Source organism: Lathamus discolor, chromosome 14 (assembly GCF_037157495.1).
Source record: "Lathamus discolor isolate bLatDis1 chromosome 14, bLatDis1.hap1, whole genome shotgun sequence".
Lineage (NCBI taxonomy): Eukaryota > Metazoa > Chordata > Aves > Psittaciformes > Psittacidae > Lathamus > Lathamus discolor.
Genome location: NC_088897.1, coordinates 3665354 through 3735595, shown reverse-complemented (window position 1 = coordinate 3735595; position 70242 = coordinate 3665354). Strand labels below are relative to the sequence as shown.

The window sequence follows — 70242 nt, the reverse complement described above, 5'->3', positions numbered from 1 at the left end:
GTGCGTGCAGGAATCATCAGGTGGGATGTAAGATCCATGGACTGGATTTGAACCTCCCTGAAGCTCTGGGTTCAATCTCCCAACCTGAAGCTGTGCTGCTCCAGAGGCAACAAGTGCTGGTAGGAGACAGCATTCCCTCTGTGGGACACCATTGCCGGGCTGTGATCTCACTGCTGCTCTCCGTGTCCATCTAATGAGATGTAGGTGATGGCCACGCAAGGCAGCCTGTCTGTGCGCTCCCAGGCTGGGAGCAAATCCTTGCAACACACTGCTGCAGCTCAGGTCCCCATGCTGAGCCTGCCCGAGGTGGGATGGTAGGATCTTTTGGTGATGGAAGAGTAGGTTTTGGTTTCTGAAAGCCCGACCCTACTAAACCTTCTGTGCATGACTGCTGCAGAGCAGAAACCTGTATCAGAGGTGCTTTTGGAGGAACTGGGATGCAGGTGGAAGTGAAGCATTGATGTTGTGGCCATGTGAGGGGCTGTGGAAAGCAAGAGGTGAGGGTGGGAAGGGTGGTGAGGGCTGGATCTGTGTGTAAGTCAGGGTCAGAGGGAAAAACCCTCCCTGGTGGGATGGGAACACGAGCACTGCTCGGGGCTCTCCTGAGGGCCACTACGGTGTTGGTTGCCTGTTTTTATAGTTACTGGAAACTCTTATCTGGTTCCTTTAGCCCACAGTACTCCATGCCCACGGATGCATGAGCTCGCTCCACATCAGCAGGGTCATCTTTAACGAGAGGGAGCCACATCATTAATACAGGATCACTGGGATTTTCCTCCTGCTGTGGAAAGGCAAAGCCAGTTTTCTGGGTCGTCTGATCCAGAGTGCTGTCAGGAGGCCCAGTAGATGGGGCTTCTTCCCTATAGCTGTCAGAGGTGGTCACCACTGAGCCCGCCATACCTCTTCACGTGTCTTTGGTCCTGGGCAGGAGGGATGTTCATGCAAGTGCTTCCAAGCCAGAGCTCCTGGAGGGCCCTGCATGATGCTGAGCAAAGCTCTGACAGGGAAATGTGCCCTGACCCAGCCCCCACGTCTGCATGGAAACTGGCTTGGGGTTAAAAACAACATTTCAGTGAATCCCGGGTGAGATGCAAGGTTTGTACCTGAGCAGCATAAATAAATGAATTAATGAATGGATTAAATGTAAATTGTGGCAGCTTTAAAATGAAAGTCATAGTTTCCAAAAGTGCTTTTAACCGGCACTTATTTCTGCAGCAATATAACTGCCAGCAAGAGCTTAATTCATTATCACCAGAAGAAAATGAAGACCCTGTAAATTTGAAGTCCAATTTAATTTCCCCAGAAAGAGCTTTTCTTCTTTCTTTCCCTTCCCTCTCTCTCACTGCCCGAGGAAGGAGGATTTCCATCACTTAGAGCTGTTGCGTGCCTCCTTCAGACAGGATTTTCTCAGCCTGCCCAGCCAAACACCCACTTGTCCGTGTACTGGGGCTTTGCACTGCACATCAGCCCTGCAAAAGGCCAGCATTGTTTTGGAGAGTGCAGGCTGTAAATCAGAACTGGATGGGGAGGGAAGCAGAGCCTCAGAGGGGAAAACAGCAGCTTGGCCCAGGCTGTCTGCAGTTCATGGCAAAAGATAAGCAGGGACCTGAGTGCCCAAGTCCTAACCTACTGCCCAGCCCCATGGCCATTAGCATGGTCCCAGGAACATTTGCATGGGCCATTGAAGCAAAATCATTCAGTTTTGGGGACCTGCTGCTGGGAAGATCATGGCTTCTGGTGAGTACCTGTTGTGGTTTAACCCAGGTCAGTACCCCAGGAGGGCAGGGATGGAGGTGGTCATGGGTGCTTCATCTAAAAACCAGCCCCTGACTCTCCATCCCCTGCAGCCTGCCACCTCCTGGGCTTGGCTGCTGAGTGGAGTGAGAGGAGCAGCTCAACTCTCTCAGCTCCATTAACAGTGCAGACGGCCTGTACCCGAGGCTGGGATGTGTGTGCATACGTGTGCCTGCTTCCAGTGCTATACAAACCCAGTAATAGCATGTTTCTGCCCTCAGATATAAGACTGATGGAGCAAACGGGCAAAGGGCCTGATACAGAGGGAAGAGCATGACGAAGCCTCTAGTCTCCATGGAGTCTTTGTTTATACTCCTCTCATTTCCCCATCTTTTTTTTCCTTCTTTTTCTGTTCTGTTTTTTTTTTTTTCTATGGAGTATTTTTAGCATGTAGGAAAGAGCAGTGCCCTGCTTCACTGGATGCAGGGCATCAGGAGCAGATGGCATAGAAGCTTCTCACGCTTCGCTCCCTGTAAAAACACCTCTGTCTCAAGTCACCTTGACATTACTGCGGTCCCGGACTCCGCATCCTCCTCATCAGCCCAGACCTTCCCTGGTTCACTGCCTCAACCTCAGCTCCTGGGGCAGTTCTCAGCAGTGTGAGGCTGATGGTGGTGCCCGAACCAGCGCCTTGTGCAGGTGGGTCAGATGCATTCAGAGGAGCAAAGGACAGGGCTGGTGTGAGGAAGAGATGTGGTGGCCACCACCATCCCCTTGCTCTTGCAGCTCTGTCCCCTCCCTGCACCCGGTAACCTCATGGTGTTAGTTTGGCTAAACTAGGATGCCCTATTGAAGTTGGCATCACTCTGGGCATCGCCACGGTGGTGGCTCCCACCTCAGTGCTGCACCAGCAAACCTCCTCACTCCTTCCCCAAAACCTTGGCAACAAAGGGAATCCCTCTGGGTGTCCAAATGGAGCAGCCGTCCCTGCTCAGCTCCTCACACGCTTTTGTTAGACCATCCCTGTTGTGTTTAATTATAGATATTACACTCTATTCTCCTGCAAAGAATGACTCGCAGGGTGCTCCTGGAGTTCGTTTGAAACATGAAATTACTGGTGCAGCTTTCAGATGGAAAGCATCGCTGCTCTGACCGGCGGGTAATTAATGAGGCAGTGCAGGGCCACAGTAATTAGTGGCAGCAATAAGTGTTCTCTTGGAGCCGTGCTTGCCAGGGTGTGTGTCTCTACCACAACAGCAGCCCCATTGCGGTGCTGAGGGTGGATGCGGCCGTGGGGGCATCATGGTGTTACAAAAACAGGTCTGTGGGACTTGGGAGGTGGATGCATGAGAGACACCAGGGTGAAAGCTCAGTGCAGGAGCCCCAAACCTGTTGTTCTTCAGCCTTCTGCATGAAAATGCAGAAAGAAGAAGGAAAAACATGAATGAAATTGGGGCTGTTGGGATGGCACCTATGGATCAAATCAGTTGGGGTCTGCCCAGCATGGCTGAAATGTTCCCTTCCACCAGCAGCTATTCTGCCCTGTGAATCAAATATTCAGTATAATATTTAAATACGATTAATTCATGCAATTTCAGCTTTTATGCTATAGTAAAATATTCATTTTCCGATAGTATAAAGGTTGAGGCTACATCCATCAAAAGTTACAAAAAAAGGATAAAGCTTAAAATAAAATATTTCCTCCCCTGTACAATGCTGGATGTTGGAGAGGTGAAACAGGGGAGTCACGGTGATTTACTGCAGTTAGCTCCTAGCAGGCTTAGTCCCTCCACTGGATAGCAAAGGACCAGTGCAGCAGAACTCCTTGTGCATCCCTGTGGGAGAGGGAGGTCCCTGGAGCAGCACCGGGATGCTCCCAGTGCCAGGATTGGATCTCAGCACCTCTGGGAAGTCACTGGGATAAGAGAGCTCTCTTTTTCACTAGCGTGACCGTCTTACATACACATGAAGCTGTTTTTGTTAATACACAAAATAAAAACAAGCTCCAAACCAGCCTAGAGGAGAGCTTCCCCACTCATATAACCCCCAGGCTACTACAAAATGCTGGCTGGGTTTTGGGACCCTTCTGGATGTGGTTGAGGGGTAGCAGAGTTGGTTCAGGGTCAGAAGTTTCTCCTGGTGGCCTTCTTCCCCCAGAGCCTGGCTCTATCTCTGCCCAGGGAGGAGGGTTTTGGTTTCCTTCCCACACAGGGAGACTTGAGCTTGGGTCTCTCCTATCCCAGAGGATCCCAGGGATACAAGGTGCCCTGGAAAAGCCTATTCCCATGCAACACCTCCCACCATGGCCCAGTGCTGCAGTGGGAATTTACTGGGATATTTGGCCTGTTGATTCCTATGGTCAGTGCAGGCTCACAGGGCTTAAAAAGCAAGGGCTTGATGTACCCCCAGACCCATCCTAGTGCCTGCCCCACTGCTGGTACCCTGCTTGGATGCAGCGGTGCAGATGTGATTTAGGTGACCTGGAGACCTGAGGTACCAGCTGACCCCAGCAGGACCATGCTGTGAGCTCCTGCTGGAGGGTTTACATGGAGCACAGTCCTGGTTCACAACTAAAAAGCACTTGTTGAAGGGAAGTGGAGAGGGAAGAGTAATGATTCCAGCCCTGAGGGCTGCACAAGCTATCTCTAGACTGAACCTGGGACAATTAATACCTCTAAGATGGGCTTAATGGATTGTTTGAGATTTGGGGCTGTGAAGTACAATCGTAAGCAAAGTCTTTGACTATTGTTATAATTGTTAACAGGCTCCTTTTGAAGCCCTGTGCAAAGAAATGGATAGACTTCAGCCATCAATAATATCGCTGGAGGAGAAAATTGAAGGGATATCTGCCCAATTAAATAACCTGCAGGGCTGGAATTGAGAATCAATGTGGCATGAACGATGAGGTTTGGACTACCAACACTGAACACTAAATCCATTGCAGCCTCTGCTTTAACAAAGAGAGGGATGGGGAGGAATACTGCAGCCAGGATTTCCCAGGCTGCACACATTGTGTTGAGGGGCAGCGGGTGGCTGGGGGATGGCTCAGCATCACTGTCCTGTGTGCTGGGACACAACCAAGGCATATGGGATCTTCAGAGATCTTCACTGCTCAGGTGGGAACAAGGGGAGAGGCAGGGCTGGTGATGTGGAGGGATGCATGGGGACTGCCGGGAGACCCATAAGTTGTTTTCTGGATACCTTCATCCTTCTACTTTTGGGTGATGTGGGGAAATGGAAGCAAATTTGCTGGGAGAGGTTTGAGCATTCAAAGTGGACTTGTTCAATATGAGCAGGGTGATGAGGGGTAGAGATGGCAAGTGGCTCTGGGGATGGGCAGGGCATCTGCTGAGAACCTTGGGCTGTGGCTGAAGAGCATCTGATGTCCTATTTGCAGCGAAAAAATGGAGAATAGGAATAAGGTCTGGGGGAAGAACTATGGATCTTTATGTCCTCCCCCTGAGGAAAACCCAGACTCGACCAATGGTGCCTGTGTGCATTTTGCAGGATGTGTCACTTGCTGGCAACGCTGGGACCACCCTACTCAAGAGAGCCACCAAGGCAGAGTGGGCCTTCTGTGGAAGTACAGTCCCGTCATCTGGGCCCCTTTCCAACAGTGATTAAGGGTAAGAAACATCTGCTCTGTGTGGCTCATTCCTCCACCTTTTCCTCCCATCATCACCAAGCCATGCCCCAGCGTGATGCGGGCATGGAGCACTTCCCACAGTGGGACAGTGGGCAGGGGCACTGCTGAATCCACACTCTGCCCCTTTAATGCCTTTTAGAGACTAAATGGATTTTGCCTTTGCCTAAGTACCCGTCACTTTAAATTAAGGTCTCTGATAGTGAAAATGATGAAGCAGCCAGGTCATTAGGCAAATTTTAATTAGAGGCTCAGATGGCCTTTACTAATAGGATGCTGGAATTCTTTCCCAGTGTTCTCACTTTCCATCCACAGGGTCTTTCCGGGCCCACCTGAGGATGCGTGTCCACATTGCTCCTCTTCTCAGCACCCTTATGCTGCTCTGCATGGGCATCCAGCATTGAGTAAAAGCTTGGGTTATTAAGACCTTATGCAGAGAGTAAAGTTGCTCCCACATATGTGTTCCTTTCCTCTATCCATTTGCAGTTGTTAAAAGGGGTAAGAAATTACCCCCACATTTTCTCTGTCTGAACAGATGCGAGTTCAACCTAGAGAGATCATCCCTGGGCTGGTTGTAAATACAGCCTCCTGCTCAGCGTAATAAAAGGCTCAGCCCACTCCTGGGTGATCCAGGCTGGTCTCCTGCTTCCTTATGGCACAGCCAGGGAGGAGAAATACAGCCAGCGAGCAGTCCCGGGGCCAGCACATGGCCCTGGCCACAGGAAGGGGGAAAACTGGAGGGAGGAGGAGAGGAAGCAGGCTCTTTTCTTCATTCTTCACTGGTGATGGGATCAAATCTTCTCTCCTCCTGGTGTGACCAAGCCTCTCTGCCCTGCAGGTACATATGTTTTTGTGCTGGGTAATTTCACAAGTGAGATCCATCCATTAAGCTGCCGGTTCCAGTCACTCCACCCGGTGCAAAATAGCTGACAAATGGGGCTCTGACCTACTTATATGTTTTTTTCCCATCAGTGCAACACGGCTGCAGCCGGGCAGAGAGCAAGGCAGGGATGCAGGAAGGTGTCTGCAGTGGGTCTGTGTCTGGATCCTGCTTCCTTGGGGATCAGAAGAAGAGGGGACAGCTGGGCTCCTCTTCACTGGAGCTGATCCCACGCTGCCTGCACAGAGTTACAGCACCTACTCTGCAATTCCTCACCCTCACCAAAATGCTGCTGGGAGGGATCCAGGACAAAAGCAGCACAAATCATCCATTTCCATGGCAGAACTTGCTGTATCCAGTCTGGAGGTGAATGATTTCCTGCAGTCATGAGAGTATCCCTCTCAGCCCTGTATCCCAAGGCTGCTCCAGGTGCTCCTGGTTGCTGTACTGGGCTTTCCAGTGGTGGCAGGGCTGGATGGACCCATCCCTTCCCAGCCCGGGGACACAGGTTTGTGACCATGTGTGCATCTGCCATGCCGAATTGGTTATTCCCAGCACTTGACCATTCCATGGAGTCACACACTGCTTGGAAATCCTCAACAGGAGCAGTTTTATTGACAGGAAATGTGGTTTACTCAAGATGGAAACTTCCCACAAGAAAGTGGAGCTTTCAATCAAATGTTGCTTGCGAGGGTGAAGGGAAAGGAAAAATGTGTCACGGGGCGGGGGGTTGGTTAAGTGAAAACATCGCTGCTTCCACAAGTTTGGAATGGAAAGCTTCCATTTTTCACTTCCAAGTGATTTTCATGCTGACATTTCTTTTATTCCATATCGCCAGGCAGCTCTAAGTATTAGTCTTGCTGCCAGAAGGGGAAACACTTTGAGTGGCATCTCCCACCTTTCCCACCTTCCCTTCCTTTTCCTCCCTTTAAGCAACTGGAAATAGTGGAATTTCCTTCAGGCACTAGTTATTTCACTGCCTCCTTGCCTCCAGCACAGGCTAAGGGCACGTTAAGCTTTCTTTGCATCCCAAATTGCCACCAAACCTAGCCACTTATCTACTCTTCCCACCCTTGGAAGCACCACAACAGCGCCGAGCTGAACCCAGCTCTTGTCCGTTTTAAGTGCCAGCATGTGAGGATCTTCAATGGCTGAGACTCAGTGGTGGTAACCAGAAAACAGGGGAAAGAATGAGATTTATAGAGATGATTATGCAAAGGAAGTAGTGGCCCTTTTTCCCCCCCTTTCTCCTCATCTTGTGCAAATTACCCTATTATTCTGCTCCCTTAGGATGCCTGAGTGTCCTTATTTCTTCTTTTGAGCTAAAGTCATCCATGCATTAAATTAGTTCTCTGCCTAGAAATAGCTTGATTACTTTCTCCAAGCTGCAGTTAATGTGTTGTTCTCTGAGAGTTTGAAAAAGGGGGCAAAAATGGGAAGAGGGGAGTGAAAGGAAGGAGCAGAGGCAGGATGGAGCCTGGTAGAAGACCGATTTGCCTCCAGTATGAGGTGCTGTGGGGCAGGAGAGGGGGCACTGGCTGTTCCCTGGAAGCAGTCACCTTTCACAAGGACATGTGGAATGGTGAGGCGGGACTTGGTGGCCCACTTGATCCTGTCCGTCTCTTCCCACAGCACTGGGTGGATAATGGTATTTTAACTCCTGGCTCGCTCTGAATTGTGTCTCAGATTTCTTATCTCTTCCATGTTGATGCTGTGTGGAGCTCTAATCAAAGGGAAGGAGGAAGACCATGATGGGGTGCCCCATCCCAACATCAAGGGTCATTCAGGAAAACTGCCAGAGCTCAGGAAGACCCAGGATCCCTCAAGATCCCAGATTTTCTTCCCTACCAGAAGTTGACCCCCCTCCTGCTTCCAAGGTGGGAATCCATTGCAGAGTTCAGCATATTTGAATAGTAAAATCTCATTTCTCTTGATGCATTTGCTGTAATAACACCCTGCAGGAGCTGGCACACATCCCCACCCCAGCCAGGAGCAGCTCTTCAACCAAGTGTGCAGGACCACAAAATGCATTCCCTCCTCTCCTCCTTCCTCTGAATGTATTCCCTCATTGCTGGGGGCAGCCAGGCTCCTATTCCCTTCTTCACCTGCAAACCACAGCAGATTATCTCCCATTCATCCCTCCTTTTTAGCCTGTAAGCAGCAGGAAAGGTGAGGGCTCAGCCCTGCTCCCCTCCAAGGCCGGTGCCTCTGGGCTGGCTGCAGCCCGCACCAGCTCCCAGCTCCCGCTGGCCATCAGGATAGTCTCTGACTTGCACTCCCTGCTGTAACGTGCTCCCTGTTCCCCTGTTAACTGTGGCTGCTTTCCTTCTCTTCACCCTCGTTCCTTGCTGCAGAGTTTCTCCAAGGAGGCAGCCAGGGCTGAGCCCATCGCCCAGGAGGGGCTGTGAATCTCAGATAGTGCCTTAGAAGATGTCTCTTGCTATTTTGTGCTCATTCCTTTGTATCGCCTTGACATTTGTTCTAGGGTTTGGGGGGGTTATTACTTTTTCCCTTAATTCCCCTGACTCTTGGGCAGGTGTCTGCTTCCGGCTGTTTGCAGAAGCCCTAAGAGCTGTTCTTGGATGTCAGCTGCTAATTCAGGGCCAATTATCCCTCCTTTCCTGCTGTGTTTCCCTGTATCCTCTACAGAGCTACATCTACAGACATGGGGCTTCATTTTTTTTCTCCTTCCCAGTTACTTTGCTTCCCACAGGCTCCTCTAAAACCCCCTTCACTGCTTTTGGTGACTGCTGGAAGTCATTTGAGCAAACCCACAGTGAAGGAGTGTGGCTGCCGTCTTCTCCCAGGACCTGTACCGCATCCCACTGATGCTCTTCCTCCTCTCTGGGAGCAGACCAGTTCTCCCAGTAGCTTGGGAGAGATCCCAGTATGTGACTCTCTCATGTAGAGCTGCTAAACGAATCACTTGCAATTACCCAGAGCCCAGGCTGCCTGCCCAGCCCGGCTGCCATCCAAGCAATCAATTCCCATTCAGCGCCGTGGCCTCCCGTCCTGCTCTCCCAAATGATGACAAATGGAGCACCACATCGATGTGGATGGAGCAGCAAGCATCCGCAGGAGGAATAATTACCCATTTGCCAGATAGGACAAGACAGGGAGAGGCTCCTCAATGCAGATCCTGGTGGAAAGGCATCAGCAAGGGATGCTCTGGGGGTCCTTGGGGCTGCCATGTCTCCAGTGTGGTTGAGGAAAGGCTCCTCAGCCAGCAGTGGGGACAGTGTAGCATTGCTGAGGTCCAAATAGTGCCTGTGCTATCTCTTCAGCTTCCAGAGCAGCAGTGGGATGAGCTGCCACAAAGCCCCCCCAGGTGTTTGGAAGGGATGAGGTGAGCCTGAGGTCTTCTCCATGGTCTCTGTGGGAGAAGAGCCATATCTGGAGTGGGTTTTGCACCATCCAGCCTGCCTTCTCCATATGAATTCACGCTCAGAGTGCTTCTCCTGGAGTTAAAGTTTGCTCCCTGTCTCATTTTAACCAAGGCACAGAAGAGCTCCTTGCCATGGATGAGGAGGTGGAAGGATTAACTCTCCGAACACGGGTACATCAGCACGGAAAACATCTCCAGGCTGGTCCAAGCCCCTTCCTGAATTACTGGAATTGAGATAAGCTTCGGGAGAATCCGGTCCATGTCAAGAGGTGGGATGCTGCCTGCTTGTGGCTCCAGCTTTCCTCTTTTCTTCCTTTAATTAAAAAGAAAATGTCTCCCTCCAAAGTCATTAATTCCTAATGACACAATTAGAGCCACTAAAGAGGGGTAGGGAAAACAAGATGAAAAAGGAGGGGGGGAAAAAAGGCACAAAACAAACCTAAATCCCCAAAAATCCCTCTGGCAATTTGAGACATTTGAAGCTTGAGAGAAATTAAGGAAATAATTGCTTGGTTTGAACTTCATTCTCATTCCTGCTGGGCCCACACAGGGGGGGCAGAGTGTGGATGGAAACCGCCTTTCCAGTGCTCCTCCTTTCCATCAGAGGAAGGAGCTCAGTCTGTGGTTCTCATGTAATCTGATGTTCCTGCTTAGAGGCAGACCCTGAGGCAGTGTTGCACATCAGGCTCCTTTTCTGCAGGCTGCCAACTTTCCATGCAGGAAACCTGGATTTACCACCATAATCCCATAGTCCCATTTTTCCACATCTAGTTTGCCAGCTCTGGCATCTCTTGTGGCCTCACCCCTACTTCTCCATCTCCCAACCATCCCGTCTCCCTAGATAAGAAATCACAGCTCTTTCCTGCTGCCCTGTCCCCTGTTCTGCTGGTGCCCAGGGATGGAGCATTGCTGCAGGCTGAGGACAAGCAGGGACAACTCTTGATGTTCAAAGCTAAAGCTCCTTGGTTCTGAAAGGCTGGTTTAAGTTGCTTGAAGACTCTATGAGAGATAGATTAAGGGCATAGGAAGAGGGAAGCCCATCAGAGCTGCTGGCTGCCTGTTGAGTGCTTATTATTTCTGTCAGCTGAGTGCTTTAACGCTGTAATCTCAGATTGAAATGGATTTCATGAAGGGAGGGAGCAGTGCCTGCTCCTGCAGAGTCTGGATTAGGCAAAGAGCAAGTTTCAGCCTCTCTGTTGATGGTGAAAAGCAATCTCTGACCTGGAGGTGGGATGGAGCCAGAGCCCTGGGTTTGGTAGAGGAATGGGTGAAACGGGTCTCCTCGTGATACATCTCCAAGCTCCCTACCTCCTTCTCCATCCTGGCAATCCCTGGTCCTCAGGAAGTGAAGGTACCTAAAGGTGGGCTTCTGCTCACTGGTAGGCATGAGGATTTGGCAGGTAGTTCCTCTCCTCCGGGGCCCATGAAGGACAGTGGTGCTTTTCTGTAGATCCTGCACTCCTGGCAGTGGTGCTTTAAGCTGTGTCACAGAGGGGAGGCTTTTCTGCTTGCTAAGAGCTTGGGCACAAGTATGCCCACGTGGTCTCAAAGGTGGTTAGTGCTCTTGATGGGTATGCAAGAAGGCTGACCCTGCTCCTCCATGCACAGCAAGGGACTGTGTCCTGCAGCCAGCCTAGTTTCCTTGTTCCTGTTTCAGTGCAGAACAATTTCTAGGCAGGACATGCTGGAAAAGATCCCGGGGGAAGGACTGAGACATGTTCACCTTGCCTACGACTCCAACCTCTTAGCAAGAGCAGGTCCCTTTCAGCATGCAGAGGGAGGTGGATCCTACGCACTCACTACATCTCTGTCTCACCTCCTTACCAAGACTTCACAGCCCCAGTGCCCCATGGTGGTAGAGGAGGAAGCTTCATCCTTACTATTCTTTGGGTGACCTGTCTTGCAGGCCACCAAACCGTGGTGGGCAGTCTCACTTCATCTCATCAGGAGGCTGCACCCTTGTCTTGCTGCAGATTGCAGCAGTCTTAGTGCAAAGCCAAGCCCTTTGCTCTGTGCTATGTGGCCCTTGGATAGCAAACCTTATAAATGTGGCCAGTGTTTGTCATGAAGGTTCCAGTGAAGGTCTCTGTGCCCAGCCAAAGGCCAAATGTTCTCCTACTGGAACATGCTCTCAGCTCCGGTTCTCACCAGCTTTCTCCTGGATCTGTAAGGGATGTGCAAAAGAAGCAGGGAAAGGCAAAAACCGGGAAGGAAAATCCAAGTTCTTATTGACTGCTTGGTCCCTGCAGAGACTGTGGCAAGTGGGGACTGGGAGGGAGAAAAGCTCCTACTACATCGCTTTGTCTTCAAGCAATTATGTGCAAGTGAGTTAATCACAGGGTCACAGAAGCCATAACCATTAATTAATTCCCAGCATGAGCTGCGAAGATGAATTATTTCCTGCAGCAAACAGACGTGAATACCAGTGTGGCAAGGAACCCAGCTCCCACCAGCTGAGCACAGGCAGTGCCAGCAGCTCCACCACAGCTCCATGGGATGGACCTCTGCACCACAGACCAGCCCCTTGCATCCCTGCCAAGCTCCAGGCCTTGAGGGTAAAAGCTTTCCTGCCAAATCACTGCTTTTGAATGGCTCTGACGGGGGGGGGGAGAAGGGGAATGGCCACAAACCCAGAGGTTCAGTCACTCCTGCAAGTGGTAGAAGGCAAAAGCACGTGGATCTGCTCCTCACAGAGCTGTGAGCAGCGGCCGGGAACTGGATGGGCGTCCATGTGGAATGCTGTGGATATCCCTGCTGTCTGTAATCCGGATGGATTAGGTTTTGTTATAAACCAAGGAAACTCCAGTGGATCATCTCAGCAGCCTTTAGACGGGAAAAGCTGGAAAGCTTCTGCCAGGGGGTGTCTGCCCTTCTGTGCCACCCCAAGTGGATACACTGCCTATGAGATCCGTTCCTGTGCTGTTATAATGGGAGAGAGGAAAGAGATCATGGAGGGGTGGATGGGAGGATCTACATTATCTATTTAATACCTATCTTCACCTGAATTGCTATTTTAATAACTATCTGCTCTTGTGTTTTGGAGCTTTGTAGAAAGCTCCTGTTAAATCCCAGATGCAGGCACATCTCCTGGTGAAATGGCTCTAAAGCCAGCCCAGCACAAATAAAACCATGCTGTAAATCCAGGCATCTCCTTGAAAACTGACCTTTTTTTCTGGATGCCTTTCTCTTTGGTACTTTCCCTCATTCCCCCACATGGAGCAGTTACTCATTCGCCCTTTTGGAGAGGGTAGGAAACCCTCTGAAAATCCATCTTGTAGCAAACTCTTCCCCTAAACTCAGAGCACACCAGTTCAATACAAATTGCAATTTGCTTTAGGCTGTGCAAGTTGGCTGCGTGCACACAATTAAATTAGTTTAAAGCCAGCCGCTATTTATTTAGCTAAATGGAATAGGAATAATGCTAAAACCAAGCTGAAATCATCCAGATTCCTCCTGGGCTGTCAGAGACTGTTCACTGCAGGCATGGAGCTCTCCTCACCATGTTTCATCACCTCTGTGCTTTGTATTCCTTTATTAAGCCCCTGCTCTCCCCAGTGCTGTGGTCAGCTCATCCCAAGAGAAACAGACCCTTAAAGACTGATAGTGAATAAACCCAGGGCATTGTGACTGCAATCCCAATAAAGCAATTGAAGGAAGCCGGGAAGGATGTTCCCTTCCATGGATGTGCTCCCATCATCATAGAATCATCGAAGTTAGGGTTGGAAAGGACGTTAAGGTCCGCAGAGAGCTTTACCCAGACCTTGCAGGGTAGGATCAGCCCCTGAGATGCTCCTCCTTGGGATGCTGCATCCAAGTGTGGCTTCTCCTATGTGACTTCCCTGGTGGCATCTCACAGGCCCAGGTGCCATCCAGCTGCTGCCCCAGAGGCTGCTACAGCCAGAGCCCTGTCCCATCACCAGGACAAGGTCTGGTTCTGGTCCCTTGTCCCCATGGCCACTTCTTGCTTGGGTTTCTGTAGGAGTGAAGCCAGGCTCAGCTGATCTGTGTTATTTAGCTGGTGTCAACGCAAAAGAGCAGTTCTGAGGTGTGGGGTTTCCAGGGGTATGTGAGAGGACAGAAATAAAGTAATATAAAATACACTGCTGCAACCCAGTGAGAAAGGAGGTTTTTGCACACTCCTTCCAATACGCATCATTTTAGGGCCTAAATAAGGGGGTTTTTTTCTTTAAAATCAGACAATTTTGGTTAAAAAAAAAAATGCCATTAAAAAGAAGTCAAAACATTTAACTTGAAAATGATCCAAGGGGAGCTGAGTGTCCTGAAGTGAAATGTCTTTATTTTGAAAGCATCGGAATGGAGCATTTCAGCTTATTCCAGATGCATTCCTGGCGGCCTCCTGGCTGCTCAAGCTGAACTCCCCTGGTTCTGCCTTTGCTGGGTGTCCACCAGTTAATGCTGTTTGATACTGGGATGAGTGATTTTTTCATTGGCACAAGCATTTGCAGTGATTTAACTTGGTTAATTACAAATCATTGCTGCTGTTACCTCCTGACTGAGCTGTGCAGGAATAAATGTGAAGCCCACACAATGCCTGGCTGTTGGCAGAGCTCGAGACCCAAGACATAGACCCAAAACCCCACCAACGTGTTCATAGCAGCCTTCCAGTGTCTGAAGGGGGCTACAAGGATGCTGGGGAGGGACTCTTCATCAGGGGCTGTAGTGACAGGACAAGGGGTGATGAGTTCAAACTGAAACAGGAAGTTCAGGTTAAAGATAAGGCAGAAGTTCTTTACTGTGAGGGTGCTGGGGTGCTGGCAGAGGGTGCCCAAAGAAGTGATAAATGCCCCATCCCTGGTCGTGTTCAAGGCCAGGTTGGACTCAGGGGCTTGGAGCAAGCTGCTCCAGTGGAAGGGGTCCCTGCCCGTGGCAGGGGTTGGAACTGGATGAGTTTTAGGGTCCCTTCATCCCAACCCATTTTATGATTCTATATTCAGAGCGTAACACTTAACTCCAAACACTGACAGACCTAAGATAAGGGAGCCTATTACAGCACCCATCAAGTCTTGTGCTCAATCAGACACTCCCAAGAAAGCAGGGGCATTTTGCTGTGATTTCTCATCTCCTCTCATTCTTTGAGACCTGACCTTTATGAGCCCTGCCCAATCTCACCCAGCCCGAGCACCACTTCGTGATGTTTATTCTGCTGCAGCCACCCCCTGCTCCTAATGATCAGTCTCTTCAGAGCCACACTAACCTCTGCCAAGAGCACTTCATGAGCCTTATTAGCTGCCATCGTACAATGTAAGTAACAGGGGGATCAGGATGAGAAATCTCCCTGTGAAATAGGGAGGTTTGGATAAGAGCTGGCTGCGGTGGTGGCTCAGATGTGAAGAGTTGGGCTGGAAGAAGGAAGGGAGCGTGGCCAGGCTGGGGAAGGAGCTGGTGGCTCTTTGGTGATTTAAAAGAAGGGGGGATAAATGAACCTTGAGCCAGACGCAGTCACATCCCCAGCCCCAGCAACTGAATGGACGGGGCGTGGAGGCGGTGGTGCTATGGGGAGCAAAACTCCTCCTTTCCTTGGGTGAGGGGTGAGGATGGGGATGTCCATTCCCCAGGCCTATTGGGGTGATACCTGGGAAGCTGCAAGGAGGGATGGTTGTGTGCCTTGTGGCTCATAGGAGGGTTTGCACACCCTGTTCTCTCTGAACCACTGCAAGGCTGTGCCTCATCCTCTGCTCCCAGTGTGCCTGGGGATCAACCCTGAAAACCCATAGAGGCTCCTGAGGCGGCAGCACCCAAGAGCAGTGAAGTCCTCGGGCCATAGGGAGACCATGGGGCAAGGGGGGGATCAACCAAACCAGGTGCCGGTCCTGCAAGGAGCAATAATCCCCTGCTGAAAAAGGGGATGGGATGCTCTAAACACTGCCAGCAAGAGAGCAGAAGGGAAGCCAGACAGCTCCATGCTTTAAAAGAGAGAGAAAATGAGCTTTTGCGATATCCTCACCCATTTACACACATAAAACTTTCTAAATGCTAAGCCAAATAAAGTCGTCTTTATCAGTGTATGACCACTTAAGGCTCTTTCAGGCAGATTTAGAATGAATTAGTGCTTTTTCTAACAACAAATAGGAGCAGAGTGAAATGTCTTACTCCTATCAACCCACGTGGCTCCTGTCTTAACCCTTGCAGGGGAGGGGAGGACCCAGCATGGGCCAAGGTGCCTTCTGGTACAAGGTCTGATGTGAAAGTTGCTGCTTCCCATGGATCCTGTTGGTTCTGGGCCAGGTTTTGCTCTGGTGAATCAACTCCTTAGCATCCTGATACCCCCCTTATTACTATGCAGAGTTCCGCAGCTTTTTGGAGCATGGGGTGTGCCTTCCCTGTCTCGCTTTGCCATCACCAGGACACTTGCTCCAGTGGTGAGAAAAGGCCACCGTGGCTGGTTGTAATGACAAATTGGCCACTTGGTCAGGATGGTGCTGGGCGCTGAGCCCCAGTCCATGCCCAGGGCCAGTGTGGCCCCTCCAGCTGCATTTAGGTGGTGACTTGGGGACCTGGAACAAATCCAGCCGGGCAGGTTTGGGACACAGCAGAGATGAGCACTGTTAGCACATGCTGTTGGCTTGGTCTGTGCATGGAGACAGGAGCCGTAACTCCAACACGGCGCCTCTCTCCTGGTCACAGCCTGGACAAAAGGAATGATGGAGCCAGGAAAAGGCAGCTGGGAAGCGATGGGGTGATGCATCCCCTCTCCCCATCCCTTCACCTCAGGAGGTGACGTGCAGCTCCGTGCACAGGCATGGTGTATAGTTACAGGTGCTTTGTGTCTTCTCTGGTTTGGGAACTCAAGGGCCCAAGTTTGTATCTGAGCTCTGGGAAGCTGGAGCACATTCATTGTGCTTGCACAGGATGGATGTGGTCAGGTCTCCAGGTCACCGTCCCCACCATGTCGAGACAGGACACCCTATTGAATCCTTGGATGATTCCTGGGGCAGAGCCAGGGGCTCTCCCAGTCCTGCTTGCACCAGACCTGTTCCCACATAGGGCAGAAAACCCCTGGGGCTGAATCCCAGGGGAGCACCCAGCCCATCAAACAGCTCAGTGGCCACGCTCCTGCACACAGGACTCCTGTCCCCCCCCTTGTTAGCAATTAGTTGCTGATTTAATTGCTCTCCAGTCTCTGGTCTCGGTCAGGCTGTTTGAGGAACGCTGATGTTTTACAAAGCTTTTCTGCTGTTGTTTTGCAGGGACTGGGGAAGTGGCCGTTGGAGGCTTCATGGCTAAAGTTATTTATAGAGATTAATGGCTGTGGCTCTCGGTGCCTCCAGGAACGGAGTCACCATATGCTCCTGCTTCTCAGCAGACACATGTTCACCACGCACGCACCTATACGCTGCTCCTCACTGCTGCTTGTGGAGGTGGGTTTGGGGTGCCCAGTGAGGATAAAGTGGGGCACGGGGGCTCCAGGGGGGACCGCACTGCATGGGAAAGGTGCTGGGAGGAGAGGGGCTCCCACTGGGATGCTCCGACCTGGTCCAGCCTGGGGGTGTTTGCTCTCGCAAAGGGATGCTCCGGCATCTCACCCTGCCTGATGGGGCTTGTAGGAGGGGTGACGAAGCCCCTGGTGTTGATCCAGACACCCTTCATTCTCCCCCTGCCCTGCCAGGCAGGCCTGTGAGCCCTGGGAGTGTCTTTCTGACATACTCCAAACATCCCCAAGGATCCCCAAAATCCCAAGCTCGCAGGTCACTATGGGATATACGAGGCCCAGAAGGGCTGGGAAATGACACACCAGTGGCCATTAACTGCCAGTCATTCAGCACGCATCAAGTGATGCCACCCAAACCATTGCTGCTGATGGTGGAGGTGATCTGGGCTGTTTGAGAAGGTGAAGATCTGAAGCCAGATCCATCCCTGACGGGTTCACCTTCAAGAGAGGCATCACTGGTGCCCTTCCAGAGTCTTGCTATTAATAAGGAGCTGTTACCAGAGCAGCTGCTGGAAAGGGCCTCTCGAGTCCCACCATGTGAGCGCCATATGGAACAGGAGGGATGGGTGAAAGAGGGATGTGAGGAGCCTGTCAGCATCTGCCAAGCTGGGGTGATCTGAGAGGCATCTTCTGCCACATGGCAAGTGATAAATGGTGCTAGGGGCAGGGCTGACATCTCTGTTAGCTCCTCTTCATTGTGTAGCTCTTGGGAATCATCATGCATTGGACTGAGGCCTTGAGTCTCTCCCACATGTGTGTGCTCTCATGGAGCCAGTGGGAAGTTTGCCATGAAGCATTGCTTCAGTTTGGGATTTTCAGGATGCTCTTTTGCACCAGGTTAATCTTCCACACTTGAGCAGACTCCAGTTCCCAGCACTGACTGAGAGCAGAGGAATGTGTTCCCTTTGGTGAGGAATTGATTCCTTCCCAATTCCTTTTCAGTACCCACCAGGATGAGAGGAGAAATACGCTGCATCTCCAGCTGGGTATGAAGGACCCTCTTCGACCCCTCACAACCAACCCACTTGGCAGTCTGTTAAACACCAACTCCACTCTCCTATGCTCATTGATTTTTGAGAGCTCCTGGACCATCCTACAGGATTCAGGATCTGTCCAGGTCTCTTTCTTTATTTAATGCATTTTCTTATTAAAGAGCACTCTCTTCCCAAGGCCAAAGCCAACTCTTCTTCGAGCATCTCCTTTTCACTAAAGGCAAATAGAGCTCAGTTAGAAAGAACCCCCCAAGGCAGGGGGGAATCCCATGTTCCCTGATCCCAGCTTTCTTCTGCTGCACCCCAGCACAGTACAAAGCAATTTGCAAGTCCTCATTCACAACGAAGGGAAAGAAAGTCCAAGGGCTGAGTTTAGATTCACTCTCTCCTTGATAGAAGGAAGTGGCTTGTGGCTTTTGTTCATCTTCAGCCTCTGTTCCAATGAACAAAGTGCCACACATGAGCTACTGCTGGTTGAATTCCATCAGAAGTAGGAAAGCAGCAGTGGTAGGAGACCAGTCAGATGCCTTTTTGTGCCCGTCAGAGGCATATTGGTGCACAAACAGCAGGTACCCACCGTTAGGATGTCTTAGCATCACCTTCTCTTGTTCTTTCACATGCTTCTCCCAGCATCATGCTGGTCCTCACTGCTCCAAGAGCATGAGACACCCCATGCCTTAGCTCCAGGCTGAGACCTGGCTGCTGGGAGCTGGCCCAGACGCCTCCATGCTACATGAGCTCCATTTTCTCCCAGGAAAAACAAAACTCCCAAAGAGCATTTGTGCAAAACAAGAATCTTTTCTTCCCTCTCCTAATGAGAGCCTCAGGTTTGGGTTTTATTGGTGGGTCCGGAGAGGCTTTCTGTGGAAAGGTGTGAATGGAGACCTTTAACTTGCCTCCCACTTCCATCCCTATTTTCCTGATGTTAAAATAACCCAGTTCTGGTGTCCATGCAAGCCTCATCCTGCATCACATTGCTGCTAACAACAGCATCCAGCTATTGTCACCCTGCCTTGGGATGGCTTCCACGGGCTCAGCATGATGTTGAAGGCAAGGAATTGGGAGGCTTATGGGGAATGGGAGGAATGTGGATGATGGAGAGGAGCCCAAATGAAGTCCAACCCCAGTCGGTCCCTCCACAGCAGCTCAGACTATCTGGAAGGCAGCAGTGTCCTCTCACTGATGGGGCATCAGTGCAGCGATGACATCCCTGCAGTGTGCAAATGAAGGGTGCAATTAGGTGCATCAGTCATCAGTGCAACACAATGGGACCTGGACCATGGCTGGCTGCCTCCCTCCATAGACATGGGGCATAGCTCTGTTCATGCTCCCAAAGAACCCAAACTCTTGAGGTCACTTAGTGAGGAATGGTCCTGGCTTCCAGCCTGTCCCGGTGACCTTGTGCCTTGTCCTAATGCTCCAGACTCTCTGCACCGGGGTCTGCAGGATCCCAGATCCCTGTGAGCCAGCCCAGCCATGGCAACTAGCAAAGGTCTCAGCTGCTCTCTGCTCTCCAGCCCCACCACAGCCCCGGGACATTGTGCTCGTGGGGACTCGCCACCCCACAGTGACCCTTTCTCCATCCATCACCATCGCGTTTCCTGCTCCCCTTCTCATCCCCTGCCACATCTGAGCCATCAGAACAATTTCTCTGTGCTTTTCTTTGCAGCCCTGGGAGGCAAAGTGTCTGAAACCCCGTGGCTGCATCTGAACTGCTGTGTTTCTCACTGCTGTTTGAGGAAAAGGGGCTGGGGCTTGTAGCTGTGGTGAGTAAGCAGCGGTGAAGGAACCAAGTTAATAACAATGAGCAAAAAGAGGATCTAAGGGAGGTGATAGATCAAGACTTTGCCTTGTCTGACTGCTCATACAAACTGCACCAAGTGCTGTGTGCCGCGGTATGGCAGGAGATGGGACTTTTGTACCCAAACCTTGGGCAGAGACAGCTTTTCTTGGGGGAACAATCCTTTTTACACAGCTCAGAGAAAAGCCAGATTCACACCAGTCTCATTGACTGCTTTTTCCCCTGTCTCCAATACATTATTCCTTCTGAAAAGCCATTCTTTCTCCACTTGATCCACGAAGCTTTGTCCACTGCTCCAAGGTGATAGTCCCTTCATTTTTGCCTTTTAGCCAATTTCTCCTCTGAAACTTAAACATGATTTTTAGCTCATGGAGCAATGACACCTGGTACCAGGCACCAATCTGTGCTTGCGTGGCTTGTGGCCAGCAGCTCTCTTCCTCGCCAAGGGTTACATCTGCATCCAAGGAATTGCACCCCCGGATGACAGCTCAGGATCCTCTTTGCCTCTTGTAGTCCTGCACAGTGTAGTCTGGTGCTAGCACCAAGGTGTAATGGGAACAGCACCCCCACAGTTGCTCTGGGAGGTGGGGTGTCCTTCTTTATCCCTTTGCACTGAGTTTCTAGCTGCAGATGGGCCCAACTCAGAGGACTGATGGACTCACAGCTCCTGTGCTAACATAAGCCCATATGCCTGAGCTAACATAAGCCCAGTCCCTTACTTTCCCAGACACACCAGAAAGGTTCCTGCTTACAGTGTTTTGCCTTTCTAGAGCTGATGCAACCTGAGTCAGCATTCCTGTCTTCTCATGGTCCTAATTCTGCATCCTCATGTGATGCAGAGGTGAGTTCTTTCTCTGTACTGAATGCCTGAGAGGCAGATCTGGTGGGAGATGAACAGTTTTCTGCCCAAAAATCCCATGTACCTCATAGCTCTTTGTAGGAACGAGCCTCAGATCCTCTCCCTGCTGCTGGTGCAAGAGCAGAATCCCTGCCCTGAGCCCCAGCAGCCTGGTTCCTCAGCTGGGGAGCTGGGGACCAGCTCAGCCACAGGGGCAGACCCTGGGCTCCTGTGGCTGAAATCAGAGTCCTCCTCTGTGCCATGTACATCCTTGAGGAGTATCTTCCCTTCTCCCACCTTGGAACAGGACTCAGAAGTTGGGTGCCCCAGATGGGAGCACCTCCTGCAGGAGCCCAGGGCAAGGGATGGAGTGGGTGAAGCATTCAGGTGTGCTCAGGAGCCTTTCCCCTTTTCTTTGCCCTAAACCCCAGGCTGGGTCATCACAAGATTTATTAAAGCTCCCAGTGGTCTCCTCCAGGGCTCTGGGGGCGGTGACTGGAGCAGATGCTCTGGATTCAGGGATGTTTCTGTCTCATCTCTGTTGCTAAGTCCTGCAGAAACCGTTCCTCTGATTTATTGTCCCATTGTCACCGCTTGTCCCTGCTCCAGATCAGAGATCAGAGGCTGAAGCCAGAGACCATCAGTTCCTCCCTGAGCCAGCCTTCATGTTCCCCAAACCAGGAAGGGTTTCTCCTCTCCCTAAGTTTAGTGCAAAGCCAGGATATGCCATAATATAAAGGAAAAAGCAAATGCAGTTATTAAAATCACTGCACTCATGAGGAAAACTGGTCCTTTAAGAGCAGGGCTGGGCTGAGGCTCACCTGCAGCCTACCTGGTGATGGACTGGGGCAGGATCAGGCCCTGCTGCCAGCTCCCTATAAAAGGGGTCACTGGAGTCTTAGTGGGTTTTGGCTCCTGGGTGCTGGTGAATACATTTGGCACTGCAGTAACAGACCTATTTCTGGCAGCCTTCTGGTGCTGCCAACGGGATAGGCTTTTCTGGGGGATGCTGGTGATGCTTCGCTCTCCTTGCAGCCGAAGGGGATGAAGCCAATTGCATGAGTCAGGATGGTCTAAGGAAAAGTGCAATGCAAACATGACGATGTTGGCTCCCACCTCCTGTCTTTCCTCCTGCCAGAGTTCATCCAGCCGCTTCCTTGAGCTCAAAACCTGGTGCTAAAAATGCTTCTGGAAACTTGAAGGTGCTGGTCTCAAATTGCCTTATTCTGAGCTTTTTCTGTGCTTTTTTTTTTTGTTTCCACTTGGTTGCTTTCTCCCTGTGCAGTGAGGCTGCAGGTGCATCCCTGCTCTGTTACAGGGATTTCCATCAACAGGGCTTGGGACATGCTGCTTGCTCCATGTGTGGGTGGATGGGGCTGGTGGGGAGAGCAGTGACGAGCAAAGCCCAGTGAGTCAGAGCTGGGCAATGACCCCTGGGAGCAGCCACATTTCCACCAGCCCCACGCTGTGCTTGGTCCAGCAGGGAAATACACCTCTTTTCCCATCATCTTCTCCTCTCCACTGGCTGTGATGCAGGAGCCATCCTGAGCTGCTGACATTTGCCCTGGGCAGCTGGGGCATCCCCATCCTGGTGCCAAAGATACTGATCCTGGGAAGCAGCACGATTCTCTCATGCTGTATTTATCCTGATCCTGAGCATGGTCAGAAGCAGAATATAGGGAAAGGCTAGGTTTTGGGATGGCCTGTTAGGGTAGTTCTGTTTCACCAGCTGATACAGATCAGTAGGAGAGAGAAGTAGTTATGTGGTGGCCTCTCCTCCATGTCATCCCTGGGGGAAACTGAGGCATTGCATCATATTGTACTGCTTCCCAATCATCTCCTCTTGCTTCCCACCCTGAAAAGAGAGGATCCAGGTGGCTCTGATGCAGAGAAAGACCATCAGGAAAATCCACCCTGTCTGGTGACTTTGTTCCTTTTTTTGTCCCCCTCCCTGTTCTCTCCCATCCCTGGGGTACTTCCCGCTGGCACAGTGGGCACTGAGCTGCTCTTCGGCAGCATGCAGCCCCTGGTTCTGCTCTTCAGAGCAGCCCTTGTAACTGATTGGAATGCTTTCTGGATGCTGAGATACCCAGGTGCTATCGGACTTTATCTGCAATCACCCTCCGGGATGCTGATCCCCAGCTGAGCCGAGAATTACTCTGAGCATCGTTTCCTTTCAGATATTCAATTTTAACTTCCTCTTTCCTAATTTAATACCATCATTCCTCCGTTTCACCCCCTGGGAAGCGATACCGTATCCTGATACCCAGAGAGGATTTGCTTTGCTGTCTTCAATTTGCCTCAGCTATTAAAAGGTGAAGAAGAGACACCGCTCCAATTTGTCTGATGGGCTCTTCATTAGCCTCTCTCACTTCACCCCTCTTCTGTGCTTCCCAAAAGCCCAAGTCCATGCTGGCTGCAGATTTAGGAGTCCCTGGTGCTGTGCCAGGAGGGGGCAGGATGCAGCCCCATACCTTGTCCCCATCCATCCCACTCTGTCCCAGCACAGCATCAACCCCTCCATCAGTTAATCCCTTAATGTGCTCTGCCACTCTCCCATCTCCCAAGTGTTTCTCTTCCCCCCGGAGCTATTTTTATGGGCCCTTTGTTACTTCCTAATTGTCCAAACCACTTTTCCACGTTTCTCTTGATAAAGGCAGATTTTTAAGAGCAGTTCAGCATCTCAGCCATTTTAGAGGCATCATCTGCTTCATCCCTTTTATTGTTTCGCAAATGGCCTACTTTTGCTCCAACATCTTTATTCCCCCTCCCCAGGAGAAGGTTGATTCCAACCTCCCAACACACACACATCCTTCCCCCCACCTCCCTTGCTTTTTAAACAGCTTTCTTCTGCCTCTTAAATAATTCCTCTTACATTGACTCTTTCTGCCTTTATTTCATCATTTCATTCCCAGCCTCCACAGGCTCTGCCTCTCTCCCAGCACTGAGACTTGATGGATTTCATTCCCTTTTCCTTGAAGACCTCTTGGGATTGGGGCTTTGTTGCATGTATCAAAGGAGGGGAAGCACCAGTGCTGGATTTCATTCACCCAGTGATGTGCGAGGCGGTCGTTGGTGTTTCAGCGGCCACACAGAGCAAGCTGTTGGGGTTTTACCTATTCTAGCCTTTTTTGGCCCCAAAATAGCCCCATAGGTCCACGGTCCATGCACAGCTCTGGTGAAAACCACTTGTTGGAGGAAAATCCCAACAGTCCTTTGGTCCTTCACCCCATTAAAGGGGAAATTTGGCCTCAAAACGGAGCCTGGGGACCGCCAGCAGCATCAGCAAGTTATTTCCTATATAACTTGGAAGGAAATGGAAAGGAGACAGGATGCGTCACTGCAAAGCAGTGTTGTTCCCAGCTACTGAAATAAGGGGCATGAAGGGAAAGGGAATTTGTAATCTTGGAGGCAAAGAAAGCCTTTCCCTCCAGCTGGTGCAGGTGAGATCGCAGGAGGGAGGCAGCAGATGGGGCAGTTTGGTACTGCTTTTTAAATGCCTTTTAGCTCCTCACCAGCCTGCTGTGCCCCAAGGCAGCCTCATTTAGGTTGTAAGGATAAAGAAAGCCAAATTCCCTCTGGGAGGTGATGTTGAATCCCAACATGGTCCAAATAAGCCCTCAAATAGTGTGTGGGGGACCCACTTTGCTATAAACTCGACAGAAACAGGAGCTTTTGCATTTGCTGTTTAAGACAATTTAATAAGGAACAAAAGATGTCAGGAAGATTCAAGCTTAGGTTTGAAACAAGCCTTTATTAAATCTCCTGAGCATTCACACCCGTGTTTCCTCGGCTGCAGTAGCAACGTTCAGTTGGATTCTGGGTGTAACAAGTGATATCTTAACGTTAAAGGTATGTACAATGCTTGGACAGAGCTAAGTGGAGATGACAGTACAAGCACATTGGTCCTCCAAGCACACGTAGATGGTCTTTGTGCTGAGGAGGTGCAGGGCAGCACATACAGGGATGCCTTGATGGAGGGAAGGATTCAGGTCTGTGCTTGTCCAGACCTTGTGTCTGGCCGCAGCCATAAGCATGGGGCAGGAGGTGGCCAGGTGGGTGAGAACGCTGCCCAGTGGCACAACCATGTAGCAGACACCAGAGCATCCACAAAGGGAGAGCAATGGTGTGATGTCCCACAAGGGGAAGAGCTGTCTCTGCCAGGCTGGCCCCAGCAGACCCCAGTGTACCTACTGCAGGCTGGGGTTTCCTTACGTGGGGCTTCCCTGCTGGTTAATGCAAAAGCTTTTCCCTTGGGGACTGTTCTTAATTGCCTGGGGAGTCTCTGATGTCTAGTAAGGAAAACACCCACAATGTGGCCTTTTCCTCAGCAGAGTCATTAATTATGTCTCTCAGTCCTCTGCCAGGCTGAGGATTCTCATCACGCCTGTCAGAACATAATTCTCTTCAGATTCCTATTATTACTGTCAAGTTTGGTTCAGCTCGCCTGCTAAGGTATAAAATGACAAGGGAAAGACACGCTGCTTGTGTTGGGCATGGGGGGTGCGATTGCATAAAGCTCTTTTCCTCAGGAAACCAGGCTTATAGAAGTCAAAATACCCTTTTTCTGGTGCTTCTCTGGAGCTGAGCTCCCTTGGCCTGTCACTGCTGAGCTCTCCAGCAGGATCCCTTCTGGGGATGCTTGCCCATGGTCTTGGAACCCCTCCCAGGAGAAGCCTGTGATGAATGACCCATCCTTGAGTCCCCAAGAAGTCCATTGCGTCACAATGACCAAACCCAGCCCTAAACTTCTCACCATGTGGTGGAGATGCCCTCACACCAGGGGGTTCAATCTGTTTTAACAACAGGATAATTCTTCCTCTCCCCTCCTGCCAAATAACCAATGTGGGGTGCAGAGCTCAGTGCTTTCAGTTCTTGGCAGCATCTCTCTTTTGAGGGCTCACCAGTTCATGGGTATCTCCATCCCTTCCTGGGATGCACCGATGTGTCTGCTCATGTGCAGCTTGGCACTTGCCATCTGCCAGGCAAGAAGGAAAGGCAGAAGAAGAACTGCTTTATTAGGGTTAACCCCAGGGGAGCAGTGTCCATCCTTTGTCACCCTCCTGTCTCTGTAAGCAAGTGCTGGGGCTGAAGGAGGGATCCTGAGTGCCTGGATCCTTCTTGACTCTGCAACAAACTAGAATGAAATATTAAATGCTTTCTCTCCTTTTTAGCGTGCCTTATGCCTTATTTATGGCTCTCATTGAAGGCAGAGAGCCAGGGCAGGGACGTGGGCAGAATAATGCACTGGCTAAAGGTGAGGGAGGGAAATTATGGGTGAGGATATCTTCTTGCAGCAAAGCCAGGGCTGTGCTGGGAGGAGCAGGACAGGGGCCTATCCTGGATAGGGAGCATCATGGCTCAGGGCAAAGCACATCTTGGGAGTTATAATGTAAAAGGCTCAAAGAAAAGGCAGGGATCTGGTGACAGGTGAGGGCTGGGAGCTGAGAGCAGGACCCTGGTCAGGCTGTGCCTGGGGATGAGAGCATGAGCAGCAGTGTCCTGCAGGGTACCAGGGCACCCAGTGGAAGGTGATGGATGAGGACTCGTGTGGAGGAGAGCTCATATGGGCTGCTTGGGCACTGTGGAGGGGTTGACAAAGCAACTGCAAGGAAAACTCTCTCCTTGAGCACTTGGAGGCTTCGCTTTTCTCACCCCATCCTCGCTGTCTGGGTTGCAGGGCTGAAGTTGAGCAAATGGAGGGTGATGGTAGGGCTGAAGGTGTTGAGCTCCTCTCTGCTGCCTGAGGATCCACCCCTGAACCCAGTGTGCAGCTCATCTAAAGCCTGGAAGCTATTTGGGGAGAAAAAACAAGTATCTCTTCTGGAGCACTTAACAGCTTGCAGTCGCATGTGCTGCTTCCCCCTAACACGGAAAGGCAAGCACACAAACATGAGCCCTCGCTTCCTCTGGTGTGAAGCAGCCTCCTCTCCCAGGGAAGGAAAGCAATGAAACTAAATCAGCACCTTCCACAAAACACCCGAATGCCCAAACCAGCCAAGATCCAGCTCAGAAATAGAGCTCCAGTGTGTGAGGTGGTTTGATACCGCAGTGTGTGTGTGTGGTTGTGCATGGTAGCTCTGAGTGCAGAGTGATTGTGTGCACCCTTTATAACTCCAGGTGAGTGCTGGGCTTCCCCTAAACCCGTGGAAAGGGACCACACTTCTCCTTAGCATGCCAAGAGGTTGGAAATCTAGAAATGGGAATTTCCCCCTATGGCAATGGTGCTGCCACGGGGCAGCTCATGCGGATTCTCCGTGCAGAAGCCTTACAGGCTGAGCTCGGTGCCTCTGAGCAGATGCTGCTCATCCTACCACACCAGCACTCGCCTGCCTCACAGATGTCTTTGCTTAATAAGCAGCTTTTCCCCTTGTGCCGTGGTCATCCCAGGTCTGAGTGCTTCAAAAATTTAATGGACCATATAGGGCAGCACAAGCCGAAGGGTTTTGCTGTGCCATGTGGCATTGGGGAGCTCCTGTCCAGTGCTTGACTGGGAGGTGCGTCCCATTGGAACTTAAAAGTCTCTTTTAAACCTGGGATGAACAGCAGGGTTGAGGCATGCTATATCCCTCACTTTCCCTCCAGCAAGCCCCATCTCAGGGCTTTGGATGCTGCAGCCCCAGCATTCCCTCACTGTGGTGGAGGATCTGTGCAGGAGGTGGTGTGAGAGCCCCCAGACTCGTGCATGCAGGATGCTTCAGTGCTAAGAGCTGGTGTTTTTCAGACAAGAGACTTTGAAAGGGAACGAGCATCCTACCTCTGACATCTCCACTGAGCCATATTATTAGTTTTGGCAATTAAATAGAAACCTGTTTGCAGGTGACAATGCTGTAAAAATAAGTAGGTACCAGAGCCAACATCATGAAAATCAGGCAGGAGAGCAGAGCTCAGGCAGCACACATAATCTGTGGGGAAATAAGTGTGTGAATAATGAATGTGCACTGGAAAAGTAAAATACATTATTGTGGGAAAGATAAGTCTATTAAAGCCTTGCTGCAGAGCCTGTACCGGGTGCCTGAGAGATTACTGGGTTCTCTGCTCTGGGTGCAGCTCTCTCCTTTGCATGCTCCAACCTCAGCATCCAATGCAGCATCTCTGCGAGGCAACATCCTCCTTTTTAATCTCCTTGCACCTCCATCCAGGGCTCAGCTGACCTGAGATGCCTGGAGCAAGAGGAGGCAGTGAGGGCTTCAGTGTTGCTTTTCCATCATGGTTTAAAGGTATTAGAGAAGGGCAACGGAGCTGGTGCAGGGCCTGGAGCACAAGTGTGGTGGGGAACAGCTGAGGGACCGGGGGGGTTCAGTCTGGAGAAGAGAAGGTTCAGGGGGGCCCTGATGGCTCCCTACAAGTGCCTGACAGGAGGATGGAGCCAGGAGGGGCTGGGCTCTGCTCTCAAGGAACAAGGGATGGGACAAGAGGAACCGGCCTCAAGCTGCACCAGGGCAGGTTTAGATGGAGCTGAGGAACAATTCCTGCCCCAGAGGGTGCTCAGGCATTGGAACAGGCTGCCCAGGGCAGGGCTGCAGGCACCGGCCCTGCAGGTGTTCACACACCGTGGAGATGAGGCCTCAATGCCATGGGGCAGGGGTGGCCTTGGCAGTGCTGGGGAATGGTTGGACCGGATGAGCTTAAAGGGCTTTTCCAGCCTGGCTGATTCCATGATTCTGTGGCCTCTCTGGCTCCCTGAGGAGCCTGTGTTGTTCTGCACTGACCTGAAATGATTTGTTAGCAGTCAGCTCAGCCATGGCAGGGGACCCTGTCTGCTCCCATTATGGTCCCTTCTGATCTGAGCTTGGTTTCCCTGTTGTTTTCCCAAAAGAAAAGGGTTTTTGTTTGTGCTTCTCCTTCAGCGGAAGGGAGGTTCCAAAGGAGCAGTCACTTTGAATCACGATCTTTCCCTTCCAGACAGGCTGCTGTGGTTCGGGGGGATATTGCGTGTTTCTCTTTTAACTTCTCCAGGATGTGACTTGGGCAAAGCAAGGTGCAATGGGCTGTGGGGCCACCCCTGGCTGCCCTCCCATTGTGGCTCAGGGTGCCCTGGGCAGCTGCTGGCTCTGGCCATTGAGGGAAGGTTTCTTTGTTTGATACTCAAAGAGCAAGAGTTGCTTCTTTTAATGCAAATACCTTCTCTATCCAGGGGAGGATGGAGGGTCCATCACCCCACCTTGCCCAAACCCAGGCAGGATGCAGCAATGAAGCCACCCCAGGGACACCCAGACCTGGTTTCACGGTGACTCCAGTCTTGGAAAACCATTCCAGATCCCAGTTCGTGCTGGTGAGCTCAATCTCCATGTTAGCCCCTCTGAGGAAGGTGGGCACAGCTTCAGGAGGGATGAGGGGCTGCACTGACCACGGAAGCTCCCCAAGCTGATTCTTCACTACATGCTGGCTGGCCATGGAAGCTCTGCTTTTGTAGGCATTGCCTGAAAATGAGGGGGGCAAAACCGTGGTGTAAGGGGAATAAGTATGAATTGCACATGGGGAACTTCACAGGAAAGGCACAAAGGGTAAGGATTTACTGCAGGGATTGGAAAGGCACCCTTGATGCCTTCTGCTTTGAAGATGGGATTGGAGACTTGATAGGTTTGGTTTGCTTTGGGTTGGTTTTTCTATAGGATGGGGCTTTTCTTTCCTTCCAGGAGGATATTTTTAGCCTTCATCCGCTTTTTCCAAGGAGGTGGCAGCTGGGAACATTTCAGTTTAAATCCTTTTGGAGGACAGGGACAGGAAGGCGATGCCTGGGACTGGGGCAGCTCTGGCGTGAAGGATGCCAGCTTGGATGAGTGGCTGTTTCTGATGGTGAAAGCCTGGGTAACTGGGCTCCTAAAAGCCACGTGCAGGGAGGTAGGTATTGATTTCCAAGCAGAAAAACCCATCTGCACCCTGCTCTAGAGCCATTTATCCAGCTGTGAGTTTCCACTGCCATTTCCTCCTCAGCAAATGTCTATAAATCTGAATGTCTAAAACCCTAGGGCTTTTCCCCAGACCTGATTGCTTCTCGCCATCCCAAGCCCAACCAGATGGTGCATCACTCCATCGGGTGCAAAGCAGCATCATGCCCAGGTAGCATCACCCTTGGTGAGCCTGGCTGTGGTCAGGGTTGTCTCTGTGGCAGAGAAGTCTGCCTTGGGATGGTCATGTAGTCATCAGTGAAGGGCAGGATGGCCCTTACTGGGCATGGGAGCCCTCTGAGCTTCATTTCCTTGCTCAGATCTGCAGCGAAGGAGCTCAAGGATGTTGTTGTAAAGCAGCCTGGAGTATTGCACCCCATCACAGCACTCTGTGCCTGCACTGTGGCAGGGGGAAGCCTGAGTTTGCTCTGTCCCAGTGCGATGCTCACAGTCTCTATGGCAGAGCTACATCTTCCCCTCCTTCACGAGCTGCCATCCTCAGGGAAAGGCACTGGGAAGGTTTCTGCAGCAGAGAGGAAACCTCAGTTTTGTGATTGAAGGATGAATTTGATGTGTGATTTGGGGAATTGCAGGCGGGGGGGGGGTAATGTGTGGAGGAAATGGCAGCTAGGATTATTGGGGGTAAAATAACATCAATAACGAAAGAGAGCAAGAAGGGAATCAGCCGGGGCTGCCTGTCAGCTTGCTGATTTAAGATTCACTTTGAAAACCTATTCCCCTTCAGGGGAAACACGTGCCTGCCCCGTCGGCAGCCAAGCCAGCATCCTGCTCCCTGAGGGAGGCATCTGGGCAAGGAAGTAAATGATTGCAGGAGCTGCCGGTGTGTTTACAGCAAAGCAGGGTTTTGCAGTGCTGAATCACTTGGGGAGAGGAGCCAGGCTGGCAGTTCCTGCTCCCCCATCACATCTGAACACATGGGGTGTGGGGATACAGGTTGCTCAGAGCTGGGAGCATGGCCAGCACTTGGGGTGGTCGCAGGGAAGATGCCACAGTGAGTCCCATGGAGAGGACCGGCCCTGGTGTGGGAATATGGGCATATCCCCCTGGGAAGAGCTTCAAAGGTTCTCTCTGCTTAAATACCTTTCCTCCTTATAGCCTCTGCTTTGCATTTCCATTTTTCAAACACCTTATAATCACACTAATTAATATGTTCTGGGATAATGCTTCCTGGCTTCCATCAAATTCAAATCAGCATTTATTAGCATATTGCCATGTCTGTGTTGTTTGTTCAAGTCCAGCATAACCTTGTACCTCATTACGACCCAGAACTATTTCAGATCTGAACTGTGCTGGAGAGCAGTGAGCTGCCATCCATTTTCCTCTCAGTTTGGGTACCAGAGGAGCATCTTGCTAGCACCGTGCCCACATTCAGCTGCAGCCACCAATTCATAGTCTATAGTCACCCCCCTGTTCTCTTCTTGCCTTCCCTCCCCTTGTGCCAGCAGCAGTGATGGGGTGAGCTGGGATATATATCAAGAGTGGAGCACAAAGCAGCTCAGGCACCCTCCTGCTCTGTCCTTGTGAAGGCCCAGTGAGAAGGAAGGTGTCTGGAGGGAGTCATGGCAGGCTCTACCCTGGGGGAGGGCTTTGGGGTGTGAGTCCATCAGACCTGGGGGTGAGGCTGCATCCTGCTCCCTCCTGCCATCTCTCACAGGGGGAACATGCATGTTTAACCCCTTCGGCAGCAGATTTCTGTGGCTGGGGAGGTGGGAGCTTTGGGAGCTTAACAACATAAATCACTCAACATTTTGGCTTTTAGGTTTGGGGTCCAAAGCCCCCCTGCCCTGTCCCCTCCCTCCATCCCACTGACAAGCACAGAGAAAGTGCAACAGGGGTAACTGAGGAAGCTTTTTAGCACATTTACTCGTGTTCCCTGGGGAAATCCCTACTGAAGAGCAAAGCCCTCCCTCCCCTCCCCTTGCCTGCTCCCAGCAATAGCAATAGCCGCAGTCACCGTGATCGATTCTTGGTGTCAGCCCTGGCCCCCGTGTGCCGGGGCAGGTCAGGCGTCCGCGCCCCCAGCGCCGGCTGGGGTGAGGTGGAGAAGTCACGCAGATAACGATCAGAGCCATTCATCATGATTAGAAGTGCCAGGGCGGGTTGGAGCAAACACACCCGAGCTCTTCTCGCTGTCGAATCGAGGTGCCCCGGGGCTGAGCCCATCCGTTGCTCCACGTCAGGCTGCTCTGCATGGGATGGGGGGGGTGTGATGTGCCCCCTGGGAAGGGGCAGGGGGGCTGGAAATCAATGGGGGGAAGGTTTGGTTTGTTTTCCGCTGAAGTTTAGGGGTTTTTTTAAAGATCTATATATTTGAGCTGTGCCCTTGTGCAACAATCACTGTCTCCCTCTTCCTTTCTATCCCTACAGCAGCAGCTCCAGGGCCACCATCACCTCTTCACTACCTGATGCAGAAGCCTCCAGCAGGGCCAGCAGGCAGCATGGGCTGCAGCCCCACACCAAGGTTAGCACTGCCCTGATACTCTTCCAGCAGTGGCTGTTTGCACAGAACATCTCAGAGACTTTTCCTTTTGTTCCCCCCTCCCATCAGTGCCCTTCTCCTGAAAACATTCCCAAAACATTTGTGGGGCTTTTTTCCAGCTCTCTGGCCAGTTAAAAGGGCAAAAATTGATCTAACTCCACTGGCTGCTCAGTGCATGAGGACTCTGCCTCTGCTTTAGCTGTATCAGCTTGGGAAATGGATCCTTCAATCAGTTTAACCCCAAGGCTTGATGTAATTTCACTGCTGCCTTCTCTCTGAGGTGCCTTTACAGCTGCTCTCTCTAAGTATTTACAGGCAAGGAGAGCAGCAAAGTGAGAGGAGACTTGGCTCAGTTTGTCCCCATCGTGAGCAGCAGCTCAAGGGTTGGCACATGGGGCTATTCCCCATGGTGAGACCCAACCTCTTCACTGTCAGGTCAAGGAGCTTACTTCAACACCAGCAAAATCCGAAGCCCTGGCAGGAACTGTGGCATTTCCTGGGCCTTAAGGCCTCCCATCCCTGATCTTCCTTTGGGTGGGAATTGAAACTGCTGTGGGTGCATCTTCTCACAGGGATGCTCTCTGACCTCCACTACCCTTTCTGTCCCTCCAGTCCTCTCTTTAAGTTTCAATATCAAGTATCCAGACGGGAAAAACCACCCTGGCGATGAGGGGAAGTGCAAACCAGGTTATGATGCTGCAGGAGAAGGCACAGGCATGCCCATGGTGAGATCTCCATGTGCTGCAGAGCTGATGGCTTTTCTAATGTCAGTTTATAATTGAGTTAGATGTTGTCTCTGTCTCTGTACATAAAAGCTATTCTTGAACAGGTCTCTGAAGCTGAAACTGCCATAATTGCTATGTTACGTCTTTAAACAAATCAGTCAATAAATAAAGCGCAGAGCAAGCCACAGAGTTAGGGGTATGCTTAAATCTGGAGTCAGTGAAGCAAAAGGGCCTGCTTGAAGTTAAGCATGAGCTTAACTGCTCTTTGGGATGGGCCAAGTTTGCTGAATCCAGCCCTGCAGAGAGCATTTTTAATCTAGTTCATTGCGCATTGTGTGTAACAGGCAAGTTCTTGCCTCTGGACCAACAAGTAATTATTGGGAATGTTCTTTAGCAGTAGCATAAGAGACACCAATGGTGCTCTGTGGTGGTGCCTGTTCCAGCTGTACTTGCAAGGTCACTGGTATTTTGCTGGTATAAGTGGTCAACTAAAGCAGAACGGGGGCTGTGGTTCAGACACCTCTTTTAGAGCCATCCCCCACAGAGGTGTGTTGGAGTGGGACCAACACAGCAGCCAGAAACCCAAGAGGGATCAGAGCACCATCCCTCTCCTCCATCAGTTGTCCTGCACTCCTGGGCTGCTCCTGTTGGTAACTCCAGCAGTGCCCCAGGTCTGAGGGCAGTGTTGTGGTGTTGTCTGGGGATGCTCAGGCAGCAGGGATGTAGCAGAGCCAATGTCCCACCTGGGGGCTGCAATGACAGCCTCATCCTTCACCAGTGGGGACGTTCGTCCTCAGTTGCCTTAAACCTGAGCCCTATGAAACAGCTCATCCTAGAGCCAAGGGCCCAGCTTCTCTTTCCCTGGGTGAAACCCACATCAGACCCACCCCGTGTCTACACAAGACTCTGACTCTCTAAATGCTTTTTACAACTTACTTTTTCTCCCACCCTGCAGCTGACTGGGGTCAATTTACCCACATGGCCCCAGCACTACCATGATCTTCTCCTGAGCCTGCTTTTGGGTTCTCACAACTCTTCCAGTCATTTTACAGTAGTCTTGTAAGGACTGAAATGCTCCAGATTCAGGTGGCAGAGATTGGAAATGACCCTGGAGAGCAACAGAAAACTTGTCCTGGGATTTTGTAGGTCTTCTTTCATCCCATACCCAAAAGGCACAAGGGATGCTCACCAAACTGATGTGGTGGGATATTGTGAGCAGCGCTAAAGCTTGTCTGTCCATTCCTCCATGCATTGCATCTCTGCCTATTAGGCATGCGCTGAGGCAGGGCCACTTCTTGCCTTGGCCATGCAGCTGGAGGGATGGTTGTTAATGCAGTAAATGAAATTCATTAATCAAGGCGGAGAGAAAAACCTGAAGGGAAAAGCGTCCATTCATCCACTTACTGACATGTCTAATGGTGCTTTTGTTTGCCTGCATCTTCATTGGTGTCTTGTCTTACAAATACACAGGCAGAAATTTCAGGACCGAGCCGAGTTGGAATATCCAGTAGAAGGAAGACAAAAACACCCCATCGGCACCTCTCTTTGCATCCTCCAAAGTGGGGAGGTTGCTAAGTGACAGCATTTCTGCTCTCACTAACTCACTGCAAGAACCTGAGCACTTAAAAGCAGGAGAATGGCTATTTAAGGACATGATAACTCGTGTTCTCTGGTAGCAACCAACAAGCTGTTTGTTCTGAGAGGGCTGGGGGTATTTTCACCCAGAAGTTAAATTTGGAGGGGATGAGTAATGGTTTCGGCCTTGTCTGCAAACACAGGCTGGGACATGGACCGTGTGCAGGGACCTGCATGCACATACAGGGGGATTTTAACCCAATTTATGGCCATGGAGCCCAAAGGGCAGAGCTTGGGGTGTGCACTCACCCATGCCTCAGTTTCCCTGCCCTTCGCAAGGAAGCAAAGCGGATCCTGTCTCCTGTATCCCACAGGATACAACTCCAGTGCCCATCCCCAGCAGCAGTGTAAATACCCTCAGCTCAGCTTTCCTCACTGCCAACTGGCTCCATTTATTTCTTTTATTCCTCTGTTGTTGGGCTTGCTATTCTGTGATCCCATTTAAAATCATTGATTTACCACAGAGTCCTCAATAAGCAATTTGGAGCAATTGAAGCTGTTATCTTGCTATAGATCACATGGTGCTGGGAGTGGGGAGAAAGGGGAGGAAGAGGAAAAATGAGAACAAAAACTGGCTGGAGCTCCCCACAGCCAGCCTGGATCGGTGCCGCTCTGCGTATCAGGAAGGGTGGGTGGTGCTTTTATGTGTTATGGTCCAGGAGGGGGAAAAGGGGCTTTGTTCCCTTTATTAGGATTTAAGCCACATGAAGAGCATGAGATCAGGCCGGGATGCAGGGGCTTTGAAAGGTGGGATGGTCCCTGACTTGTGGTCAGGGAATGGGGAAGGAGCTGGATTTTCCTACTATTTATGGGCCACAACCACAATCAGAGACAGGGCACTTGCGGGAAGTGTCCTGTGCACCATTGGTGGTGTTTCTTTTTCAGCTTGGGTTCAAGGGTTTCTCCTCTCTCTGCTGGGGAGGAAGGTTTGGACCTGGGATGCCACATCCCCTCCTGTGTCTTCTGCCCTTTGGAAAAACACCTTTTTGGAAGCACTGAAGGGTTTGCTGGGGAAAGGAAGAAGAATTCACAACCAGGTTACAGAGGAATTTGCCATCTCTGCACCAATGGGCTCTGAAACAAACGCTCCCTGACTACGTTAGGCAATTTGCAGGGCCATTCAGGAAGAGGATAGGGCATCCCTGCACTGGCAGCTGTAGTTGTTAGCAACAGGTTTCCAGTAACTTCACAACCCCAGGAGGGTGCTTTTGGGTCTGCAGAGTTAGAGATGCCCCAGCCCCAAAAGCACAAGGAGGGCGGGTTTTATGATGCCTGTGTCTTTTCAACCACAGCCTTTAGCTGGGAATCTAATCACAAGAGCCCAGGGAAGCTGCCTTAGAGAGACTTTGCTTCCGCACTAACGGATGGAGAGCTCTCTCCTGCTCATAGCCCACAGTGCAAAGCCTCCATACAAAATCAGGTAATAGAGGGCCTGGCAAACGTGGGCGCTGCAGTGATTTGAAGCAGATTGTGTTTGAGCGTGGAGAGCAAATAAACCAGTTCTAGAACTGAGAGCCGTGGGAAAGGTGGCTTTAAAACACACTGATGAAATGATTCAACTGCTTCCAAGGGGTTTGGGGAGCTGCTGTACGGGGGCAGAGATGTGCCGGAGCGTGCTTGTGCCCTGGTTGTATTCGCATTGTGCAAGGCGATGCTGTCAGCTGTGGTGGGACCAGAAAGGATGTTTCTTGGTGAAATGGCACTGAACTGGTTGCTGCCACTTCTGGAAAACCCTGGTTTGTCTCTCTCATGCCTCCAATGCTTTCCAAGCCCTTAACCTCTGCTTAGCCTGGCTGAAATGGAGGTGACCTAGGAGGCTTCTCATGTGGGCTCATACTCACCAAGCAAGCGCTGCTGGGTCTGTGTGGTTAACCCATGCAGTGCCCAGTGTGGTCCCAACCAGCCAAACCCCAGCAAAATACCAGAAGGAAATAGCTCAGCAACAATAAGTTTGTTAGTTATAAAAACCCCCCAGGGCCCAGTGTTTCTGGAGGGGGAGAGGAAGAACTCAATGGCAGTGTTGTTATGTGATGAGCCAGGCAGCTTTCCCCATGCTGCAGGACCTGCTGCCTCTCCATCCCTCCGAGCCACGCTGAGAGATCGAGTCCTTGAAAGCTTCTGCAGATGGGATCGTTTCCATGCTCCAGGGCTTCATTCTGGCTTCAGGGATGCTCTTTCATCCTCCTTCTGCCAAGCACCCTGAGGCTCTTTGCCTGCAGCCCCCCAGCTCCCCTCCAGCTTTCTTTGGAGGCATTTTGGCATCTCTGGGTGTTGGTAGAGCTGCACCAAGGCCAATCACCCGGGGACCCCCACACACTCAGTATCTCCTTCTCAGCTGTGCCAGTGACAGATTTATTTGGGGGTTTTCTTCTTCCCAAGATCTGGAGCAGTTCAAGGAGAAAAAAACCTGACTTTCCAGAGCCACGGTCTGTGTTCCTGCTCTGCTTCAGTCAAAATCAAAAGGGCTTGGGTTGATTTCCAGCTTTTTAAAGCAAAAAATAAATACATGCAATCAAAGGATGTGTCAGAGGGGAATAAACTTCAGATCAAAAGATCGAAGCGGCTCATTGCGAGCCAAGAAAATGTGTCAAAAGGAAATATGTTCATTTCTGAATGTGGGGGGTTTGGGTCCTTTTTCTCCTGGAGCATCTTGGTGTTTCCATGAGAAGGGACTCAGAGCAAAGGCCTGGGATGCAGCACACCCATCACTCTGGAACAGCCAAAGTGATGCTTTCCCCAGCCTCCCTGCCACTGCCTGGTCCTATGTATCTAACGCTGCAAGACGTGTCCTGGGAAGCTGAACTCACACAGCAGGATGGGAGCACTGATGAAGAGCCTCACTGGAGCAGGTTATTTAGCTGGGACAGGCTCAGCCTCAAGCCCTTGGGCTCAGCCTGGAACACTGCGGTGACACCACCATGGTCCCCAGTACCCTCCAGCCCCTCTCCCCCTCCAGGCAGCATTCACTTGGGCAGCATTTGGCTCCTCACACCTCCAGGCCAGATTTGTGCATCACTGTTTGGAAGCAGTCACCTTTGGGGTTTAAATGGCACTGAGACGAGCTGTATCCAGCAATGAATGGGGAGTAGTGAAGAAACCTTTCCGAGGGGGTTGTGTTTTCAGGGGGTTTATTGTTGGTTTGGGCTTTTTCTCCCAGCTTATTTATCTGGCAGCATTTGCTCAGCCTAATCCCAAGAAACTGCAGTGTTCAGCAGGTCCTTTGTAGGCAACAGGGGTAAGGAGAGGTAACTTAGCAGAACAAACTGATTCCTCATGGAGCTGCCTAAGCTTTTAGATGTTTCTGAACCTTCTGGTGCATGCCCAGAGTGGCTGGGAAGAATTAGGATCAGCAATATGGGGCCGGATGGGGGTGGGCACATGGGGAAGAGGCACAACCCTTAGTAGCCACTAGAGAATCCACAGTGACACTCAGACCCACCCATGGACCGTGCGGAGGTGATGATGGGCGCAGGTGAGCTGGAGCCAGCTCTCACTGATTCTTCTCCGTGTCTCCCAGCCCAGCTCTGTAAACCGGAGATTGGATTACACCGATCTAGACACAGCATTATTTCCCCTCCACCATAGATACAACCTCGAGAATCCTCCTCACTCACTAAGTACTCCCAGGACCATTTACTAGCAGCTGCCAGCAAGACGTGAGTAGAGATTATTCCTCATTGTGTTTAACTGTGTGTGCGGGGAGCCTGGAAGAGCAGCATCCTTAGGTAGCAGACCTAAACCGGGATGATGTTTATTAATGCTCAGCAGGGCCCTGCCAAGTGAAATGTATTTCACTGTTGAAACAGAAAGCAACGGGCTCCCAAGAACAAGCACTATTACTTACAGGACATTGATCAGTGCAGAGCTTTTGCTGGCTCAGCAGTTTGAGGCCCGGGTTTTCATCAGCAGAGTGCTTAACCCTTGGCTAATTGGATTTGCCGTCGTTAGTGTGATCTATGCTGCCTCCAATTACTCTTTGCACGGCCTCAGCTGGGCACCCGCCACTTGCAACAGGGACAGGGAGCCAAAAGACCAGAAGGCCTGCAAGGACAGGGAGGGCAAAGGCATCCTGGTGTGTTGGGACATCAGCTCCGTGGTGAACAGTGGCCAAAGCTGGAGCTGGGTGGAAGTTTGAGCTGAGGAAGGAGTTTGTTTGCTTTAAGGGGGTCCTAAATGGGAGCCTGCAAAGGACAGAATTAGCTCCTGTAAACCCAAGGAAGAGGGACAGAAGGGGTGTGAAAAATGGCTGTGATTTAATTACTGAGCAATTAATTATTATCTCATTAATGAATTAGTATTTCATTAATGTAGACCTCATTAATTAATGAGGTCTACATAGTCACAGGCTTCCCTGTGACTATATGTGAGGTATTGGATGTATTAGTGTAGGGGTAAGCTGAGGCATGGATGGATGAAGCTCTTTTGCAGGGAGATCCAGGGGAGCTTTGAGAGACCAGGGCTCCGTGTCCTGTCCCCGTTGTGCAGGATCATGACAAAAATGCTGTTTCCATCCCCAGTCTGGTCTTCCCCAGCTGCATCCCAGTTTAAGCCGTATTCCCTCAAGGCTGAGCTGGTTTCTCCCACCACAGAGGTCCCCATCCCATGGAGCAGCTCCTTCTTTGGATTCCTAACGAAGATAGAGAGCCACAGCAACACCAAAAAGGCATAAAATAGCACCAAAACGCACTCGGTGTTTTGGCCCCAGAAGTGTGGAGACCCCAGGTGCTCAGCTGCTCCTCAAAAGCCAAGTATCCAGGAGGTGCTTTCACACATGGTGGGAAGCATCCATGAGGAAAACAAAGGGCCCCAGCCTTGTTTTCAATCATGGTCAAGAGAAACCCTTTAATAGGACATAATGCAGAGCCCCAGCAGATGGGTAATTGGGCGCTGTTGGCTGTGCTGTATCACGGAGGTCAGACAAGATGCTCTTTAGTGACCTTTAAATCCATGAACTAACAGAACTGGGGCCTTTCCTTGGCTGGGACCATCAGGAGCATCTGCTGCCGGCCCTGCTCCATGGTCGGGAATAGCTGTATTTAGCAAACCATCAGCTGGGCACTGGCCGCATCCTTCTGTGGGGAGTGATCCCGCTCCATTGCTGCGGGATCTGCTCCAGTGCAAAGTCAACCCCTTTCGGTGGGCTGGAGGGCGATGTGGCATCACTGGACCCAGCTATTGATACGCTGAAGCTGTTATCCAAGGGGTGCAGCCAAGGGTTTGGAAACCAGCTCTGGATCTGGGAATTTATGAGAAGTTAATGGAAATTCCAGGAAAGGACAAAGAAACCCTGGAAAGGTCCCAGGGTTCCCAGCAAGCCAAGGGGAGTCTGGAGAGCAGCAGCAAGTTGCCAGCAAGCCCTAAAGACCTCCTAGATGGGCTCCAGTCGCACCGTCCCTTTAAAAGTACTGGGGAATTCCTGGAAAATGGGGAATTTCATAGCAGGGTCCTAAAACCATGTGGAGACTCCTCTGTGTTCCTGAGTGTTAACAGGGATCTGCATCCTCCTCCCAACACAGGGATGCTGGATGATGGGCTGGATACAGCTCCAGCTCTTCTCCCTGCATGCGCAGCCCTTACCCAGGTGGAATGGGAACACTCACAGTTGGCAGGAGGGGAGCAGCTTCCTGGAGCACTGGAGGAGCCACAGAAGTGTGGGACCTGATGAGCTTTGCTGTTCCCACTCCCTGGAGCTCTTGGCTGGTGCGGAGAAGGAAAGCATCCCTCCTCTTTCCGCAGGGAGATGTCTTTGCTGAGCCAGGCAAAACCGCAGCCAAGAGCCCCCAGAAGTAATGGTGCAATTACTAAAGTCATTATCCTGGCTGCTGTACAAATCCTGCCCAGTTAATGTCAACAGCGAGGGGGGGCAGCGAGCGGGGCCTGCTTTAATTAAACCTTCCCAGCCAGTCGGAGGAGACGACTCCTGTTACTGCCTGTATTCCCGGAAAATAAAGGTCTCCCACTGCCGGGAATATCCCTCCATCCCCTGTGATGCAGGGCAGCTCCATGCACAGGACCACGGTGGTGGAGAGGGGAGGGATGGAAAGCGATGCGGTCCTCCACACCCCCCTTGGGTTTGTGGTACCTGTCCCTGTCTGAAAGTCCCATCACAGGGACAAAGGTGCATGGGGAGGGGATGTGGCTGGAGGCATCTCAAGGGGAGCACAACAGGGATGTGCTGGGGTGGGATGGGGGGAAAAGGGCCCTGATCGATAGCTGTTGGAGGTTGGGAGAAAACCCACGGCATGAGAAAATGATGGGGGAGATGGATGGATGGATGGATGGATGGATGGATGGATGGATGGATGGATGGATGGAGGGGGAGAGGGGAGAGGGAGGGAGGGAGGGATGAGGAGGGGATGGGGAAGGAGAGTGGGGCACAGCTGGGGCTGACCCCCGGAGAAAAATCTCTGGTTTTCCCCTCTTTCATTCCCTGATTTTGTGCTGCATGAAGGGGTTGGATGCTTTATGTGGTCTGTATTGGTGGGGAGGGGGGTTAAGTGTGTATCAATTCTTTAAGGAATCCTTAAGGCAGGATGCGGGGGGACCAAGCATCCCTCTGGGAGGTAGAGGCATGGGGGTGCATCCCCAGCTCTGCCTCCTCCTCACAGGTGGTTGTGCAGCCTCACAAGGCTGCATTAAAATGCAAATTGGTCCCTGCCTGCTGGGAGCAGATAGTAAAAGCTAAACAGGAAAAAGGCAGCGGAGAACAAACAGGGAACAAACAGGGCAGCGCGAGAGGGGAGCTGCCACAGAGCCTCCTTTCCCATTAGTTTTCCTGTTCTCCCTTCAGTGAGATTTGGCTGTTTGGTGGCGAGTGTTTAATGGGAGCTGAAGCAATAAGGTGCTGGGTTCAGACTAGCTGGGTGGCCTGCGCCAGTGGGTGCCACCAGCCCCCAGCACCAGTGTGGGCTGCAGCATCCTAAATCACAGCATCTCCCACTGCTTTCCTGGCTCTTTTTTTCATTCCATGTTCCAGCTGATCATTCCTGATGGGGAAAAATGAAATCTCAGCAGTAGGAGTGAAGGGAACCAGCTGGGAAAGGGACCGGGCTCCAGCAAAGCCCCCACAGTGTTCCCGTTTTCCAGGGCTTTTTCCCCAGCATTTTGCCTGCTGCCTCCTGGTACATTTGCTCCAAGGGCATCAGGAACCCAAAAACACATTGGTGAGCTTCAGCTAATGCCCGTTTGAGGGCTAGGATGGGGGGTGATGCTCAGGGGCAAGTGTGTGCATTTATAGGCGTCTGTATGTGCATACATGCACCTTTGCACCCTAGCCCTTTGCATCAATGTATACACGGACTGCACACATACATCCTTTATATATATATATATTTATTTATACAAATATATAAATATATATATGCATAGACATATTATATATGCATATATATACATTTGTATAAGGTATAAATATATACATATGTATGAAGTATCAATATATACATATTTATATATCAATATATAGATAGCTATACAGCTGTATAGAAGATTTTGCTCTCTTCATTGAAAAGCAAAGCCACGCTGAGCAGGTCTCTCGCCCTCCCTGGTGCCCTCACCCAGCACTGCACCATCCCCAGCAGCAGTGATGCTGGATGGAGGTGCCTGGGTGGCAAGAGCTGCTGGTAGGACATGGGCATGAGAGCATCATCAACCCCTGCCAACAGCTTGGGCTCCCCTGGGCCCATGGGTGCTGCCTTCCCAAGGGCTCTTGGAGACCCGAGACAGATCCATCAGCCGAAATGGGAAGCGATGGGCTGGAAAACCAGGGCTGATGCTTGGTGTCGGATCTTGAGCCTGGCTACAGCCATCGGGCGCTGCTCAAGGGGGGCTGGTGGAAAGCAGCCAGAAGAAGGGGGGGGGGGGGGGGGCAAACCCTGGCATCAGCTCAGCCACAAGGACACCTCATGCTGATTCTGTTCAAGCTATCTCATCCCTGACCCACCACCTTCCACCTCCCTTGGGACGTGCTCACGGAGCAGGAGCCGGGCGCTGCTGTGTCTTATTACAAGGATGAGATTTTCTTATGCACTTTTCTTACCTTTCCCCTCAGCTTTTTCATTTATTATTACTTTTTTAACAGCTATTCATAGATGTTAATTTAACAGGGAGGTTTGGCACTTCCAAGCAGGGACGTCAGCTGTATTAATTTCACTGCTTGGAGCTGCTATCAGCTCAGTGGCTTGTTCAGCCAGACCTGGGTCCTTTAGATAACGGGGCACAGTAAAACCTAACTAACAACTGCATCATCCTCCCGGCCTTCGAGCACATCTCAATCCCCCTGTATATATGTATGTATAAATTCAGCACAGAGCGAGCATTTAAGTTTTAAGGCCTCTGATAAACTCTTTAAAGAGGCTTTTGAAACACCACACACAACCACGGGCTGCTGCTTGCCTAACAGGGAAACTGAGGCACTGCGGCCGGCAAGGATGGGGCTGCAGCACCGCCTGTCCCTGACCCCGAGCTGTGATCAGGCTGCCCAAGGGAGGAGGGGTTTGGAGAGGGGAAGCCCCAAATCCACAGCTTTGACCCCAGAGTGCTCAGAGCTTAGGGGGGGCCCAGGACCCTGGCAGTGTGTGTGTGTCCACCCCAAACCACTGGTAGCATCCCCTCCCCGGGCACCCCAGCAGAGATGGGGGCCCCTCACAGTGCTGCAATACCGTTTGGTTTTGGCTTTTTGTTTCGTTGTTTTTTTTTGTTTGTTTTTCTGGTCTTTTATTTAAGAAAAAGAAAAAAAGAAAGAGACACAGTGGTGGGTAACTTCCAATCCAGAAATAATCCCCTGCCAGCCTCCGCTCCCCCTCCACTGGGTGATGCTGGAGGGGGTCCCCATCCCCGCGCCATCAGTGACCATAGGACCACCAGCCCTGGTAGCCATAGGGTAAACCTGGCTGAGGATGCTCTCACTGGCCATGGGGTTGCCCTGGGCTGGGGGAGGCCTCTCCAATGAGCCAGAGGGGCTGGGAGCTGCCACCAGCACGGGGTGACGGGGGAGGCGTGGGGTTATGGCAGTCAGAAGGCACCACAGAGGCTGAGCCTGGCTCCGGGCATCCACGCTGGGCTGGCACTGGGGAATGGGGCACTGGGAGACTCAGGCCAGGTCCGTTTATGTTCCACTTGCAGTAGTGGGAAGCCTCCACAGCACCTCCCAGTCCCAGAGCTACATCCCATCATCAGTGGGGCAGGAACCAGCCCTGGAGGTCCCAGCAGGGCTGTTGGGTGGCCCCATAGCTGGGAGCACAGGGAGACACAAGGACAGGCAAGCTCATAGGCAGCAGGCTTGGTGGCCACCCCAAACTGCCCCTGGCCAGGCAGCGAGATGGGGCAGAGGCAGCTGCCGTGCTCCCCAAGAGGTCCTCATGTGGCAAACATTGCTGTCAGCATCCCACAGGACGCACACAAACGGGAGCAGGGAAAGATCCCAGCATTCAGTGTCGAGGTAACAGCAGGTGATGGGGATAGCAGTGCCCCAGACCTGTGGCCATGGGTCTCTGTTCCCCATCCTGCATCACTCACAGCATGGGGCTTTGCCTGGGGGAGCCCCCCAACACTCCAACAGCAGATCCCTGAACCAGCACTCACCTCCACAACTGTGCAACCGAGTGCAGCAAAGGCGGGGGGGTGCCTTTGGGAAGGCCCCACCAGCCACCTTCCCGCTGAGCATCTCTTCTCTTCCACTCCCTGCACAGCAGGACCCGCAGCATCATCCTGCCCTGGGCACCACTGGACAGGCACAGAGGTTCTAACCCCATCCATCTCTGCCCCCCAGCTCCCTTTTCTGCCCCCCACCACAAGCCAGCGGGTTGGGGGGCCACACGTGTGCTTGATGCCTCCTCTGGGAAAACCAGATGATAAAGGACACGGAAAGAACAAGGCCCCAGTGGGTGCCTTCCAACGGGGTGAGGACGTGAGATGTGCGGAAGAGGGGACGCGCAAAAGAGAGCTGAATGTGGGTCTCCGGCCCCGGGGACGCGGCTGGCGTGGCGTGGCGTGGCGTGGCACGGCATGGCATGGCGTGGCACAGCGTGGCAGCCCCCTCCCTCCCGCCCCATCCCCTCTGCCCCTGCGCTAAGCGATCTCTTTGATTCTGCGGATGTAGTTGTGAAGCTCTTCGGGGTCTTGCAGCCCCATGTCCTGGCAGACCCACTCCAAGTCCTCCTCATCAGCGATGGGGATGGAGTTGTAGGCCAGCTCGTCGGAGGGCAGCGTGGCGAAGGTGGTGAACTTCACCCGCTTCCGTTTGGAGGTGGGGGAGTTGAGCGGGTCCTCGCTCTGGTCCCGTGTGGAGCCCCCCGAGGAGCCGTCGCCACGGCCATGGACCTGGCTCTGCACACTGGTCTGTGAGCTCCCGCTGCTGTGGTGGTCCCCGTGGCAGCAGCTCTGGACGTTTTCCAGGGGGTTCCCGGGGCTTTCGGGCTGGGGGGAGAGGTCATTGTGAGCCCGCAAGGGCTGCCCGTTGCCCAGGAAGACCCAGTGGTGGGAATGGTCCATGTTGGTCTGGCCTTCAGGCGGGATACGTTTGTGCCGGTATTTCAGCACAAAGACAATGCAGTTGATGAGGAAGACCAAGATGGCCAGGCAGAAGACACCCAGGAGGGCGTACATGCCTATCTCCAGGTCTGTGAGCCCCCTGGTCACCTGGACAAAGCCAGTGGGGATGGTGGGGAAGTCCTCGGTGGGATGAGATGCGCTGGACATCCTGCTGTCCTCACTCGGCTCCGCTTTCCTCTCCACCTCTGCCCGCAGGGTGGTGCTTGCCCCCGTCTCCGCCAGTCCTGGCTTGCTGGGGACATGGTCATAGTCATAGGTTGGGTCCTCCTCGGACCCAAAGTGGACCCGCACGCTGGCCAGGGCTGTGAAGAGGATGCTCTTGCGCTTGGTCTTCTGGCAGCTCTCGCAGATGACCAGCTCAACCCGCAGCAGCTCCCCTGCGCCCTCGCTCTGTGCCACCACCAGAGGGAACGCCCGGTCCTGGGTCACCGACACCACCTTCTCATCCAGGCTGCTCACCACCAGGTTGTAGTCCTTGGGGTCGTAGAGGGACAGGGGGACCGTGGTGCCGTCGCTGTAGGAAATCCACAGGCTCAGGAGCGCTTCCTGCGGGACCAACACAGGCACCGGTTGCCCAGCAGGATGCCAGTCCCACCTGCACCCATTTGTCCATCCCTCCATCAATCTCTCCTCCTTTTCATTCTTCTCCCCATCCAATTCACCCTTTATCCCTCCATCATCCCTCTTATTCCTTCCAAACATCACCTAGCTTTCCCCTTTTACATCTTTCCTCAATGTTCCCCATGTTTGCCCAGGCTCACTCCAAATCCCAGCCGCAGAGGTGCCAGATGTGGCTACCAAAGCTATAGGATTTGTTCCAACCCCCTTTGTCCCCATGGCTGCATCCTGCCCCTGGGGCAGGGCTGGTTCACAAGTGTGTGAAGGTTTTTGGGGTGTTCTGAGATGACCACGAGCAGGATTTGGGATGGGAGGTTTACAGATGGAGCCCTCACCCAATCCAAGCTCCCCACCAAGCCCACGTGCACCCTCCTGGCCTCACCTGCTTGAAGAAGCTGAGGGTCTGCTGCACAGACGTCCGGGCGATGATGGTGTGGCTATTGCCAGGGCTGGGGTGGAGGGACAGCGAGAGGCTGGAGACCACCTGGGCCTTCAGGTCCGTGATGCTCACCTTCTCCTCCGCCACCGTCACCAGCGTCTCACCCAGCACCGCTTCCATGAGCGGGGACACAACCTGCAGGGGACCAGGGCGCCCATCACCTCCTGCCACCCCAAGCCAAGCTGGCAGAGGTGGGGAGATGCGGTACCTTGAAGAGCGTGGTGCCCGGCTCCCTCCCAGCCAGCGTGAAGCTGTCCACCATGTGGGCCACCCGTGGGTCATCCACACGCATGAAGTCGCTGACCAGGTCGGTGACCTCCACCAGCCAGTCGGGCCCCAGCATGGTGACCACTTGCTCCGTGCCCTCTGCCGCCGTGGTGTGGAACTGGGTGAAGACCTGCAGCGTGGTGTGCTGGTACTGCAGGGCACAGCCCCGGCTCTGCTTCCGCTCCTCTTCATCCTCCTCGTGTTCGCTGTCCCGCACCAACCTGCTGGATGGGGCAGTGGTGGTGGGCAGTGCTACCGAGCTCCTCTTTGCCCCCACAGGAAGGGAGAAGGGTGGCCAGGCAGGGACAAACACCAGGTCACCAAAAGATGCCTGTTGCCCATAAGGTCTTAGAGGGCTCTAGCAGCACATGGTGACAGGGTCACCAGCATCTCTGCCCCCAGCCAGCTGAGAGGAGCAGGCATCTCATCTGGAGGGCACTGAGGATGCTCAGGGACTGGAGCACCTCCCGTATGAAGACAGGCTGAGGAAGTTGGGGCCGTTCAGCCTGGAGAAGAGAAGGCTGCGTGGAGACCTCACAGCAGCCTTCCAGTATCTGAAGGGGGCCTATAGGGATGCTGGGGAGGGACTCTTCATTAGGGACTGTAGTGACAGGACAAGGAGTAACGGGTTAAAACTTAAACAGGGGAAGTTTAGACTGGATATAAGGAAGAAATTCTTTCCTGTGAGGGTGGTGAGGCGCTGGAATGGGTTGCCCAGGGAGGTTGTGAGTGCTCCATCCCTGGCAGTGTTCAAGGCCAGGTTGGACAGAGCCTTGGGTGCCATGGTTTAGTGTGAGGTGTCCCTGCCCATGGCAGGGGGGTTGGAACGGGATGATCTCAAGGTCCTTTACAACCCAGACCAGTTTGATTCTATGATCTCAGGTTTGGATGGACAACTGGAGGTCTCTAGACCTCAAAGCAAGGCTAACTTTGGAACTTGGTTGCTCCTGGCCTTCTCCAGGGACATTTTGACCATTGCCAAGGATGGATGCTCCTAACCAGCTCCAGCTGTTGTGCTGGTACCTGGGTTTTATAATTATCCCAATATAATGTATTTACTGGTCAATATAATTGACCAACCTCACTGTGAGATTTTCCTCCTTCCATACAAACATGCAACCTGTAGCCACGATCTCTCACCATTTCAGAGGGCCCCTGGGATAACTCTGGCTCCATCATCTTCAAACCCCCCTCATGAAATATCCAAACAGGGCAACTCGACCACTACCACCCCCTTCGCTGTGCCTCCTTCAGGCTGGACAGGCCCCCAGGCACGGTGACTCCGCAGCACCCACCTCCTGTCCGGCAGGATGGGCACCCTCCAGCCCTTCACTTGGCTCAAGCGGGCGTCTGAGAGCTCGATGTGCAGCGGCAGCTTGGGCACCCACACTGTCATCTCCAGCGGGGCAGAGAGGTGCTCGTAGGTGAAGGTGACGCGGGCGCTCATGGAGCCCCGCGACTCCTTCCCACTGACAAAGACATAGTCACAGCTGCTGGAGACCTGGGGGAGAAGGGAGGATGGAGGGTTACAGCAGCCCTACAGACACACCACAGATGTGGAAGGAGCCTGCCCAGAGGATGGGAAGTGCTGAAACAGGAGGATTTCACCACCATGTGCCCAGAAAAAGGTGGCCCCAGGAGCAAAGATGCTCGCTCCTCCCAGAGACCCCTGCTCAGAAGCATGGACCCACACACACCATGTCCATAATGCAAATTTCCCTCTTGCCACCCTTGCCCAGTCCCACCTCAACCAGACACCTTCATTAGGTGCCTCAGTCTCTTTGGCACTGAATCGTACCCTTATTCTGCTCCCAGGCTAGAGCACCCATGGGTGCTTCACAGGGGTTACACATTGCTCATCCTGGACATCTGCTCCAAAGTCTCCTCCACCCATACGCAGAGGGCACAGGCAGCAAGCACAGACTCGCTGTATGTCCATGTGCAGGTACCCCCCAGTGCCTTGTCCCTGTCCCTCCTGCTAACACCACAGAGAGCTTCCTGCAGCTCGTCTGAATCCTCACCTCCATCTTCTCGCCCTTTCTCTTTTAATTCCCATCTACGCAAATGCCATCGGTTAAATTTGCTGTAAAACAAATACACCCCACAGGGGACCACTTATTACTGATCAACCTGACCTGCTGAGAGGATGCCAATGCAGCATCACCTGCGTTTCAGCTTAGGCAATCAGAGTCAACAGCTCCTTCCCAGCAAGCCAGAAGACAACCAGGCCACAGGAACTCCAACCTCTCATCTGCAGTGGCCCCATGGCCTGACACTGACTCCCTTTTTCCCCTCCTACACCATAAGAAATTGCATCCGAGTTGTTTGCTGCTGGAGAAGAATAAAACCCACTGGCCCAGCCAGCCGCGAAGTCACTCTGAGACGCACCAAGCATCTCACAACAGCACAGAAGGACTTATTTCCAACAAGCCACTCTCCCACATGGATTCTCTGATGGCTGATAAGGGGCTGAGTCCGTGCTGCATGGTAGCTGACAGCAGAGATGCAAGCGTCACTGCCACTCTCCCCACCTTGTCTTTGGGCACCCGTGGTCACTCAGCTGCAGGAGCTTTGCATTTCCAAGCCCACCAGCCAGACTTCTACAAAGGCTCCATGTGTTGGCTGCAGGAGCCCCCTGAAAGGTGCCTGTGGTCCCCCGGGCTGATGGAGAAGGCAGAGCCCAGGACCCAAGCACTTTGGGAAGCTCCTGCTCCCCGGGCATGGGAGGGAAGTGCAATGCAGGAGGGGTTGTTCCTTGTCTTCCTATCAGATACCAGCTCAGCATGTCTGCAAAGACAATCTCATCTCTGTCGGGGCAGCGTCTGAATAAAGATGAGCTCCTGGGTGAACCCTCCAGCAAAGGAGTGCTCTGGATATCGTGCCATTTATCACAATATATACGGTGGGTTGCTGCTTGCATTACCTTAGCTAATAAACCCTCCCCCTGCAACTTCTGGGGACCGCTTGCTTTGCGATTGGGAAAGGGGGGGGGTTACAGCTATGACAACAAAATATCCCAGCCCATGAGGCCTGTCCTGATGATGGAGTGACTGCAGATGAGGTTCTAAATGAAGTGCAGGCTTGTTCAGAGAAACTTCCCGGAGCTGCAGCAAGGCGTCGGGAAGAGAGAGGCTGAGGTCTGCCTGGGCTCCAAGCCAAAGCACTGCTGGCTCCGCTTCTGTGGCCAGGAGCTTCCCCCTTGGCACAGCCTCAAGCATGCAATCAAGCAGGAATATCTGCTCCAAGGGCCTTGGGAGTGGGAAGAGCCACCGTGGCTGGTGGCGCCCAGGGGGTCCTGGTGGTGGCTGTGGGTCACCGAGGCTCGGTCCCACTTGCTCCTAGTGCATCCTCAAGCAGATGTGGGTGGCGGGCTCCTGAGAGAGGTTCACAGAGCAGATGATGGTGAGCATCTCCCATTGAGCATTGCCGGCAGCAGAGGTGGCCTTGTGCATCCCTTAACACATACAGAGCCCCGAAGACCACCGCATGGGCAGGCAAGGGGGGTTATTTCTACACTACCTCAAGTGGTGAGGTCCTCCTCTATGGGCTGAGCATGGGCAAGCACCCTGTGTCACCACAGAAAGGGATGAGGATGACAGCTCCCACCCGTGCTCACTCACCATCCTTCGTGAGCAGCCCTGGCAACTTCACAGCCACATCCAGAACACGTTCCCTCCACGTTACACACGAGAGCAAGCAGCACCGAGCCACAGGCAGCGTGGGGAGAAGCATCTCCCCAGCCCTCATTCATGCTAAATTATTTACAGTAACAGATAGCACATCCCACTATGTAAGCTTTGATTTATGTAACAGGTTTATAGCCCTGACACCGCAATCATACTCCCCAATCTCAGCAGGTAACTGAGAGCTCCCTCGGAAGCGAAGCTCCAGCACAAACACAAAATAACTCAGCAAGCAATTGCACGGGGCTCCGAGCAGCGAGCGGGAGGCGAGCCGGGGCCGGAGGGCTGCTCCATGCATTATTCATCCCGGCTCGTGTGCATGTGTCTGCTCCCCCCCAGGTCTGGGGACAGCGCGTAAATAGATTTATGAGTAGAAAGGCAGCACATTAAACAGTTTAAGTGTCTTGGAGTCCATCCTGAAGTGTATTATTGCTCCAGTGTTTTATCACACTGCAGAGGACCGGGCTCCATAAATTAGAGCCGGTGCTGTAAATCGCACAGATTGGAGTTTCAGTCAAGAACTTGGGTAAACACTTTGTGACACGGCCCGTCACCCACCCAGGGACCAACGGGAAGAGAAGGTCCCAATGGAGCTGGGGTTCTGCTCATCACCCCTGGCTTGGCCAGGAAAGCAGCCAGTGGCTGCTGGTAAACAAGGGGAGAAGGGGCTATGAACCCCAGGCTGGGGGACATGGGACAGCCCAGACCCTCAGCATGGCTCTCTGCCTCTGTCCAATGCAGCAAGGACATGGAGACAGTGGGCTGGGTGGGTGCATGCAGGGAGAGGGGCAGAAGGTGTTTGGGAGAAGGTAACGATGTCTAGGGGTGGATGGATGGGTGGAAATGGTGACAGAAGAATGCAGGCAGGTGGAGAGATGGATACATGCAAGGGCAGAAAAATGCATGCGGATGGATGGGTCTGGTGATGGAAAAATCATGGCTGGATTTGAGGACCAACTGCTGCCTCAGCTGCTGCTGCAACAGCGAGCCTTTTGCACTCACCTGATCAGCATCTCCCCCATGCAGCCCATGGCTCTCCCCTCTCTCAGCCCCCCTTTTCCCCCCATCCTCCCCAGCCGCCCAGCTCATTCCCACATCCCTCTCTGGGGCCAGCCTGAGCTCAGCCTGGCACCCAACCCAAACACGAGATAAACGTCACCCGGAGGCACGAGTGAAGCCGCTGATGGAAACCTGCAGCTTACACTGCGAGGTGACAATATTTCACCTTATCAGCACTAAGTGCTCTGATAACCCATGGTTATTGCTGCTGCCTGGTGCCAGCCTGCACAGTGCCAGCAGCCCACAGCCTCTCTGGAGACAGTGACAAAGCGATCCCAGGGAGAGGCACACATGGACTGAAGCCACTGAGGGGATGAGGCTTTGGATGGTGTGGGGTTGTGCAGCACATCAGCTCGGCCACCAGACCCAGTTTGCATCACTGTTGGGGTCAGCACCCCTGGAAGAGGCTCAGCCCCTCATTAGGGTCACAGGAGCCCCCAGCCCACACCCACCTTGATGATGTCTTCGTTGTTGGACTTGCACTCAACCATAGCAGAGACATCCACGATGACACCGCTCAGCTCAATGGCGATGACCTTCACGGGGATGGCCACCGTCCGCCCCGTCAGGATGGCCGTGTTGATGATTTCCGTGTCCTGGGGTGCAAAGGGGACTGTCACGTTAGAGGGCAGCCTCACATCCTGGCTGGCCCCTCTCCTGCTCCAGCCCTGGGGCAGAGAAGGATCTGTGGGTGGGAGGGGGGTGGGATGTATGGATGCATAGGTGCTATGGGGCAGATGGGCTGAGGGAGATCCCTCAGGGGGATGCAACCCATCCCCAACTTAAGCTCAGCAGAGGACATGGACCTGCTCACCATGGCCAGGGGCACGATGGCCCTGATGTCCCTCTGGATGACCGTCAGCTCCGTCACCACCTTCTCCAGGTCGGGCGGGGGGTTGCGGCCCCGGTAGTCGATGTGCCACATGATGCGGCGCGTCACCGACTGGCTGGTGAAGTTCTCCATCTCGAAATCCAGCTGCATGATCTCCGAGGAGTCCCCGTCCCTGGGCAGGGGACAGGAGGGGACACAGTGAGCCGGGTGCCCCGGGTCCCATAGACTCGCAGGGACCAGGACCCTCTAAGGATGCAGAACATGCAAGGCTGCTGGGTGATGATGATCACAGGGTGAGTGTGTGGCCATGGCCCTGGGGACAGTGGGGTGGCTGCAGGTGCTTCCCTATCTCTCCAGCTCCATCTTCCCAGCAGCAGAACTGTATTTCCCGTCAGCAGAACTGGATTTACCACCCAGATTGCTCCTGCCTGCATGCTCGTCTCTGCAGGTGTCCCCCACACCCAGGAGGGCAGCACGCTCAGGGACACAACATAAGTCTCTATACAAAAGCCCAGTCCAAGCCACTGCCTTTACAGCACTTTCCAATGGGGTCATATGGGGAAACTGAGACGCGGGAGAAAGAGATTCCATCACAGACAGCAGACGGGAGAACACCAAGCTGCGATACAGTGCAGGGCTGTCCCTCAGCCTGTATAGACAGCCACGGGGATGCAGAGGGCAGATGGGCAGGGGATGGGTGAGGTAAGACAGGACCAGCAAGTGGTAACAGCTCCAGTACCATCAGCTCATCAAAACCCCACACATTTAATACCACTACTGAGGACCCAGAGCTAATGGACAGGAAATGAACTGTGGGACACCCCCAAGGCAGGACGGGATGGAGAGGCTGGGCGCTGCCAAACCCAGCACATAGTGCCTAAGGGGACAGGGAACTCAGGAGCTGTGTCCCTTGTCCTCTGCGTCATAGCTTGGACACGGTCTGTCACAGCAGCATAAATCATCACTCTCACACCTCAGCCCTATGAGCAAACATCCCCAGATGCGACCTTGCCCTCCCATCTCTGCGTCCAACCTGCAAATCCCTTAAGGGGACCCAGGGATCAAGCCCCCCAGGTTAAACTTCTCCATTGCTCCCCAAAACCAGAGCATCCCCAGGGGACACCTCAGAGCCCCCGCAAACTGCAGAGCCAGCAAAAGCCCTCCCAGAGTAGGAGGAGGGAGTGGGGTGAGGAAACGTGAAATCCCTGTGGATTGCGAAGCCGGGATCGGCTCCGCTCTCATCTCACAGCATTGCAGCCGTTAAGGAGGTCCCATCGATCTGGGGATGCAGGATGCACTTGGGTTTCTCTCTGATAAATATCTAATGAGTGAAAGGGAGCAGAGAAAGAGGAGAGCAAAACCACGGGGCTGCCCCAGGCCACGGCAAGCCCTGCTCTGTGCTCCCACAGCGGGGACAATGGGCTTTGCATTGGCTGGTGAGGTCCTGATGGGACTTTGTGCCCCCATGGTTGTCACCCTATGGGAGTGCAAGGGAATCACCAAAGGCCACCCAGTCTGGAGAAGAGGACTGGGCTGCTCACCACCTTTTCCAATGCATAAGTATTAAATACAGCCAGGAAGTCAGGTTCAAAGGCAAACCAGAGCTGCAGCTGCATGGCAGAGGTGGTTCAGCACCGGGACTCCTTGACATGGGGTGCCCCTGGAATGCCACCATCTTCTGCCCTCCCCGAGCATCATCTGCTCTCAGCCACAGCAGAGACAAGAGCCGGGCTGCTCAGACTGCTGGAATAACTTAGGATGCAGCTGGGGTGCAACAGAACACCCCAAATTGGCTATTATCACCCCAAAGCTCAGGGCTTTCTCTGCACAGCCAAAAGCCCCCAGAGCCCCAGCAAGGCAACCTCCTCCGGCAGCGCAGCCTGCAGGGCGACACGGCTTTGAGTCATTCATACTTGCCGTTGCGTTAATATTTGATGGAGTTGTTTGTCTAAAAGGTGATTGTAATCACTTTAAATTCATCCTCCGTCTCTAACCTTTCCTGCCTGATTTGAAGCAGCACTGGCAGGCGGCGAGAGGGGGAAGGGGCAGGGGAGAGGAGCTCGCTGCTGGCAGCATGCGCAGGGGTGGCCATGCAGAGGAAGGGGGGACTCATGGCTCTGCGGACACTCTGGTGTCCATCCTCATCCCCCAGAGGACATCCCGGGGCTGTGGGCTCGGATGCTGCGGCTGCGTTTTGGAAGCAATGGAAAATCCACCCGCCGGGTAAGCCCTTTGGAGGGGTTTCTGCAGGTCGGTTTTGAGCTCACGTTCAAAGCGGTCAGAGCTGAGCATCTTTCTGCAGGAGTTCAGCCCCTGCTTCACTCAGTGTGGGGCAGAGGTATTGGGAGATTTCCTATGCAGAGAGCAGGAATCACATCAACTCGCTTAACCCAGCTCCTGGAGGTACTTGCCTCCCTTTTCCCATAGGCACAATGATGGAGAACAATTGCTTTCCAGCACTTCAGAGACTTTCTTGTTAATGGTTTTGACACTGTGCCCATCCCCTGCCCTTACTCACTGTGTCCTACCCACACGGATGTAAGGAGCAAAGCTGCCCCTTGCTCTTGCAGCCTCCACAGGCTGAGCAACCTCTGGGTTTTCAACTCGGCTTTGTGGGTCCTTGCTCCTTTGGATCATTCTCATTTCTATCCCCTGGACTCTACTCAACCGACCTGAGCCTTTCCTGGAGCCCCAGCAATGAGCATCATCCTTGTATTAAGCAGGGCCGAACTTGCACTGCCCATCTCAGGTGCTGCCTTGGTTCAAGCTCCCCCTCTGACACTCATCCATCATCCAGAGAGACACTGCCTGGGGACTGCTCCCCTTCCTTCCCAGAGGAGACACCAGGATAGTCAGCAAAGAGCTGCTGCCTCTCATAGTATTAGAGCTTCTTTTAAACCCACAACACTTCCACTCCAAACGGGATGCTCCATGGCTTCACAATTCAGCCCCTAAATCCACCGCCTGTACACACCAGCGTCCAGGCAATCCCAGTTCAGACCCAGGGATGCAGCTGCTCAATGGTACCCATGACTTAGGAGCACTTGCTTGAGCCCCAGCTTGATTCCCTGTGTTGACCATGGAGCAGATCGCACCTGAATGCACCACCCCACACAGCCCTTGGGCAGCTGCCTGCCTGACCACAAACCTGCCCACCTTGGGCCATGAATCCCACCTTCACCTTCCCATTAGCCACCTACAAGGTGCCGGATGGTTAAAAACCACACACAACATCAAGCCCCTTCCCAAATCAGTGCAGGGCCTGCCCCAACCTCAGCTGAGGTTGAGGGTTTGACCTCAACATTGCTCATTTCCCTTCAGTGCCTCCACAGTCCAAGCCATGCCTCAGTTTCCCCTACCAGCACCCACATGGCGCTGCAGCCAACTGGACACCCAGTGTGGGGGCAAAGGGAGAACCGCTCCATGTCAAACCCCAGCCATTTCCCCAGTCCCCTGGTTATGGGGGGCAGGCACAGGAGGGCTCTTACCTGGGCCCGGCACCATCCACCCTGGAGACATCGACAGTGGCAGTGGAGTGCTTGCCACCCGTCAGCAGCTCCGAGCTCACCAGCCACTGCCCACTCCTTGACTTGGTGCTGAGCAGGTTGACACCCTTCTTGGCCTTCACCCTGTAGAGAGCGATGCTCAGGGATGGATCCTCACCCCCAGCACCCCTGGACCCTCCCCATAGGGGGATTTTTGCCCCTGATCCCTCCTGGCTGTTGGAAACCATCCAGGCTCCCAGCAGCAGCCATGGGGCTGAGCCCGCCCCAGACCCTCTTTCCCATAGGATTTTGTCCCCCACGCCAGTGCTGTCCCACAGAACAGTAACACCCCTGTGGGGCAGCAGCCCACTTGTCATTCCACATCTTGTTCCCCAAAGTGCTGTGAACAAACCCACATCTACTGGTGGGGCCCTAATCCCAGTGCAACTGGGCAAAGGCAGCAGTCCATAGTGGCACTGCAGAGATGGAAACCCTGGATGGAAGCCCTTCCCTTCAACAAGGTCCTACTGCAAAGCCCCAGAACACTGCAAACTCATGTGCTGGTTGCACCTCTGGCCTCCCTCAGCTTCCCAAAGCCCTGCCAGCAGGTCCCATAAATGCAATATGCCGTTCCATCCTCTCCTTCCTGCCCGTGGCTGCCTTTGCACAGCGCTGCCAAAACAACCACATCATTGAAAGGATGGAGCAGGGACAGCCCTAGCACCTTACCTGAGGGTGAAGTGCTCCACAGTGGAGTTGGACATCAGGTAGAGGAGGATGCTCAGCACCTCGCCTGGCTTGAGGGGCTTGTCGGGCAGGCGGATGAAGACGTTGCCATCCAGCCGATGCTCCTGCATGGGCTGCCCCGGACCGGGCTGCAGGAGGCTGACGCTGCCGATGCGCAGCAGCGGGTGCTGTGTGGGACCCTCAGTCCTGGCTCCCCCAGCACCACGGCGGGGAACCATCTCCCCAAGGCACTGTCCGGCCCCATCGGGGGCATGCAGGGTGTAGTAGAGCTCGGCTTGCTGGCTCTCACCCGGCACCTCCAGGCTCTCAGGGCTCTTCCGCCTGCCCAACGGCACAGCCGGGGGTCCGAACCAGGCGTGGGGCAGCTCTGCCTGCACCAGGCACATGGCCAGGCTGCCCCGCAGGCGACACGAGCTCTTGATCTCACGGGCATCCCGGAAAGCGTGGAGCCGCACGCAGGGCAGCCGGTCCGTGACATCAAAATCATCCCAATCCCGGCCAGCTACGTAGAAGAGCACTTGGACCACGGGCTGGTTGGCCACCAGCCGGGGCTGGATGATGAAGGCGCGCACCTTCCAGTTGACGGTGAGGCGGTCGGGGACCTCCAAGGTGCTGGAGGGCTGCAACTGCTCCTTGGGCAGCACCAGCCCCGTGCTGAAGGGCCCCAGGGTGACGTTGAGGACGGGCAGCTCCTTGGTCTGGAAGACGACGAAGGGCTCTGCTCGTTGCAGAGGGGCACTGCTGTTGCCCACCGGGCTGGCTCCCACCTCCTTGAGGAAGAAGGCCAAGCGGGTGTTGGACAGGCGGTAGCTCACGGGCAGTGTGACAGCACCGGGGGGCTCGGCGGGCTCGGAGCTGGGGGGTGGCCCCTTGGCATGGGCTGTGAAGGGGATGGAGAGTGCGGGTTAGTGCAGGGCATACCCCTCCAGAGCATCTCCTGAGCCTCGGAGCAGGGAGAGCGGACCCAGGCAGCGGTCCAGGCCTGCAGCAAGGAGTGGGTGCTTCAGCCCCCAGACCCATCACAAAGGCAGCAAGAGCCTGGATGGGTTTCTCTCCTGCAAACAAAAGCCTCAGAAGATTTCCCCACGACCTCAGGCATCATTGTTGCTTCCCAGTGGGTGGCTCCAGCCTCACCAAACCCACCCCGAGCATGGAATGGGGTGTCCAGCAAGGAGGGAAGCTCAGGGGCTGCCCGAGGCTGGGTCAGGCTGTGTTGAAGCTGCATCCAACCTCAGTATTGCTACTGGGGTGCCCAAAGCGCTGGTCTCCCACCCCACACCCATGCCAAAGCACCAGCTGAAACAGCACAAACACACTCATAGAAATAAGGCATAACCAGCTACATCCCTATTTCCAGCTGTGCAGAAAAAAGGATGCTGAGCTTCTCCAGAGGCTCGTTACCAAAAATTAGGCAGGTCTGGGCTAATTTTTCACTGGCAGATCCCATGAAGTATCTATGATCAAGGCTTTCCTCCTGCTTTTAGCTCCCAGGTCACACAGCAAAGGTGGCTAAATCAGTTCCTTCACCCCAGACCCACTCCATCCCCATGGGATCCCTGTAAGGGTGGCGTCATGGCCAGTCTGTCACCCATCACCCAACCAGGGGTGCAGCCGGGTAATGTCCCTGGGTGCCAAAGCTGGCTTAGCCCCAGATTTTCCAGGCATGGATATGACCTGGTGGAAGAGTGCTGAAGATGATGTTGGTGCCACCTTGCACTAACCCCAGTAGCACCCAGATCTCATTTTGGTCCTTCTTTTCGACCATTTTTGCCTTAAAACCAAAGAAGTGCAACCAGCAGGCAGGCTGAGCAGGCAGCCACTGCCAGCCATTGACTCCCAAGGGATGGAGCTGCCCAAGCGCCTCAGAGGGAGCTGGTTAACCCTATGCCACGGCCAGCAAGAGGACAGAAACCCACGAGCACCTTCCTGCTGAAGCAGATGCTGCGGAAGGCGGCCGGTGCGGAGCCGAGCCGACGGCACGCACTGTGCCAGCAGCTGCGGGAGCCTGGAAGACATCTCAAGGTCTTTGCATCCACCAGCGGCTGCCAGCAATTCCCAGGAGCCCCGGGTCCCCCCTCGCCCCCCCGGCTCTCCGCCAGCCCCATTCCCGGCACTGATTGTAATCGTTCCCAAGCGGCTCCAGAGCAGGAGAGCCCGAATTACCCGTGTCAAACAGCGGTGAAAGGTGCAGATGTGATGGCTCAGCTCCTCGGAACGGCTCAACCCCGTTCCCAGCCAGGGATGAGGAGTGTGTCGGGACATCAAGGCTTTGCCCAGCAAGGACCATAGCCCGGGGCTGAAGGGGAAGCAGGACCCCGCAGCCCACCCAGGGAACTCTGCTGTGGGGAGTTAAGCAGCTTAAAGGGATCATAAAAGGATTAGCACCCGATTGGGGGGGGGGGGGGGGGGGGGCAGCATCCGCTGCTGCCCTGCCTGGGATGGAACTTGTCTGCGAGCCAGGCACAGAATTCCCTGGGGACGGATGGATGCTGGGGATGCACCGCCAGCACCACCATGGGCACCGCTCCGGTGCCTGCCACGCTAACCCTGCCTGCTGGTGAGCGCGTCCTGCTCTCCCGCTCTGTTTTCCCACCTCCTGGAAAGCCGGGAGCTGTAGGAGAGATGCCGAGCCTCGGGAAGCCCCCATGGGTGCCACTCTGCTCAGAAATAACCACCAACAAGGGGTTTTCTGCTCCTCTGGCTCGTGGAGGGTGTTTTCTGCTGTGACATGTGAAGGTTTGCATCCTTCCTGCATCCCTCTATCGATTAGAGAAGGATTTTTCCCAAGGCACCAGATTATTTGTGGAATAAGATTTACCACTTGGAGCAACACGAACCTGACCACTTGGTGAGGTACCGGCAGGACCGGAGGAGACAGGGGCAGCCAGGGAAAGAGGCTTTGAAATAGCACCAGTTTTTAACTCTTAGAACCAGACCTGAAGCCACCAGCTCTTTCCTCTTTGCCGTGGGGATTCTCTGATGGCAAATAAGGGCTGTGCACCAGGAGGGGCAAGTAAAGCCCCTCTCAGGACTCTCAGCTGGGGACTCTGTTCAACTCAGATAAAGCACCATGGTGCCATGGGGAAACCCGAGTGGCCCCATCACCAAGCCCATGCACAGACCTGCACCCTGACCATGCCAGACAAGGAAAAGCAGCAGGGACAAGCTGAGACGGAGATTAATGTGATGGTCATCATTAGTTCAGTGCAGGAGGATCGCTGGCACCCAGAGAAGCTATTTCGTTCCACAGACAAAATGCATTTAAATGATGCTATAATCTGTCGCCAGAAGGGGGACAGGACCGGCGCCTCCGTTCCTTGGCCATAAACTAATCCTGCCAGGAGAGGGGCCAATCCAGCCGCATCCAGCCCGGGGGGGGTGCCAGGATCACAGCCCAGCCTGAGCCTCCGTGCCACAATGGGACAGAGGGAGGAGAGGGAGGGAGAAGGGAGGAAGGAGATGCACACATGTATGGATGCATGGCTGCTGCCTAGGTAGCGAGGAAGAAGGGTGGATAAGGATATTTGAACCAGCAGAGAGAACAGAGCATGTGTGGATGGATGGAAGGAGACAGGCAGATCAGGAATGGCTGGACAGCAAGAGAATAGCTCTAGGAAGAGGGAGAAGAAGGGATGGATGGAAGGGTAACACAATGGCTCAAGAGATGGATGGATGGATGGACAGACAAATGGACAATAAAACAACTTAGGAGATGGAAGGAAGACGAATGGAAGGAGAAGAATAGATGGAAGTATGGGCAGACAAGCAAAACAGCTCAGGGGACGCTAGTCCCCACACCACTGTCCCCAGCCCCTGCTCTGGCTTCTAGCAGCCCCGAGGAGGGAACATGGCCCTCATGCCCCCACTTCTGGGTGCGTTCGGGGGGACAGAAGGGTTAAGCCCTGATCTCTGGCTGCAGTTAATGGGATTTGCAGTGCCTGACCTGCATCCCGTGTTTATTAGACCGGCGCAGACAGGACCATATGGTCCTTCCACCGTCGTAGCTTGGCACTGCAAGCAACAAAGCAGATCTCCATCCTGGGCCACGCTCTGACCAGCCTGGGGCTGCCTGGATACCCCTGGGGCTAAGGAACCATCCCAGCCCCATGGTAGGATGGGACAGGACTCTTTGTGTCCCCTCCTCACCCCACAGCAGCACACTGGGGAGGTGGGATGACATAAAACACATGGTGGGAAGAGGGGGGAAGAGAGCTGGAAACACACAACTGCTGTGACCCCCTCACCAAGCCCCACATCTGCCTGGCCAGATGTGCCCCGTGCTGGCTACAACCATGTGGGGCCAGGGCCCTCCCCCTGGCCATGAGGGCACATGGAGATGGCAGCAGCACCTTCCAGCTCTGCCTTCAAATCAAGACCACCCTCCCAGGCCAAGGGATCCTGCTTGGCCAGGGCCCCACCATGGGGTTGTGGTCACCAGTGACCACACTCTTGCTCTGCCCCCCGCCCCAGCCTGGGGATGCTGGGGTCAGACAGACTGATGGACACAAGGGAAGAGAGGCTGATGGACAGACTGGACATAGCTATGGCTGGTGAGAGGCACCAGCTTATTCACCTTCTCTGCCTGCCCCCTCCATCCTGCCCCTGCTGCAGCCTCACCAGCCCCATCCCTGCTCCCACTTACTGCTCCAAGGCCAAAGAGCCTCCTCCCCTTCCCCTTATCCATCACAGATAGTCAGTGCTGAGCTCCAGCTTAGCCCCAGCCCCAGCTGTCTGCCATAGGGATCACTTTAGCGATGCCCTGGGGGTGGATATTTATCCCAGCTTATCCCATGGGACACAGCAGGGGCTTCCCAGCACATATATCCCCACTTAGCAGGGGAAAAGCATATAGGAAAAGCACTGGAGAAGAGGGAAAGGAGGTTTTGAGGTCGTGCCAGGAAGGTTAAAACTTCTCACGATGTTAAGAGGCAGCACTGGGGGCTTGTGCATCAATGGACCAAACACAGCTCTGAGGGAGATACTGAAACACTGGTGATGTGATACCCCAGTGCCCTGTCTCCTGCTAGGCCACCACCACAAGCTGTTGCCATAGATAACACCAGCCCATCTCAGCCGGGCTTCAATGGTGGTTCCTCCTTGGAGCAAGCCAGGAAAGTCTTCCATAAAGCAATGGCTTCATAGAATCCGAGATGGGTTGGAAGGGACCTTAAAGCTCCTCCAGTTCCAACCCCTGCCTCGGGCAGGGACCCCTTCCACTGGAGCAGCTTGCTCCAAGCCCCTGTGTCCAACCTGGCCTTGAGCACTGCCAGGGATGGGGCAGCCACAGCTTCTCTGGGCACCCTGTGCCAGCGCCTCAGCACCCTCACAGGGAAGAGCTTCTGCCCAAGAGCTCATCTCAGTCTCCCCTCGGGCAGGTTCAAGCCATTCCCCTTGGCCTGTCCCTACAGGCCCTTGTCCAAAGCCCCTCTCCAGGTTTCCTGTTTAAACCCAGCTCCTGAACAGAGTGACAAGGTGAAGATCCTGCCCCCAAATCAGGGACATGAGGGCAGGACATGCTGCTGCCTCAGCTTACCCACACTGGTCAGCACCCAGATGAGACAATGGGGTGATGGATTCATCCAAAACACCCAGAGTCACAGCAAAACCCCACAGCCCCTAAGGAGGAAGCCCACCCTCCTATTCCCCACCAAGCCACCAGCACAGATGTCCCAGTTGCCACTTCATTTCAAGCCCGCCTAAAATCACCATGCGTTCCTGAGCATCCCACAGATTTTTGCCCCACGGCCACCAGGACCAAGAGCAAAGGAGAAACACGGGCAGCAACAGTCCCAGATGGCAGGCGTGTGGCCCATCTGCAGCTCCCAGGATGTCCCAACAGCTGGATGACCCAGCAGCTGGATGACCCAGCAGCTGGGTGCTCCAGTTTGAGGCAGCCCCAGCTCCCAGAGAAGAGCCCGACTCACTCAGCATCTTCCCACTCAAACCAGAACCAGGCCTGACACCCATCCCTTTCCCTCCCCACCACATTACACTCCCACCAAGTGGGGTCAGCACCTCCACACACCCTAAAAGCCAACGGAAAGGGGAAACAGAGGCCTCCATCCCTCCACCCAGAACCCAGTTAGTCCCAACACGAGCTCCCCTCCATTCTTCCACACAGAAAAGAAGCAGCCAGTAATAAAACCCAGGCCAAAATTAGAACACAGACGGGCCCCTTGTGGAACCTCCAAAATGCTTCCCAGCAGCCAGAGCCTGGAAAATTGTTTGCAGTGCCATAAAAGACAAGCAGCTCTCCCTGCCCTCCCATGCGCCCAGAGCCTCTGTCTCCAATCCCAGCTAATTGGAACTCAATTAAGTGAATAATTGTTACAAATGTAAAATTACCTTCCCCCAGTGCACAGCAGGGAGATGCCCTGGCTGTGACCGCAGGGAAGGGAGGGACATAGGGACGCTCCCGGCTCCCAGCTCTGCTCATGGCCACAGCCACGAAGCCCCATGCTACCAAGGACCACAACACTCAACCAGGAGGTTAAACTGGTCCAAGGCTTCCCAAAACCAGCCTAGGGAAGGAATTGAGTGGGTGCTGGCAAGGAAGAGTGGATCAAGCCTTCCCCTGAGCAGCAGTGCAGGCTTGAAAGTGGATTCTCTAGTGTCTAATACAGGGCTGCGCTTATGCCTGGTGGGCCATTGCTAGATTCTCTTTTCTTTTAGGTCCTTAAGACTTCTCCCCATCCAAAAGGTCCAGCCTGGCTTCATCAGTAGAAAAAATATGGTAAGAACTCCTAGTGGCACTCAGCCCCAGGCTAGCACACAGCCTGTATTGCAGGGCCAGCAGCACTAAGCAAAAGGGACCCATCCCAGTTCCACAACAGGCTGTGGTGCTGAGGTGTGCATTTCCTCCAGGAAATTATGAAAAGGAGGGGAAGCAAGGAACCTAAAAGAATAAATAAATATGGCCTAAATGGGATGTGCTGTGCAGAGGCACAGCCTGCCATAAATTCCTGGAGCCGGGAAGGCTTTTACGTGGCAGCTACTTTAGAGCAATTTCCACAAATCACAGCAAGGGACAGGCTGGGGGACAGGGAGGAGAAGGCCTTTATGGAGGAGGAAGAAAAATGAAGGAATTAATTAAAGGGAGTAGGAGGAGGACAAGGAAGGGCCTGACTATGAATGTCCATAGGAATGCCCGGAGGCTCAGAAAGGCAGCAAGGGGAGAGCTGTGCTGGGATAAAGTGGCACCCCCAGCACATGCTGTGGTGGGTCCCCCTGCATGCCAGCAGCAAGTAGGCATAGATGGTTACCAAATAACCCCCTGAGGAGCCAAAACTGGGAGGAGAGGCAGCAAAGGAGAGCCCTGGGGAAGCAGGGATAGGGAGAACCCGCCAGCAGCACGGTGTTGGGGCAGAGAAGAGCCAATGATGCTCCCAAAGCCATGTGTCCCACTTGGATCCTCCTTGTGTCCTCTCCATCCCCTCCCAGGAACATTTGCCCAGCACCCTTCAATCTAAACACCAACTGTGCCCCCCCACTGCCACCACCAGGCTGGGCTGTGCAGAGCGACACGTCTCAGCCTGATTAGACCCTGGTTAATTTTCACCCCCGGTGACATGTGTCAGGCTGCGTTCAGAGCCAGAGCGGGATTCGATCCCAAAGGCACCCGAGGAGTGCAAGGAGCTGAGGATAAATCCCAGCAACTGGGGCAGCATCACCCGCGGAGCTCACCCAGCACCCCCAAAATCAAGGCTGGGGACAACCACTGAGCCAGGGACTTTACCAGCTCAGGACTTTGCCACCCAGCAAAGTGGGCACAACATTAAACACACACAGCTCAAATGCATCCCCTTCCTTTCTTTGATTTAGGTGGTACCCAGAGAGGAGCACATTCAGCAGCTGCACCGAGCTGGCAGCAGTGGGTATTGCATTTTCAATCTAATTTATGTTCTAGGTGGAAAACTCAGCTTTTCCTCACGGAAAAATGGATTAAAAATGAATTCATTCTCAACTTTTGCCAGTCCTGGGGAAGAGCCCAACCTGTCAGAGCCCGTTTAACAAGAGCAAAACCTGCCCCCTTAATTCTTGAATCAGGCAGATGCAGGCAGGACCCAGATGAGACAATGGAGTGATGGATTCATTGCAGAGGCCCTGTGGTGACAGCACCTGCAAGCAGGGGTAAAGCCACCCCAGCACCTTTAGCAGAGCTAGTGGAACATCAAGGGCAGCAAACATTGTGTAAGTGATGGGGAAATGCTCACCAGCAGAAGATGGCAGCTTCAGAACACTGGGAATTGCCTTGATTATGGTATCCTCCTGGGAGGCCAGAGCTGCAAATGAGGGGCTCAGCACCCAGCCAGCATCAAGGGACGTGTGACCCTGTGCAACAGGGCAGGCAACAGCCTAAGGGAAATGAAGGGAATGGTCCCCAGCAGAGCCACATCCCAAGCAGCAGCCTCTGCATCCCAACCCCAGGGTGTTTGCAGGAGAGGTGACTGCCCAGGAACCCCCCAGCCTGGCTGGTGCCTCCCCCAGGGTGGGGTTCACTGAGCCACCATCAACAGTGGCTGGAGGACCCCATTTCTCCCAGTTTTCATGGAAGCAGTGAGCTCCAACCTCCCCTTCCCTTGGCGAGGAGCACCAGGACCTGCCTCACTTCACACCATTGAACCATTTCTCTTTCTGGCATCACACATGGGCAAACTCCCTGTCCCCAAAGGCACCGCTGGGGTCCCCATCACAGCACATCCCACTCCAAGGAGCAGCCACCTCCCTCCCTTCCCGGGGGCTACTCGTTAGCAGAGCCATGTATTTAATAATAGGAGACTCTGATTAGATTAGCAAGAGTGACCTTTTCCAGACGGATGGGATGCAACCACGGGCACCACGCAGGAGGGGATCACACCGGAACATTCCTCCATACACATCATGGGCTATTTTGGACAAGGAATTGCAGGAGGCAAATAAAATCAGGTTGTGCCATGTAAGCACCCTTTCCCTCACCCATCATCTCCTGGAATCAGGCAATGTCCTGCTGCCCACCCCCCTGTTAGTGTCTGGAGGGCTACAGGAGGGCATGGAGCTGCGATGTGCCAGCACAATGTTAGGGATGCTCTGCAGGGACCCCACAGCTGGGTTCGTTTTTGCTTTCCTGCTCTGTTTAAGATGCAGAGAAGCTGGGTGAGGAGGGACCTCAGCAGCCAGACATGGTGAGGGGAATTCATAGCAGCACTTAGAGACAAAAAGCCAGGTTTCCAAAAACCCCTGTGCAATCCCAAACCAGGGGGTTGCTGCCATCCGATTCCCTGCCTCACTTTCCCCCGTGATGCAGCAGGGCTGAGCTGGGGGTGCAGCATCATGACACAGAGAAGTGCACACACAAAAGGATGGTTCTGGCCAAGAGTATCAAGGCACCTAATGCATCTCAAAATCCCCAAAGCCAAAGCCTGCAACAGATGCTCACCAAAATCATCACTCAGAGGATATCCATCACGCCACTGACAGCATCCCTCATCCTCTCTCTTTCCTCAGCAACACCAAGAGGACAAAAAGGGGTAGAAGAAGAAGCACCGCCATGTCCCAGCACAAGCATCCTGCTGGGACTTAACGTATCAGGGTTGGGAGATGGAGTGGGCCCTGGGGGTCATGCAAGGACACCCCAGAGCTGAAAGCTTTTTCTGTGGCACCAAAGGCAGGACTTGTGCCAGGTTTAACCCAGCTCAGAAGCCAGATGCTGTCCTCTCACCTGCCTGCCAGGATAAGGAATGATCCTATCGCCCCTTCTCTGCTCCTGGCTGGAGCTGAGGCTGCTCAGCTGCTCTGACCCCACAAGCACGGCTGGGATGGGGGCTGTTAAATGGGCAAAAGCCAGGCGCACCGTCCCAATTCAGGCACTGAAAGAGCAAACGCTGGGTGCACATTCCGGGTTCGGCAGCGAAGTTATTGCACATCTCCACCTGCTGGCCTGAGAACCCCGGAGCTGGGAGATGCTTTGCACTGAAACAAGGGATGGCGGTGGTCCGTATCGGTCCATATCCCCTGCTCCTTGCTGGGGTCGGTGTGCGCTGGCTAGAGCCCCCCGCCAGGGATGGAGTAATGGCCACAGCATCATCCTTCATCCCCAGCCCAGCGCCTGCGACTTGCGCATGGTGGGAACAAGCGGTGGGAGATATGGGGAGAGCAGCACAGCCCCATCCCCACCAGCAGCAGGATGGAGGTGCCGGGGCTGTAGGATCCAGCACAGGACCCTAAGCCTGGCTTGAATACTTGGACAGGTGCTGAACAACCCCAGCACCCCTGGACCACTGCCTCTGGGCAAAAACTGCTTCTGGGAGAGGGTAAAACAAGGAACACTGTGGGGACAAGGCTCAGCAGGCAGCAGAGGGAAGGTGCAGGAATCCAGGTTCAACCCCATGGACAGCACAGGGTATTTTGCAAGTGGGTGGCTAAATCCCCCTGTGCCACATCCCAACACGTCCCTCGCAGCTTTGCAGTACAAGCACACCAAACACACACCATCACACCGCAGCCACAGGGTCCAGCCATCCATCCCACAATCCCTGCGACCATCCCACTCTGGAGATGCCAAAAAAACCCCTTTCTGGAAGCAGCTGATCCAGGGCGGATGGCAAAGTAGCTCCCGGTGCAGGCAGAGCAGTGCAACAGGGGCAAGGCTGGTGCTGATGGCTGCTCTTGGATAAAACACAAGGGAAAAGGGAATGAAACACCCCAGACAGGCAGGAGAGGAGGGCGCTGCTTTGCCGCTGTCTGATCCCCGCCACCATCCCAAGTGGTTTGTCAGAAGCACTGGGAACAATCTGTTCCTGCTCTCTGGTTCCCTCCAAGACTTTTATTTGCCCAGGGAAGGCCACAGAAGCAGCCGCACATCCTCAAAGAGCCTAAAAACTCCTGGCAGGGGCTTCTCTCTCCACCAGCGCACGGATCCTCCCCAGCAGTACAGCGAGCCCCAGCCCCACACCCAGCACAGTCACCCCATTGCCTGCTTCACGCTGGCATCGCCACCATGGGGACCCCCAAACCCATCACACTCCTATTCAAGGGGCCAGATCCTGCCCTGGCACAAACCCGAGGCCTGACCCACAGGGGTGCTCGTGTCCCAGCAGCAACAGGGAGCCTAAGAAATGCGTGGGGAGGGGATGGGGAGCAGGGGCCGCGTCCAGCCCCTGCATCAGAGGTGATTCCCGATGGATCGCTTGCACAGGGATGTTTCCCTTCGCCCGCCAGCGCAGCCGACAGCCGCCGTGGGGAAGCGCCGACCCAGACGACTGAATCTCATCCAGGCAAACTGAGGAGGGGAAGGAGATGGCAATTCCCTACTGGTTCCAGACTCCCGGACCTGGTGGTCCCAAGGAGAGCACTGCAGCAAACACCGCCCGGGCAGCACCCCAGGACACACCCAGTGCTGGGGTACAGGGGGGCAGCATTTGCATCCCAAAAGGATGCTACGTGAAGTTACAGTGCTCACCAGTCTGGAGCATCTCTACTCCTCCTCTGTTGAGGTCAGAGGCTTTGAAGGGTGGACCCCCCCCCCGCCAGCTCCCTGCAGCGCTCCCAGTGTCCCCCCTCTTCATTTCATCACTGTGGGTGAGCAGCTTCCCAAGCTCCTCAAAGAACCTGGGGGGCTGCAGATGCCAGAGAAAGCCCTGCTTGAACCCCAGAGTGCCTTGGCCGTATGCTGCTGGGGTGAAATGGAGCTGGGCACGGTCCGTGGCTCCTGGGTGGGGGGGGTGTCTCATTTGAGCTGGGCACTGCAGCCCTCAGCCTCCAGGACATTCCAAACCCACCGCCAGAGCTGGGCTGGCAGGAGGAATCCGGATGGTTCCCCCAAAACTGCAAGCAGCCTCCGCTTTCTGCCCAGCCAAGCGGCTCTGATGGGGCACTGTGGTTTGACAACGAACCCACCCAAAAGCAACACCCTTGGAAACCAGCCCCGTGTCCCCCAGGCTGTGTGGCCCCTCTCGCAGCAAGAGCCCCCAGCAGCAGGTGCCGATGCCCCCAGGGCAGGATGTCACCGCAGCTCGGCCATGGCACGGCAGTGATTTGGATGCAACTCAGGGCAAGTGAAGCGCAGGCAGCGGGGGCCTTCCCTGCCCAGGCCGCGGGCAGGGGCAGCACCGCCAGCCCCAAACCCTCACCCCAAAACCCATGGTGGTGGTGGTGGGGGGATTAGAAAGCAGCAGAGGGATGGCAGGGGCTGCACCCCCATCCCTGCACCCCGAAGCGATGCTACCTCGTAACTCAGCGCAGGCTGGGAAAGTGCCTGGGTGCGGGTTTGGGGGATCAGCGAGTGGATAATAGCGGATAAAGCCCCTGATCCTCCTGCTAAAGCAGCTCTGCATTAAGGCAACAAGGGGCAGGGGGGAGGACGACAGCATCTTCCTCTCCCCTGCTCGGGAAACAGCCCGCGGCAAGCGCTCGCATAGCACAAGCTGTCATTTTATTAAGCCAGGAATAAACTCTAATCTTCACCCATTTCGCTGGGGGGGGGGGGGGGGGGGGAGGGTGTGGGGTGTGTGTGTGCACAGAGAACCGGCTGCGGGAGGATGGGGGATCCCAGCCAGGCAGAACGGGGCAGCGGCTGCCCCTGGGTGGGGGGTAGATGGGGCTGGAAGCGGAATATGGGTGCAAACCCCCCCCACATATTGCAGACACGCACGCATAACCCACGGATCACACACCCCCCCCCCGGTGCCGGCGGCACTTACCGGGGAGCAGCAGGGAGCAGAGGCAGCAGAGCAGGGCGGCCGGCCCTGGGTGCATCTTCTCCGGAGAGGCCATTGCGAAGTGGGGGGGCAGCCAGAAAACCGGGGGGGGGGGGGGGAGGGGGGCGAGCCCCGAGACACCCCCGTGACCAAAAATAGTTAAAAATAATAGAAGAAATCCAAACCAAGCACCAAAACCCCGCAGAAATCCCTAAATCCAACCACGTGCGAGACAGGAGCAGCAGCCAACGGCGGAATTGGCGGGGGGGGGGGGGGGGGTTGGGGGGGTGGGAAGCCGGATCGGGTTGGGGGCTCTCGGCTTTGCCCCCCCCCAAGCTCAGCGAGCAGAGCACCCTATCTCCGGCCCCCCACCCGCACCCCAAACCTGCCGCAATCCCCCCCCCAGGTGCCTGCAGGGCTGCCGGGGAGCGCCCAGCCGGTGGGGGCGGGTTCCCCTCCTCTTCCTCCTCCTCTTCCTCCTCAAAGGGGGGTGTGAAAGGGGGAGCAGAGCACGTGTAACCCCTGCCGGGGTAGGACCCCGATGTGCTGCTGGAGGATGATGCTGCAGGGCGCCGGCCCCCCTCGCACGGGGATGAGCATCAGATTTCCAAGAGCGGTTCTTCAGGAAGAAATAGACTAAAAACCCGAATTAAAGCGCTGTCCACCCCCCTGCCCCCCCGGAAAACACAAACAACCGTAACAAAAACCACAACCCAAAGCAGGCGGGTGAATAATTAATCCCAGGCAGATGCAATTAATCAGCGGCTGGAGCAGCTCAACGATGGAGTTCCCTCATCCGAAGGCAAAGTTTGGGGGGAGCGGGGCCCCGGCTCATCCGCTGCCTCCCTGCGGCGGCTGGAAGCGGGGGGATCGGGCCATAAGAAAGGAAAGGAAGGGGGTCCCCGCTTCCTCTGCTTCCTCCGTCGGATTAAAGCGAGGGGTGCACCCTCTCCTGCTCGCAAAGGGAATTAAAGAGGGGGTGCAGGAGGCTTGAGGGAAGCGGCAGGGTTGGGGGGCTCTGCCCCTCGCCCCCTCTCCGGGCCGCCCCCCCCGCCTGCCGCCGGGGGGGCCCCGCCGCCCGGCGCTCCCGCTGCCGCTCGCCCGGCCGGAGCCGCATCGGGTTCCGGTGGGTGCCAGCGAGGGGAGGGCGGCAGGGGGAGGCGCCTTCCTCCTCCTCCTCCTGCCCCCCCTCCTCTTCGGGAGAGGAGGTGGAAGCGGAGCAGAGCCCCGCTCCCCTCCGGTGCTGTGCGATGTGATGCGATGGCAATGGATGCTGTGCAATACAGTGCAGCCGCGGACAGCCCCCCCTGCCCAAGCAGATTCCCAGTTGATCCCCCCAACCCAGCACCCCTGGGGTGCAGCGGGGGGGTTGCACTGCCGGCCCTGCCCTCTCCCCTGCCTGCCATGTGCCAC

At 53.9% G+C, this 70242-nt stretch overlaps 1 protein-coding gene across 2 annotated transcripts; it reads right to left on the bottom strand.

Moving 5' to 3' along the window:
- Positions 1 to 41793: 41793 nt before the first annotated feature.
- TMEM132E (transmembrane protein 132E) lies at positions 41794 to 69948 on the bottom strand. Of its 2 annotated transcripts, none has more exons than XM_065694235.1 (9): positions 68833 to 69948; positions 56138 to 57035; positions 55412 to 55552; positions 51906 to 52095; positions 51544 to 51687; positions 47645 to 47850; positions 46291 to 46573; positions 46026 to 46217; positions 41794 to 45571 (listed from the first exon to the last, which is right to left on the bottom strand). In XM_065694235.1, the coding sequence occupies exons 1-9, from the start codon at positions 68903 to 68905 to the stop codon at positions 44543 to 44545; spliced, it is 3156 nt and encodes a 1051-aa protein (XP_065550307.1). In that variant the 5' UTR covers positions 68906 to 69948; the 3' UTR covers positions 41794 to 44542. The 2 variants fall into 2 exon arrangements, with proteins under 2 accessions (XP_065550307.1, XP_065550308.1); XM_065694236.1 differs by having other exon boundaries at positions 46291 to 46570.
- Between the last annotated feature and the right edge of the window lie 294 nt (positions 69949 to 70242).

Coding starts and splice junctions, on each gene's coding strand:
- TMEM132E (XM_065694235.1), bottom strand. CDS start 68,905: ATGGCCTCTCCGGAGAAGATGCACCCAGGGCCGGCCGCCCTGCTCTGC. Junction 55,553..56,137: donor GTGGAGCACTTCACCCTCAG/GTAAGGTGCTAG, acceptor CGCTCTCTACAG/GGTGAAGGCCAAGAAGGGTG. Junction 47,851..51,543: donor ACAACGAAGACATCATCAAG/GTGGGTGTGGGC, acceptor CTTCTCCCCCAG/GTCTCCAGCAGCTGTGACTA.